At 33.3% G+C, this 70,688-nt stretch overlaps 8 protein-coding genes across 14 annotated transcripts in view; 5 read left to right on the top strand and 3 right to left on the bottom strand.

The window, feature by feature from the left end:
- LOC129885899 (60S ribosomal protein L3-2) overlaps nucleotides 1-1,971 on the bottom strand; it is a 3,595-nt gene extending 1,624 nt beyond the window's left edge. The window contains exons 1-3 of one of the 2 annotated variants that reach the window (XM_055960373.1): nucleotides 1,863-1,971; nucleotides 554-656; nucleotides 63-173 (exon numbers count right to left, since the gene is read on the bottom strand). In XM_055960373.1, the coding sequence (XP_055816348.1) occupies nucleotides 63-173; nucleotides 554-638 (196 nt within the window). In that variant the 5' untranslated portion in view covers nucleotides 639-656; nucleotides 1,863-1,971. The remainder of the gene's footprint in view (nucleotides 1-62; nucleotides 174-553; nucleotides 657-1,862) is intronic. The other variant, XM_055960372.1, reaches the window with a different exon arrangement.
- Nucleotides 1,972-24,724: 22,753 nt separating this feature from the next.
- Nucleotides 24,725-29,334, top strand: LOC129885898 (leucine-rich repeat receptor-like serine/threonine-protein kinase BAM3). The gene is made up of 2 exons (XM_055960370.1): nucleotides 24,725-27,610; nucleotides 28,623-29,334. Exons 1-2 carry the CDS (start codon nucleotides 25,009-25,011, stop codon nucleotides 29,045-29,047), a joined length of 3,027 nt encoding a protein of 1,008 aa, XP_055816345.1. The 5' UTR covers nucleotides 24,725-25,008; the 3' UTR covers nucleotides 29,048-29,334.
- Nucleotides 29,335-31,783: 2,449 nt separating this feature from the next.
- Nucleotides 31,784-39,179, top strand: LOC129885897 (YTH domain-containing protein ECT1-like). 3 transcript variants are annotated; one of them, XM_055960368.1, is made up of 10 exons: nucleotides 31,784-31,922; nucleotides 33,073-33,128; nucleotides 33,853-33,908; nucleotides 34,398-34,542; nucleotides 35,454-35,503; nucleotides 35,586-35,987; nucleotides 36,202-36,711; nucleotides 36,851-37,063; nucleotides 37,266-37,436; nucleotides 38,748-39,179. In XM_055960368.1, exons 2-10 carry the CDS (start codon nucleotides 33,101-33,103, stop codon nucleotides 38,877-38,879), a joined length of 1,707 nt encoding a protein of 568 aa, XP_055816343.1. In that variant the 5' UTR covers nucleotides 31,784-31,922; nucleotides 33,073-33,100; the 3' UTR covers nucleotides 38,880-39,179. The 3 variants fall into 3 exon arrangements, with proteins under 3 accessions (XP_055816343.1, XP_055816344.1, XP_055816342.1); XM_055960369.1 differs by having other exon boundaries at nucleotides 33,847-33,908; nucleotides 34,398-34,497; XM_055960367.1 differs by having other exon boundaries at nucleotides 33,847-33,908.
- A 927-nt stretch (nucleotides 39,180-40,106) lies between these two features.
- Nucleotides 40,107-42,802, top strand: LOC129885895 (putative pentatricopeptide repeat-containing protein At5g52630). 2 transcript variants are annotated; one of them, XR_008766153.1, is made up of 3 exons: nucleotides 40,107-42,100; nucleotides 42,447-42,496; nucleotides 42,579-42,601. XR_008766153.1 is itself a non-coding variant. In XM_055960366.1 (2 exons), exon 1 carries the CDS (start codon nucleotides 40,300-40,302, stop codon nucleotides 42,091-42,093), a length of 1,794 nt encoding a protein of 597 aa, XP_055816341.1. In that variant the 5' UTR covers nucleotides 40,107-40,299; the 3' UTR covers nucleotides 42,094-42,100; nucleotides 42,579-42,802. The 2 variants fall into 2 exon arrangements, 1 of the variants encoding a protein (XP_055816341.1); XM_055960366.1 differs by lacking the exon at nucleotides 42,447-42,496 and having other exon boundaries at nucleotides 42,579-42,802.
- On the top strand, nucleotides 42,219-44,997 carry LOC129888015 (YTH domain-containing protein ECT3-like). The gene is made up of 7 exons (XM_055963272.1): nucleotides 42,219-42,278; nucleotides 42,422-42,496; nucleotides 42,579-42,711; nucleotides 42,952-43,160; nucleotides 43,300-43,512; nucleotides 43,717-43,887; nucleotides 44,598-44,997. Exons 1-6 carry the CDS (start codon nucleotides 42,219-42,221, stop codon nucleotides 43,831-43,833), a joined length of 807 nt encoding a protein of 268 aa, XP_055819247.1. The 3' UTR covers nucleotides 43,834-43,887; nucleotides 44,598-44,997.
- A 481-nt stretch (nucleotides 44,998-45,478) lies between these two features.
- On the bottom strand, nucleotides 45,479-46,477 carry LOC129888014 (agamous-like MADS-box protein AGL19). The gene has a single exon (XM_055963271.1). It carries the CDS (start codon nucleotides 46,475-46,477, stop codon nucleotides 45,479-45,481), a length of 999 nt encoding a protein of 332 aa, XP_055819246.1.
- A 2,476-nt stretch (nucleotides 46,478-48,953) lies between these two features.
- On the top strand, nucleotides 48,954-55,399 carry LOC129885894 (uncharacterized). 2 transcript variants are annotated; one of them, XM_055960364.1, is made up of 11 exons: nucleotides 48,961-49,271; nucleotides 49,486-49,542; nucleotides 50,636-50,713; nucleotides 51,471-51,530; nucleotides 52,101-52,154; nucleotides 52,725-52,807; nucleotides 53,210-53,309; nucleotides 53,385-53,447; nucleotides 53,949-54,227; nucleotides 54,919-54,979; nucleotides 55,067-55,399. In XM_055960364.1, the coding sequence occupies exons 1-11, from the start codon at nucleotides 48,993-48,995 to the stop codon at nucleotides 55,180-55,182; spliced, it is 1,230 nt and encodes a 409-aa protein (XP_055816339.1). In that variant the 5' UTR covers nucleotides 48,961-48,992; the 3' UTR covers nucleotides 55,183-55,399. The 2 variants fall into 2 exon arrangements, with proteins under 2 accessions (XP_055816340.1, XP_055816339.1); XM_055960365.1 differs by lacking the exon at nucleotides 51,471-51,530 and having other exon boundaries at nucleotides 48,954-49,271.
- A 527-nt stretch (nucleotides 55,400-55,926) lies between these two features.
- On the bottom strand, nucleotides 55,927-67,764 carry LOC129885893 (uncharacterized). 2 transcript variants are annotated; one of them, XM_055960362.1, is made up of 8 exons: nucleotides 67,531-67,764; nucleotides 66,055-66,810; nucleotides 65,547-65,624; nucleotides 64,817-65,051; nucleotides 64,520-64,622; nucleotides 62,417-62,555; nucleotides 56,445-56,798; nucleotides 55,927-56,253 (listed from the first exon to the last, which is right to left on the bottom strand). In XM_055960362.1, exons 2-8 carry the CDS (start codon nucleotides 66,670-66,672, stop codon nucleotides 56,050-56,052), a joined length of 1,731 nt encoding a protein of 576 aa, XP_055816337.1. In that variant the 5' UTR covers nucleotides 66,673-66,810; nucleotides 67,531-67,764; the 3' UTR covers nucleotides 55,927-56,049. The 2 variants fall into 2 exon arrangements, with proteins under 2 accessions (XP_055816337.1, XP_055816338.1); XM_055960363.1 differs by having other exon boundaries at nucleotides 66,055-66,685.
- Nucleotides 67,765-70,688: the final 2,924 nt, after the last annotated feature.

Here is a 70,688-nt window from a genome sequence, read left to right as displayed (position 1 = left end):
ATAATCCAGTACAACATTGGTGCATTGGCAGCAAAATCTTTAAAATTGTAAGCAATACTTACTTGACCCTGGTTTTTCAACTTCTCTAACAATATGAGTCATGCCAGCTTTATATCCAAGGAAAGCTGTCAACCTGCAAGGTTTGGTTGGATCATCTTTGGGAAAAGCCTTCACTGCATAAACAAAGACGTGAGCACAAAGGATTAGATTCCACAATGATATTTTAAACATTACATCCACTGTCAACTTAAAGGCTGTTTAATAAATCCAAAGACAGGACATTTTTAGAATTCTGCCCATCACATAGTACATTAGACATAAATTGGCATTCAAGTTCCAGTCTGTCGTTACATACTGGCAAACATGAATTTCTATAAAAACTGGATCCACAGGACAAATGAGATATTAGTTCACACTTAAAAACTCAATAACCTTGAGACAAATTTCAAGTGGGAAAACTGACTGCCATATTTTAACTCCGAACATAAATAACCCTGTTATCAGTGGCAAGAATGCAAATCTAACTAGAACAGATAAGGATTTGATTTAAAACCTTTCCCCCTGTGTCGTGCTGCTCTTTTCCTTGGAAGAAATCCCAAAGAACCATGTCTTGGGTGCTCAAACTTGCGATGTGACATTCTTCTTACCTGTAATAGCTAGAAGAAGAAAAGGCTAAGTGGCCTCAAGCTTTAAGGAGAGTACGTGAGACATCTGCAAGTACTAACTTGTAGCTTAGAGAATGGAAAAATAAGTCAAACAGAAAGTTTTAATAACAATTGTAATTTCCACATGAAGTGAGATATTTACAGTGAGGATAGATGACATATCTCTTCAGGGTGGTCTGTCTTTACTCTAATTCAATAAATGTAATAGGCACTAATCTCCCAATCACTACAGCAAACAGACTAACAAATTTCAAAGGAAAATACCAATCAACACAATAAAAAAAATACAAGATGGGAAAGAACTGGACCTTATCAATAGGTGGGAAAGAAATAGATTCAACATTCAGACAATTTAGAAAATGCACATTTCATAAAATAGAGTGAAAAATAAGGATGTCACTCATTTGGGACAAAAAAGAGTTTTAGACCAAAGCAGGAAAATTAACAAATATAGGAAAAAAAGGGTTCCAAATACCAAGGACAAAACATGCTCTAGTCAAGTAAGACATGTGGATCTAACACCAATTCTAGGAAATGATTAGAAAGGCTCCCTGACCAAAGGCCTATGGCAAGTAGAACATGCCAATTCTCAGGACTCTACTGTATTTCTTTCCAAAAAACACCAATTAATGGTGTCCTGGTGAAAGAGCCCTTTTGAGACTCCAGCCTTGATTACTTTTTCAAGTTGTTATTGGGAGTACATTTCTATCACTCCTATGAATTATGAGCAAACCCAACATGCCTACTTGTACTAAAGCATCAAAACAAATAGAAAAAAAGTTTAAAATATTTAAGGAAAATAAGCACTAAAACACTCTAAATTTGTGCAATCCATATTAAATCAAGAATGTCAATAAAATCCCTGAATTCGGAACACATATCAATCAACCAAACCTCAATCCTACACTAACGCTAGAACGATTATATGAACCATTTACATCAGTTCCATTATACTTTGAGCTTGTCAGATCTAGAACAGGACGAACAAATCTCAATTAAAAAACCGTTGGATTAATGAAAGATTGCCCAAAATTTGCTCACTCAGTGATAACAATCACTCTATATGGGTTAACTAGAATCAATAGTACATAATCAAATACATAAAACAGTAAATCAGTGGTTAACAATTCTATGATAAGGAAACACAATCGAGATAACTTTCGCTAATTAATTAGATCGGAAATTGAACGATGTTACCTCGGAGCTCTGACGGAATCGGCGGCCACAAATGGTAGCTTTAACCCTGAGACACCTTATATAATAAGGAAAGGATAGAACTAGGGTTTCGCTACTCACTGTCTTTTGACATATATGCCCCCGTTTCCCTCGTTTGTGTGCAGCTAAATGATAAAGAGAGTGTTTGGATGGGCGTAAAACTTGCTTAGATTAATTTGTTAACTTTTTATTATAAATAAATAAATGATTTTATTAAATATAAATAAGTTTTACTATTGAAAAAAATGTTTTTAAACATTTGATACTTCAAAGCTATTTTAAATTTAGTCGGGTTTTTTTGGTGAACAAAAATGAAATTAACAATTTGTAATTTATACATGAATAATTTAAAATTTTATCGTTAGCGTTAATCTTAACACAAAATAAGGAATTGTTACATTTAAAAAATAGTGAGGTATTTTCAAACATTCTTATTTACAAGGTGCTAGTAGTGCAATGAATTTAGTATTTGTGATTGAATCACATTGATGCGACCTTGATGTCTTGAAAGCCTTAATCTGATATAGGATCGATGAGGTTTTTCTTTAGATAAATTTGTCAAATCAACACATAATATGAACATTAGATAAAAATTAATCGATCTTACAATTTCATATATATGCGTAATACTAATGTATTAGGTATAATACATAAATAGGATCTTAAACTTGCTTCAAATTTTAAGTTAGACTTTGAACTTTCATAGTGCATAAGTAGGCACTTTAACTAACCACGCTTAAACAAAAAAAAAACTCGAGTCCTGCAGCCTAAACGTGTGTAAGGCAAATGCTCTGACATGGATTTATTAGTCAATCAATGACTGTCAACTAATTTACACGTAGATTTTAAAATTTAAAAATAAAATAGAATTATATAAAAGTATAAGGGTATAAGTATCAATTCAATATTTTTTTACTTTTGTTGGCCTCAAATTTTATTTCGGAAGTGCGCGAATTGAGTGCATTACACACATTTTGCCAGGTTGGACTCAAGTATTTTTTTGTTTAAACGTAGGATAATTAAAGTATCTACTTGTACACTATAAAATTCAAGGTCCAACTTAAAATTTGAAACCAAATTTAAGATCTTATTTATGTATTATCACAATGTAAAAAATATGGGTATTAACTGAACAATCAGTTCAGAGAGGTGAGTCAAGCGGAAAAATAGAATGTAAATAGTCAAATTTATAGTATACAAAACAGAGTACACGACGAACTCTCTGAAGTCAGTCTTGTGTTACTAAAGTAGAGCTCCCTCTTTTCTTTCTGCTTTCCCTTTCCATTGGACCAGGTCAAGGATGCTGTAAGCAATTCTGATCCCAAGCACCTATCACGATTTTTGAGTAGCTCTGATCCACCCTATTCTACTTCACTAGCTTTAGAAGTTGCACACTTATGTCAGGATAGTGTGTTACTCTTGAACTTGACATTACGTAACTTATAAATACGAAAATATCTTTGAAACACACTTAATACATCATGTATTATTATTTATGTAGTGTTTTACTGGTATGAGTGAATATTGAATGTAGTAAATAAAATAAATTGTGAGTACTAAATTTGTTAAGAATTAATTGGATTGAGGATATGTTCACAATATCATTTGTTTTTAGTAAAATATACATAACATATAATTTTGTGAAACGACGTTAATAACATTTGTATCTTATCCTTAAGCCATGCATCTGAAGGTTATATAGATTCATTAAGCATGAAAAATTAGTGGCGGGCTACAACGTTTCGTTGTCTAAGAATATATGTCTCCATAATATGTTAAAATTGTCTTTTTTTTCCCTGTATGTTGTTATTGTGGAATAGATGATATTTATGGTGGTTTTAAAGTTGGAATGAACGTATGTTTGGTGTATAGTGGCGTGCTACAACGCTATGTTGCCTAAAACATAATCTCTATATTATGGTTAAATCATCTTCTTCTTTTTTTGTGTGTTGTTATTATGGAATAGATGGTAGTTATAGTGGTTTTAAAGTTGAACTGAATGTATATTTCGTGTGTATCTATTACATGTCCGGTAATTGATACAATATGTACTTCACAGAGTCAGAGACATATTCACAACATACAAATATGTATATCACTATATATTATAGGTGTATTACATGTATATCTTGTATATAAGTGTTTATAAATGTATTTTATGTATATATCAAGTGTATGAATTGATATACGACATGTATCAAAGTATGAAGAGAGAAAACAAATTGGGAGAAATAATGAAAGAGAACTATGAAAAGGGTAAAATCTTGTGAATAGAAAAAGTAATTCAAACAAAGTTGGCGATGAAATAAGGATATTAGGGTAAAAAAGGAGGGAAAAAATACGGTTCTATCATTTTGTCGGTGAGGCAGCGACCGATGGTAATGAAACAGAGCGATCGACAAGTGGGATGGGATAATGGCTAATAGAATTTGTGTAGAGAAGAAAAAATCAGTAATTATGTCGATTTTGTTGGAAATTAGATATATTTGTCAAGTTTTTGTTGCTATGTAAAGGAGAAAAAAATATTCAGTAATTAAATCAAATTCGTGGAAGTTATAAATATTGTCAAGTTTTTGTTGCTATGCAAAGCAGAAAAAAATCAGTAACTATATGTCAAATTTGTGGAGGTTATAAATATTTTGTCAAGTTTTTGTTGCTATGTAAAGGAGAAGAAAAAATCAGTAATTACATGTCAGACTTGCTAATGGTTATATGTATTTTGTCAAGTTTTTGCTGTTATTTTTTTAAAAAAGAAATAGTATTGCCAAATATGATAAGACATGAATTTATTTCTTTAGATTCGTGCAAAAAATTCTAGCATAGAACGATAACCCATTCAACGGACTTGTGGATCTAGTCATTTCACAAGACGGTTGCCTAAATCATTGGGCCAGGCCCAGTCATTGAGTTGGTGGTCTGTGAAATGAACTTCTGTTTAGATTAGGGCCTACAGATTTATGTTTGGGAAAGCCCATATAAGGTAAACCACACCCTCGAACCCAACACAATCATGTGAATGGCCCATGGGCCCTAGTTTCCAGTCCAATGTTCTCCAAATTACTCAATCAAATACTAACAACTCACTCTCCATTAGTTATATATATGCCGAAAAGTGTACCAAATAATGTACTATTAATAGAAAACCGTCCTAGATACGTCATATTAGTTATGTGTATTATTTTATGTTTGTATTAATTATTCATATATTAATTATACATGTACTAATTATTTCATCTTATATTTTACATAAAATAATGCATAGATTTCCTCATAATTTATACATGTATTAGTTGTGTAAATTTCTTAATTGTCAACCAAATGTTGTACTAAGTTTATAATGCATAATTTATTTCCTATTACCTATCAAACCGTATAAGTTATACAGAAATTAATACATGAATAACTTATTTCTTATACAACTTACCCTAATAATTATTAGGGGGAGACCCATTATGAAATCATATCAAAAAGAAAATGCTTGATCTCAACTACGCCCAAAAAATGGAGTAGCTAATTTAAAATGCGATTTATAATATAAATCAAAAACTAGCCTGACCCACAATTTTTTTTTAAAAAAAGTCATATATGGTGTTGGATTTACTCTCAGGTACTAAAAGAGAAAGGATTCAAAACAAAAGAAAACGCATCTTACCTATGCGTTTTATCAATGTGGTTTTCTTTATTTATTTATTTTTTATTCCCTCTATTTAATTTTACCTCTCGATTAGTTCAAAAATATATTATTACTTTTTACTTGTCAATTTTTATATATATCAAGAAAAAATAATAATTATTTTCTTATTTTATCCTCGACATTAAATACTTATTCACCAAATCATTACTAACACATAAACTATTCATCAATTTATATGACGTCTCTAGGGGTTTTTCTAAGTTCACGTGAACTCATGCTCTCCTTTTGAAACAGTACTCAATGGCGAAGTCAGAATTTTCCTTGAGAGGTGTCAAAATTAGACAATTAGTTGTCTAAAAATGAAAAAAAAAACACTTTGAAATAACAACTTGAACCATCATCGAACACTGGACATTGAAAACTTTTGTAGACACTTAACTGCTAGTTGTGCTAACTCTTTGCCTTATATCAAGAGGTGTCAACAATAATGTATACGAAGATAAAATTAAAAATTAACATGTCTATATAATATAATTTTTCGCGAAAAAATATCGTTTGATATTCCTCGATCCAGAATAGTTCTGTCCTTGATAATAGTATATGTATATTATAATTAAATATATATATAATCTATTTATTTAGTGATTATTTTATAAATTGAATCTCCAAAAGATATTGGACAATAATTATCCGAATTAATACGTAAGTCCTTTACCTTCTTTGCTGACCAAGATAGTCGTGCTATGATTATTTCATAGAGATACTTGTTTGAATGAATGGAGAAATAATTTAAGAAAATCAAAAGTATGTGCAATTTGCATTTTAAACCATATGGCAAATTAAATATGTGTAGGATAAACAAGTGGCATTGACTAAATTTGAGTCATCAACTTTGCAATAATAGCCAAAAAAAATAATACAAAAGAGTACTTTAATTGAAGATACTATTCTCTCCACTTGATAAAACTTTCAAAGGAGACACCACCCTCTCCCCTATATTTATTTTCATCTTTTTTCCCCTTAAAGATTATTGCTTATCACTTTGATGAAAAAGAAGGGAAAAAAAGGTTCGAGCAATTTAAAAGACTAGTGAATATATTCCTTCCTTTGTGAATGAAGGAATATTTTTAAGTCAATATTCCTATTTCCTTTATACTTGTAGTTTTCACTTTTGTTTAAGATGATAAAAAAGTTATTCAATTCAGATTTTTATTCATTTTAAAATTATCATTTGTTATTTAAAAAATTGGATAATTGATGAACAATAGGTACTTGCATAACTCTAGAAATAATTAAGGCGTCTAATAGGCGATCATTTTGCACAATACTACATAGAATTATTTTTATCCACAAAAAGATAAAATTAGAGTGAGAAATCAAGAAAACAATCATCTTTCTGTAAAACAAAAACAAGATAATTTGGGACAAAGTTTTTTTTTTTAAAAAAATTGAGGGTGTGAGGTAAGTGGAGAATGGGGACAATGATACTTGTAAAAGACAAGGAGTAGACAAAAACAATTGAACATGAGTTGGAATTCCACCAATGACAGAGGCAATGAACCCTACAAAAACCAAAGTCAATTCCCATAATGTCAAATGGGGTCAATATATATTCTCATCATTTTATTTTAGTACTTATTATTATCTATAATTTCTTTTGCATTATTTATCTTGCTGTTTTATTATTGTTATTTTTGTCTTTCCCTAATCCTCTGATTTCAGTTTTTTTAAATTGAAAATTTAACAAAAACAATTTTTTTTAACGCACAAAATAGAGTATATTATTTTTATATATCGTAATTATGAAATTACATTATGTATATTGTTGTAACGTGACTTTCGTCTTAATCCCCAGTATTCATTACCTTTTTCTACTAGTAGAATATATTCTCTCCTCATTAATGACGTGAAGAAAAATTCAATGTTCTTGAAATGGGACATTTATAATGGACATAAAACATCACTACAAAATCTTTTTTTTTTCTAAAACAAAATATTTAAAGTTGCTTCGAAAAGCAAAACAGCAGAATCTCGAGTCATTAATTAGAAGCAACATCAAATTAATTATTATACTATGAAATAGACACTTGACGGCTGATGTTTTTGTTATTGCATCGAGTAATGATTATACTACATTGTTACTCTTTAATTTCTTCCTGGTATGATTTTGCATGCATGTCTTAATTAATTGGAGGTAATTATAAGCACCTTTTATTATTAGGAAATTGATAAAAATAGTGGCTCACCAAAATAATACTTACCAAATATATTTTATATATATATATATTAATATATAATATACATAAAGTATACATTTTGAATACAATAGTATATATTCTTTGTAAATTTGATAGCGAATATAATTATTTTTATCGAGAGGTTAAATGTGTAACAATCCCTTGGTTAATTGATAAATTTGTAAATTAATATTAAGTCCTTTTGATCAACTAAATGCTGAAAAGTAATAAAAGGATCAAAAACATCATTAAATATGTGAAATTCACAATAATTACCTTAAAAAGAATTGACAAGTAGTTCAGATTAAGCTAAAAAATATATAAATATAAATTGAGTCAAGTCACCCTATAAAAAAAGATGCACAATCATAATAGTCCTTACTATAAAGGGGGTGGAGTACTGAAAAAGAAAAAGCGTTATTACTGTACAAAATAAAACAACATCTAACACGCTAAGGTAAGATTAACTAATGTTCAAACGAGGAGCCTAAAAGTAAAGCAGGATAAAGTAAGATAAATAATCGAATTAATATTGGAATTGTATACAATAAAGGACAGAGATTTTGCGGAGGTTTATGTGATACGATTCTGGGTAGCAAATTGAGATAGTGGTTACATAACGACAAGAATTTTAAAGAGATTTTCCTCAAAGACATGAATATTTGTCTTGCAGCCATATGTAAGTTACCAATGTGGTCCTTTTAAGACGGTAACAATCTTGTTTTTTCCTCAATTATTAAATTGTGTAGATGATTACAATTATTAAGTTCACTTTAATTTGTTTATGGAGTATCGTTTTCAATGCGGGTTTCAATTGAATCCTCTTCACAATATGAATGAAGAGTTTCTGAATCTTATATCAACTGGAAGAATAACTAACTAAGAACTGGGGAAGGAGTATATATTTAGGCTATAATAGTTTTGAAAATATAATTACTTTTAATAATTATACGTATCTTGATTAACCTCATGAATTCGACGAAATATCATAAAATTAATCAAGATATAATAATGTAGTTGCACTCACACATATTTTAATGTAACTTATCTTTATAGAAAATGAAAGATATTCTACAAAACTTAGTCCTAACAATCGGATACATATGAGGTGGTCGTCAAATTGGGGCCTAGTTATGTTATCATAACGAAGTTCACATAAATGTAATCTAAACTTCTGACTTTAAAGTTTGCACGCTTGTCGATCACTTCACTTAGAAAATATGATCATAATGACTGTAACGGCCCTGGTCCATGGTGTTAATTATGTATTGTCCGCTTTGAATCTAGGTCCACATAAATTTATTTCTTTAATTTTAATTTAAATGGTGTCTCAATAATTGATTCTTAACTCATTTTTATAAGATAATTTTTAAATTTCTTCTTTTATTTTAATGTGGGGTTAGTTTAAGGTACAATGTGCACCCTTTCTTCAAAGGCGTATACCTCCGTCATGGGCATCACTGCATCTCAACTCTCAATGACCTTCTATTTTACCGAAATATCCCCGTTAAACTATTCCTATGTAATGAAGTTCAACAAAAATGAATACTGTTAGTCTAAAGTGTGTGTACATATATATATATATATATATACCATACACCAAGAAATTAATTAGACATTATCAAAGGTTGGAATCTTCATGCATGGCTAAAGAAAATAGGATTGGTATATATTTTTAGAAGATGCAACTGATGATGAATATTTAACTAATATTTACAGTAATAGCTATATTATACTATAACCTCAACCTTTTTTTTTAACCCTCCTTAGAGCTCCATTTTTTTGCTTTTTTTCTTAGATTCAAATTATAAACCTGTAATCTTAAGGTTGAAGGTGGAGAATGTTTTCCACATGAATAACTCTTCTTATGCTACAAGTTACAACCTCAACGAAAGCATGATGAAAGAAAAATATCAGCAATTTGATGAGACATAATCAATATGTTAATGACTTGGTTAACTTTTAGAGCAATAGTAATTAGGGACCCTTAGACAAAGTGTTGAAGATTCGCAAAATTAGAAAAGAAGAATGCTATCTTTCCACTTGAAAATGACATTCATATATTTATCATCAACTCTTTGAATATTTGCATATGCATGCTAATTCCATGAATTATGACATTGACTATGTCCATCACAATCAAATTATATTGCGCCAAACGTATGTCACTGCAAAATTCAATTGGCTCGATGATTATTGGATCCTTAATTAATTATTTTGGTTTATTTTGTTAATTGTTAAAAATAATGAATGTTAATTGTCCCATTCACTACTAGTTAACTGGATAAACTGATAAGCATAATCTCTATCGTAATCCCGCAATATTGCTAATTTATTTATCATAATAACAACAGATCTTTTTAGCTTTATTTGTTGTTACATACGAACAAATATTTTATATATATGGTATCTCAAAATGAAAGACTAGTTACATATAAGGTGTAACAATATTTTTAATAGGGTGAGATTTTTTTTAGGAAAAATCATGAGACTTTGACCCAAAGCAAATAATATCACATAATATTAAAATTGTTTGAGGGTTGTTCTAGCCCAAGAATTGATATCGTAGGTTCTAACTCAAAAAGAATATGGAGACGTTTAAGTGATGGCATGTTAACGACTTAGCGTGTGGGTAAATTAGTTTACTGGTTTTACCAATTGTTTGGAGTGACACACACAGGAAGAAGCCAAATTGTTAGGTTTGAACAATATAGGTGGCACACAATAAATCTTCGTATAATCTTATGAATTAAATAATGAATTAATTAGTGTAAGACTTAGTTCGAAGACTTTGATGAGTAAATATGAGGAGCATAATTCGAAGATTTTGGTGATAGGCCATATAGAACTTCATTTGAGCTCTGAAGGGAAGATTGTGGTGTTCGAATAAAAAAATTATATTTGTTGATGAAAATGGAAAGAGAACTACATATAAGGGTACATATTCCTTTCATGGTGTGAAGGCCTTTTTGGAAAGAATCATGCAAACTTAACACAATTAAATTATATACGTTAAGAATATTTTTGTTTTAATTTAATTTAGCCTATCATTTTTCAGTTATATATAAGATTTCTCTTTTTATGAGACACATACTTTTCCAATTTTTTCTTTTCCTTTTTTATTTCTTTGCTACTACTAAAGGCAAAACAAATAGGACCCAAAACAAGATGCCACCTTCCAAAGATGCTCCCCATGTCCCTTTTTCTTTGATTAAAACAAGCCTATCTTTGATGGAAAGGAAAAAAAAGCTTCACAAAACCATTTTCTCTAAAGCCAAAGATGTTCCAAAGGGAAAGATAAATGACACAAAGCCAACTCTTTTGGACTGATGACTCATTCTTTAATTTACTCACCAATTGGACCCCCTAGCTCTTTTAATTTAGTCAAAGGACAATAATAAATAATATCTACCTTTAGTTTAATTTCATTCTAAGCGTTTAAGGTTATTATTATGATGATTTTATTCTTCCTTGTACAATGTTACTGTTGAAATTTGATATAATGTTAGGATTAGAATCTGATCCTCTCTATCTATCAAATAAATGGCTACACTTTATAACTTTATTTCTTTTTGTGTTTTTATCTTCACTTATTGCTAGACATTATAATAAAAACAGTTTTTAACGATAATAAATATGCACAATAAAGAGTGTCTTTATCGACATTAATTAATTATCATTAAATACAATATCATTATAAGTGTTAATAATTTATAAATAGTGTTAAAATGTAATTGTCAATTGCCGATAATTAATACCGCTAAGTAGTGAAAGCGCATTTAAATACAAGAAGTTTTTTTTGGATCCGGCTCCTTTTCATTTGCAAATTCCCCAAGTTCATTATTTATTGGGGAATTTTTGCATATAGCCACTCAAAAATACATTAATTATGCTCCATAGCTATAGTTTGCTAATTACAATTCGTAGCTATAGTTATAGCAGCGTTTGTATAAATACGTTTGTATAATTTGCTATATAATTTGAAGTTTTTGTATAACGTTTGTATATTTTACTATATAATTCATGCACAACGTTTGTATAATTTGCTATATAATTTGTAGTGTTTGTATATTTCGCTATATAATTCGATTTGCACACAATATTTGTATAAATTGCGCGAATTATACAAAACTCAACTGTATAATCGCATGAATTATACAAAACTCAAACTGTAATTATAGCTAGATGTTTGCCGCGAACCATAATTAATTCAAACTATAGCAATGTTAGTTAATTAACTAGTATATGTTTGCTTATCCGCGTAATTTTCCCTCCTTTCCTTTTTGCTTACAAAGCTTTTTCACTAAGCTATTTTAAGTACTATACTATTTAGTGAATACATATTTATTTTTTTGTTTTTCATTGGGTGGTTGTCTGATGCCTGCATTGTAGTCCGATTAATTTGAATTCACGCCATATAGAGGAAAACGCTCTCTACCAAGGATTTTTTCATATCTAAGACATGATAACCCGAGTATTCTGATTAACGAAGAATTAGCCGCATTCACTGCACCGGGTGTACAGTGAATAAATACTTTGGTAAACTGTAAACGGATTAGACGATCTCATACATACTGAAAACCAAGATTAATTTGAATATCTATAAACTAAATATCTTTCCACTTTTGAGAAACATATTTTCTCTCTCATGTACCTTTTTTCTTTTGTTCCCTTTAAAGTTGGCGTTTCTATAATTTGAAACCATTTTTAAAACATACTTGGTTTTGATATAAATTGATCCTCATCACAATCTATAAGAGCATCAAAGGAAGAGATTTTAAACTTCATATGATTGAATTATTCCTGGATTTTGAACGGATAAAGATTTAAGTTTCCTGAATCAGTTATGACGTACGATGAAACCCTAGCAAATTTAGAACTCTAGCACAAAGCTTGGTGTTGGAGTTATTCCGTGTTTTAGTTAGATATATTTTTACCAGATTTGATTTTTGCATTAAAACATGGCTACTTTGTAATTATATTTGCAACAACGGCTAAACGTTGAATTTGATCCGGCTAAAAAATTGTCCATCTCACCTAATTTTTACGAGCACTCCCTTCTAATAGATCGTACGCGATGAAATTCAGATTGATCGAGATTTAGAGGTGTGTAAAAATCGAACCGATCGATAAATCGAATTGAAAAAAGTGTTATTGGTTTATTGTTATTGAGTTAATGATTATTTAATGGTTTTATAAAAAATAATTATTGGATTATCGGTCTGATATTGCTTTTATAATATTGGGCTATTGGGTAAACTGATACCTCATTAAGACTATAATAGTTTACTAATTTAATTGGAAAAATTACTTGATTGAGTGTTTTTTAAAAATTAATTACCGATTTTAGCGATATTTTTTATTTATTACCATTTATAGCAATATATAGCAATACTATGATAAATCTACACTTGTATTAAAAGTGAATTATGCATACAATATAAATGTATTATAAGTGTTTTAAAATATATATTATGTTTGTGTAGTAAGAAACTAACATAATGTATTATAAATCTATTAAAATATGTGATAAATGTATTATCCATCTATAAAACTTGTATTATATATGTTTTATAAATAGTTCTCTGCAATATGTATTAAAATTGTATTATAAATGTATTATAAGTGTTCACTGAAAAAAAATGTTTATTGCTATAAATGATAAATATTTTCTTCATATTGTATATTTATGTAAGTTTCCCAATTTAATTTTTAGTTTTTTTACTCATAAACAAATATCAAACAAAAAATACTAATATAAATTTAATTTATAATCAGTTAATCACTATATAATACTATTTAGTATTTAGTATTTTAATAGTTATCATTTAGGCTTTGTCACTTTAGGTTCAGCGGCAAGGGTTTGCAAGTTGCTACGACGGCGGTTCTAGGATTTGTATATTTGTTTTAAAAGTTTTTCTTATTGGGTAAACCAAAACCGAACCATTTAAGATCAAAAAGCGATAAACTGAAAACTGATAACAAATATCTTATTGGTTTGATTATCAGTTTAGTATATTTAGAAATCAAAAACCGATAAAACAAATCGATAATACTTAAAACGAATCGAACCGACCGACCTATTGAGACCTCAATGTCAATATGAGACACTAGGTGAAAAACCAAAACTGCTAGATTAAAGTATAAAATATAACCAAATAGTTTATGCATTTATCTTTAACTTGCTTGATTTTGTTAAAAAATGTAACTAAAATATATTACAATGGTTAAATTTATCATTGAAATAAGTGTCAAAACACACCTAAACTATCATTTTTTTTGAATTTTATACCTAAACTATTGAAAGTGTGAATTTCATACCTAAATTATCAATTATTAATTTGAGAAACACACCTCAGTGATAGCGTGTGTAATGCACTAATAATGTTGTCACATGGCATTCCAAATGGGTAAAATATTTCACATTGATAAAAATTAAATAAACTATTAAAATTAGTTAAAAGTTAAAACTAAAGTATTTCTATCCCAAAAACTGAAACTATTTTGTTAAAACAATTTAAAATATTTTTCTCACCCACTCCGCTCCCTCCCCATCCCCTCCAACAATCCTCCATCCTTTTATTTTTTTAAATTTCATTTATAAAATATTTTTAAAAAAATTATATTTCACCCCTCCGCCACTCCGTCCTAAAAATATTATTTTTATTTTTTTAAAAATAAAATTATATCCATCCTATCTAATCCTTCGCTCTTTATTTTTATATTTTTCTCGATTTGTATTAATGTGCATAGGAAAATATTTGTTCTACTTGCGTACCAAATATAATAGAAAAAATATTTTATTTTAATAAAAGTCTTGCTGAAAGTAAAAAAAATATTTTTCTAAAATCATGTGTATATAACGAGAAGCAAAATTAGAATTAGAGGGTTGGGTGGAGCGGGGTAGAATGTTTTTAAAAAAAAATGGGGGGGGGGGGGAGGGGGAGGGAGTATGGTGAGAGAAATTGATGAGTGGGGTAAGAAAATTATTTTATATTTTATTTTATAATTTTTTTTGGAGGGTTGAGGATAGTAATACTTTAATATTTAATTTTAATTAATTATAATAATTTTATTAAATTTTTGTCAAGATGATCCAGAGAAACGTGTGGTTTCTGAACCCATTGAGATGACCCAAGAATTTCGCTATTTGTGAAATGTTTTGTTCATGTGGAGTGTGATGTGATAAAAAAAATTAAAATGAAAGAGAGAGTATAGTACACACACTATAATGAAAGTGGAATAAAAGAGAGAGGTATGTTTCTCAAACTAACAAGTGAAAGTTAAGGTATGAAACTCAAAAAAAAATACTATAAATGTGTTTTTGACGCTTATTTCTTAATCATTCACGAGCATAGATTTCCAAATTGTAGGTGCATGTGTATACAATTTTTGTATTGTAGCATTAACTTGTCTGTTAGGGTTTTGATGGTAAATTGGAAAAACCAAACACACAAGTTATATATCAATATCGATCAACCTTGCCATGGTTCGTATAGAGGGGACCAAAAACAATACATGTATATATCTACAAATAGTAGTTAAAGTGTCCCTATATTTTTCTTTTTATTACTCATTTGAAAAGAGAAAAAGTTTTTCTTATCACTATGCAAGTTGATGTTTCCCAGTCGCAATCTCTGATCAAAACAATGATACATCCAATAATTGATACAATATTTTCAGGGACATGACCTTATATTAGCTTCTTCTTCTCTTGGTTTAGCCAGTATTACTGTACTACTACGAAGCCCGAATTTTTATTAAAGAAAATCAAAATATAAAAATTAAAATACATGGAAAAATTATATATATACAGTAAAACCTCTATAAATGCATATGCTTGGGATCGGAAAAAATATTCATTTATCGAGATTATTAGTTTATCGATAAATGCATAAAATATTGATTTATCGATAAATAAATATTTATTATTTTAGAGAGTATTTTGCAGTATGTGCCATAAGAAAGAAAAAAAATATTTGAATTAAGAATTTCAAAAGTTTAAATCTAGAAAACTAAAAAGTGTAGTCTTTGCATATTTATTATTTAAATCTAGGAAAGCTAAACAAATATAGTGAAGTTTAATGTTTCTAATTGTATTCATGTATATAGAATATGAAGAGATTTTATGTTAACTATAAGAAAAAGCTAAATGTTTAAAAATCATAATCCAAGTATAGTGTCATCTCATCATTTGAAAGACGTACAAAAATCATCTTTAACCAATATAATAAGAAACGCAATATGTGAGCATAAGAAAAAGAATCCAACTATTAGCCAAAAAGATTTGCAAGCATGGGTAAAACATACCATATCATACCACGAAAAACCATCATCCAAACAAGCTATCAGAGGCAGGGTGTGGGCTGCGGGTTCGGTCGAATTGAATCGCCGAACCCATTTCTTTTGAGTCTAATTTTTTATTAGTCTATATAAATCATTGGTTAGAACTGATTAAGTTGAAAAGATTCAAATTGAAAACTCATAAATTTTAAATTTTGATTTCGCTTCAATGGATAGGTATGTCTGGGGGTGGATACACATCAATTTGGAATCTTGTATGATGAAACCTAGGGTAAGTGAATACAAATGAATACTTCTAAGAAAAACAATTCGGAAATATGTCATGTCTACACCATCACATACAGACATTAGATGTCTCTCTTTGGTAACTATCTACAGCCATCCAACATCATTCGGCCCACTAATTTAATTTATTATATAGACATCATATAAGTCGATATAATGATTTGGACTCGTATTCACTGTAAATTTTGACAGCGGTCTTTAACACTATGAGTGCTATTTTATTTGTCATTACAAGTCAATTATTTTAGTTGCACGGTAAATGTCACTTAATCACACACATATTTTATGGGTACAGCTAGTTAGAGTTATGCAAGTAATAGTAATGTAGTGATTAGTTATGTATGGATTGATTATTTATATATTAGTTATTCCACCTTCTATTATATATAAAATAATACTATAGATTCTCATAACTTATACATGCATTAGGTATGTGGATTTCTATATTGTCAATCAAATGTAGTATTAATCTTATTCATGAATAACTTATTTTTTATTTATCTATTAAATGTCGTATAAATTATACGAAAATTAATACATAAATAATTTATTTCTTATCAACTACCAAACGACCCGAAAATGACATTCATATCATATATAAAGAGATCGGAATTAATGCTATGTAGTACTCCGACATTGTAAGGAGTGAATATTGAATACCAAAATATATGTAAACTTTCAACGCATAAATCTTTGGAACATTGCATATGCTTTTAGTCAGTCCTGGATAATTGAATTATATATTGTTATGGTATATATATATATATATATATATATATATATAGGAATTGATTGTGGCGTTGAAATTGAAGTGAAAAAGAAGAAGAAAGCTATCTATGATGGGACTTTAATTTGGATCCTGAAGCAAATATAAGATGATCATATTGTTGAATCAATTGTGACACCATGTATCTTCTAGCTAGTTTTTAATAAGAGGGCCATATATAATAGGCACATGAAAGTGACCCTTCAGAAGAGTAGATCTGCACATCAAATTGATGGACAGGGACACCTCAAAAGGGCACCTCCCCCTTAGTTTGCCCCAGCAATATTGAAAATAGTCTACCCTTGCCATGAGAGTTTTACGCATCAGTGGAACCACTCCACTATTCTGTACTATATATGGCCTAAGGACACTTCTTTTTTTCTTTTAAATAATTATGGTGTCAGATTTAATTTGCGTGTACCTTAATTTTTTGAAATTGAATACATTGATAACTTGTTAAATTTGTCGGTAAATTTGATTTAGATACTTAAAACTATGATTTATTAATTCCAATTAAGCATCTTAACACATGATAATATATAACGTGTAGTTCCTATTAGACACTCTTACTTTAAAATTTGTGTTCTCAAGTTATACTCGTCATTTATCATTATCAAGCAACACAACTATCGCATAACTCTAATACTCTATTCACCAAAAGTTAGGTAGATATGTAGTAAGAATTATTGATCATTATTTTGTTATATTGAGATTTGTATTCTGAATCTCTCGTCATTTTCAAGTCATACTATTGGAACTACCGTAAAAAAGGTTTAAGGTGTAATGAAATTACACTTGGTATAAAACATTTTATACTCTAAAGTGAGACTTCCAAAGCGAATTCAAATAACTGAGGCTCTAGAGCGGATATCGGACGGAAAAAAATAAATTAAAGGGACAGTATTAGAACTGCATATATACACAGATATTGCCGCGCCACAGCACTGTTTTCCATGCATATTTGGGTCCATAGATTTTTCTTTGAATGTGTTCCAAGTTAAACACAATACAAGAGCACGCTTTTCCATGTGAAGAGTTAGAAGGGAAATGAACAAGTTGTTTTATTTTCCCCCTTTTTCTTTGCTCTTGTTGTTGCTTTACTTTTGACGTGGAAGATCAAAAGCAAATGTGTATATAGTCTCTCTCTTGCTTTAACTTTTGCAGCCCTCTCTTTAGGACTATTCCATCTTCTTATAAAGCTCAAATAATACACAAATTTTCATAGAAAATTGGTCCAATTTATTTTTTCTAGTAGGGCAATCAAGAAGAGAAAAGAATAAAGCAAGTTTACCATACAATAAAAGATGAAAAAAGCTTCTCTGGTTGTTTCTTCCATGCAACCTATCTATACTACACAATTATATATTGATCATTCCTCACAAAACATTGTAATGATATATTAATAATCATCATCTTTTACTACTGTGTTTGTTGCAGGCACATGTCTCCAACTTCAAGAAGTGTATGTACTGTAAGAAAAGAATCACAATTTTAGAGATTAGAAAATTAATCTCTTTTTATTATACTTATAAGATACTCTATACGAAGTACACAAAATGTGTTTTTCTAGTCTACTTCTAGCTTAATTATTTCATCTATTGCAGAACAATAACCCATGCAGAAAAAGTTGTCCCCAAGATAAGAAAAGAGGTTCATCACTACCTATAATTTACTTGTTCACCCTATACATTATAAATATTATGTGTTCAAAGAGGATTTGTGATGCCATTATAGTCTTATTTATGCCGGGTGAAAGATAGCATGTAATAACAATATATCTAGTGTAATTTCACAAGTAGGCTTTGAGAACAGTAGAGTATACACAGACCTTACTTTTACTTCTTGAAGGTACAAAACTATTTTCGAAAAACCTTTGGCTCAGGCAATGTATGTCAAAGCAGTTTGAAAAGAAAAATAGAGAAATAAAGAGGACATATCATCAATTAATATCTAAATTATTCAAAGAACAAGAAACAATAACAAATAACCAAATAATGTGATAACCAAACAACATGAAATTACAGATAGTAACAAAAATTGTGGGATTATTAAAGTATTCACGAACTAGTCCAAACACCATTATTATATTTATATATAAAAAATAACAAAAAGGAAGTCATTATAATATTAGATGGATATTTTGTTAGTGTCAAATATGACACAAAGGAAATTGAAGTAATAGAATTTCAAACATGTATATCCATATGAGTGTCTATAATATAGAAAAATAGTTCTTTTATATACAGACAGAGTAAAACTTCTCCAATAACTAACTGTTAATAATAAGATGGAATAGTAATAACACAACAGATAAGTCATAATGTTATAACAAGTTAAATACTGTTATGAAGTAAATTAACTTTACAAAATAAGATGAGAATAAGAAGGAAAAACAGAAGACGGAGAGAGAGTTGAGAAAGCAGTGTATATTTTCCTTATCAGTGTATATTCTTACATTACAAGTGATAGCTTATTTATAGCCAAAAAAAGATGAAGTAAAATACCACTTAAATTAAACAAATATTTTAAGTGGACAATCCACACAAATAATTCAAGTGGACAATCCACAAATATTTCAAGTGGACAATCCATTAGTCCATTTGTTCTTTACCACTCTCCCTTGGATGTTCACGTGAAATGTGTCTTAAAATTTTTTTTAAAATAAATAATATACATAGTTATTCTGAACATCCATGGATGTTGTGCCTCGTTAAAACCTTACTAGAAAAAACCCAATGGGAAAAAGCCTAGTGAAGGAAAAAGAGTACACACATCTGGTAATACGCCTTGAGTGCTGCTTCATTAAAAATCTTTTCAGGAAAATCCGGTGGAATAAAACCTTGACTAAGGGCAAAAAAGTACAGCGCTTATTTTGCTCCCCCTGATAAAAACATCACTTAACATCTCGAAGACGATGCATTCCAATTTTGTATCTCATTTTCTTAAAGGTTGAAGTCGGCAATGCCTTGATAAACATATCTGTTAAATTGTCACTTGAACGAACTTGTTGGACATCTATTTCACCCTTCTTTTGAAGATCATGAGTGAAAAAGAATTTTGGTGAAATATGTTTTGTTCTGTCTCCTTTGATGTATCCTTCCTTCAGTTGAGCTATACATGCAGCATTGTCTTCATACAATATTGTTGTAGCGTCTTTTGTCAAAGAAAAATCACATGTTTCTTGAATGTGTTGAGTTATTGATCTTAACCAAACACATTCTCGACTTGCTTCATGAATGGATATTATCTCTTCATGATTTGAGGAAGTGGCAACCATAGTTTGCTTTGTTGAACGCCATGATCTAACTGTACCACCACATGTAAATAAATAGCCTGTCTGCGACCGACCTTTATGGGGATCAGATAAATATTCTGCATCTGCGTAACCGATCAATTGTGACATGGAATTATTTGAGTAAAACAATTCCATATCAATGGTACCTCGAAGGTATCTGAATATATGCTTAATTTCATTCCAGTGTCTTCGTGTTGGGGATAACTAAATCTTGCTAACAAGTTTACTGAGAATGCTATATCTGGTCTAGAATTGTTGGCAAGATACATTAATGCACCAATTGCACTAAGGTATGGTATTTCAGCACCAATAAATTCTTCATCATTTTCATGAGGTCGAAATAGATCTGTATTAATATCAAGAGATCTCACGACCATTGGGGTACTCAATGGATGTGCTTTATCCATATAAAACCTCTTTAAAATATTTTCAGTATATGTTGACTGATGGATAAATATCCCATTTGTAAAATGTTCAATTTGTAGACAAGGACAAAATTTTGTCTTTCCAAGGTCTTTCATTTCAAACTCCTTTTTCAGATATTTTACTGCCTTTGAAAGTTCTTCCGGAGTTTCAATAATATTCAAATCATCAACATAAATTGCTATTATGAAAAATTCAGATCCAGACCTTCTCATAAAGATACAAGGGCAAATTAGATCATTTTTATATTCTTCTTTTAGCAAATATTCGCTAAGACGATTGTACCACATTCGTCCTAACTGTTTCAACCCGTACAAGAATTTCTGAAGCTTTATTGAGCAATTTTCTCGAGAATCCTTGTATGTTTCAGGCACTTTGAACCCTTCGGGAATTTTCATAAAAATGTCGTGGTCCAATGAGCCATATAAATAAGCAGTGACCACATCCATTAAGTGCATTTCATGCTTTTCAAGAACTGCCAAATTCATTAGATATCTGAAGGTAATTGCATCCACCACAGGGAAATATGTTTCCATATAGTCAATGCCAGGTTTTTGCGAAAAACTTTGGGCTACAAGTCGTGCTTTATATCTTACGACTTCACCCTTTTTATTTCGTTTACGCACAAAAACCTATTTATTCCCTACTGGCTTGACACCTTCAGGTGTTCGGATTATTGATCCGAAAACTTCACATTTTTCAAGTGAAGTTAACTCTACTTGAATTGCATCCTTCCAATTTGGCCAATCATTTCTCTGTCTGCATTCATCGACAGATTTTGGTTCAAGATCCTTATCTTGTTGCATTATCTCAATGGCAACATTATAAGCAAAAATATTATCGACCGCAATATCATTTTAGTTCCACCATTTTCCTGTCGAGACATAACTTATTGAGATTTCTTCATTCTCATTATTTTCAGGTAATTGGACCTCCTCGGTAGTATTACCATTTGTTGTGTCTCTAGGCTCTTCTTGAGCACTTGTCTCCATTATTCATCTTGAATCCAATTGAAAACTGAAAAACTTATTTATCTTCATAAAATAAAAATGCATTATAAGAAATAAAATAAGTAACAATATTGCTAGAAAAATATAAGTCCCCTTTTTTCTTAAAAGTTAAATTATGGTAATTTAGAATTTAAAAAAATTATATGATTCAATTATGATGAATGTTACAATAATTTAGTTTATGAAATTATATATTAATGAATTTGTAACACAGAAAAATGATTGATAATATGAACCTAACGTACCAAATTATTAGAATAAGAATTAACAAACTAAGGTGTGACACATTAATAATAAACATAATTTTATATAAATTAATAATTTACTAGTGAATTAGTTTAATGAACTTAGAATTCAAAATGTTTATGGCAATATATACTTATTAACCTTAAATAAATATTATACATAAGTAATAAAAACAAATATAAAATAAATAAAATTATAAAACATTAATATAATATTATTCATCATGTATAGATAATTTGTTTATTGGCAAAAATAATACAATCATTATATAATATTAATGTCTAAAATATTAACAAGAATAAACAATTAGTATAATGACATTAAATAAAGCGAATATTATTTTTTAGTAACAATATGATATTAAGATTAAATAATAGCACACCAATAGTAATTAATTACAACATTGTAAAATAACATAATGTAATAAACAATATACAATTATCATAAAAATGTGGCCCTGATTTTTTTTAATTATTATTATTTTTATTCTTATTTTTTTATCATTTTTTTTTTCAAATACATAAACGTAAAAACACGATAATTCAAAATACATAAAAATGACAACATATTGAAAAATATGAAATTAAACATCAATTAAGATCCTTAAAAAAATCTTCAACCTCCAAATGAGTAATATCATTGAGGTCATTAAAATCATCATTCCTCAAAGTCAGATTTGCTTTAATATTATCATTATGCAAAAACCTTGCCTCAATATTATTTTCGAACGTCAAGTATGACTCTATCCGAGCATTAGAAGAAGAGGCACCACCTCTATTTGTCTTTCTTTTGAAATAATTTTGATAAAGTCTTACAAAATGCTCAGGCGTTCGACATTCATTTTTTCAGTGGTCTTTCATACCACAACGATGACAGTTACTTCTTGAAAGGCCATTTTGAGAACTGATATTGTTCTCCCTTTTATGTTGACCACCACCACGATGATTATTATATCGTCTTCTGTCATTGCCACGTCCACGCACATTATTGTGGCCATGATTTTTATTTTGTCTTCTCTCAGACTGACCATGTGCTTTTATCATATTTGTCTTCGATAACGGAGCAATTCCAGTGGGATGTGCTTCATGATTTTTCATTAAAAGGACATTATGTTGCTCAGCCACCAGAAGGCATGAGATCAATTCAGAGTATTTTTTAAAACCCTTTTCATGGTATTGCTGCTGTAATATTACATTAGAGGCATGAAAAATAGTTAGTGTCTTTTCTAACATGTCCTCATCATTTATAGTTTCCCCATATAATTTTAATTGGGAAGTTATTCTAAATATAACAGAATTATACTCAATTACAGTTTTAAAATCTTGAAACTGTAAGTGCATCCACTTACAACGAGCCCTTGGCAATATCGTTGCCCTGAGGTGGTCATACCTCACTTTTAAGTCTTCCACAATTCAAGTGGATCTTTCACTGTCAAGTATTCCATTTTCAGACTTTCATCTAGATAATGACGAAGGAAAATCATAGCCTTTGTTTTATCCTGACTTGATGCTATATTTCCTTCAATTATAGCATCACCAAGACCCTTAGCGGTAAGGTGGATTTTAGCATCAAGTACCCATGACAAATAATTTTTACCAGAAATATCAAGTGCCACAAATTCCAATTTTGACATGATGAAAATTAATTTGAAAGTAACAAAGACAACTTAAAAATTAAATTTCTTTAGTAGATATATCTGATATAGAAGTTAATTTTCTGAAAAATTAGAGTTTCGTGCTGATAACGTATTATAAACTAACTAACTTGACAGTTTTATAAAGGAAGAAGAGCAAGAGAATATAAAGAGAGTATTAATATAGAAAGAGTAGTAGAAATTCTCCTCTTCTTTTTTGTATATTTTTACATTAAAGAGTAATAGCTTATTTATAGCCAAAAAAAGATGAAGTAAAATACCACTTAAATTAAACAAATATTTCAAGTGGACAATCCACACAAATAATTCAAATTGACAATCCACAAATATTTCAAGTGAAAAATCCATTAGTTCATTTGTTCTTTAACAAATACATGCATAATATATTTTATAAAAAATCCTTAGATGAGAATGCTTCTTTGCACCCTAAATTATATTCTCTATATGATCAGATCAGACAGTAGCTAGCTAGCTTGGTTAGCTAGCACATACTAAATCTATATTCTCCATTATGTGTCATTAATCATTATCAATTTTGGGTCAACATTTACTCTGTAATAGTGGCATGCATTGATTACATATACACACACCTTTTACCTGTTTCTTTGAGTTATTTTATTGCCATGGCTAAAAACCTTTATCCATACTTATCATCATCATATCAGAAAATTGAGACCAACTCAGCCATTCCTTCATGAATGATTTGAAAGTGCAATTTCATCATCTCTCACTTAAATTAAAGTGTCTTTTCCACTTAAAGTTAAAGGGTATTCTTGTCATATTGAATAATGTAGAGTGTGAGAAAGATAAGAGTATAGTATCAACTTTACTTTTTTTTTTTTTTTTCATAATCTCAACTTTAAATTTCTGTTTTTTCATCCAACGGCTGTTTTTTAAAGTCAGTAGGGACCTGCTTTTTTTCTTTTCTTTGTTATACTTTGCTCGAATAAGTAATTCATTACTGCATATATACACTTAACAGTTAAAAGAAAATACCATTTAATTTAGGCTAAAAACTAACTTTGATCTTCTCTTTGATGTGTTCATCAGTGAGAGTTAAAAAGGAAAAAAGCAAAGAGAGGAAAAGGGGAAGCTTAGCTTCTTCCTTGATCTTGAAGACTCACTTTCTTTCTTTTGAAGATGTTTGATTCTTTAAATCTATCTACACCTGAAGTTTCTCAGATTCCCTTAACTTTTCCCTCCTTTTACATTGCCTTAAAGCCTCATAATAACTCCATTTTTTTCTTCTTCAAGTCCTTCCAAATTCACTTTCCATGAAAAACTTCCAAGAAAATATGTTGCCACTTATTCTTGTCACACTCTTAACTCTTGTAGGTACTTCCATTTCTTCCTCTTCCTCTTCCTCTTCTACTAGCACTGATTTTCATGCCTTGTTAAGCCTAAAACAAGGATTTGACTTCTCAAATCCTGCTTTGAGCTCATGGGATACTTCAAATCCTAGCTCAGTTTGTTCTTGGGTGGGAATCAAATGCTTACAAGGTCGAGTAGTATCGATAAATTTGTCAAATATGGAGCTTTATGGCTCTGTTTCCCCTGCTATTTCAAGCCTAGATATGCTTGTGGAGCTTTCAATTGATGGCAACAACTTCACTGGTGAAATAAAGATTGAGAACATGAAGAGCCTTCAGTCTCTCAACATTTCAAACAACATGTTCAGTGGGAATCTTGATTGGAACTACACAAGTTTGGCTAATTTGGAGATTCTTGATGCTTACAACAATAATTTCTCATCTTTCCTTCCTGTAGGAGTAGTGAGCCTGAAGAAACTCAAGTATTTAGATTTGGGTGGCAATTATTTCTACGGAAGAATCCCCGAGAGTTATGGGGATTTGATTGGGTTGGAGTACTTACAACTTGCTGGAAATGACCTGCATGGAAGAATCCCTAGAGCCTTGGGGAATCTCACCAACTTGAAAGAGATTTACTTGGGATATTTCAATGTTTTTGTAGGTGGGATTCCTAAGGAATTTGGCAAGTTGGAGAATCTTGTTCACATGGATATTTCTAACTGTGAATTGGATGGTCCAATTCCTCCTGAATTAGGGAACTTGAAATTGTTAAACACACTTTTTCTACATATCAATCTTCTTTCAGGTCCAATTCCAAAGGAACTAGGCAACCTCACTGGCTTAGTCAATCTTGATCTTTCAGCCAATGCACTTACCGGTGAAATCCCATTTGAGCTTATTAACCTCCAGCAGCTAAGTCTTTTCAACCTGTTCATGAACAAATTACATGGTTCTATACCGGATTTCATCGCTGATTATCCAGAGCTGAAGGTTCTTGGTCTCTGGATGAACAACTTCACCGGTATAATCCCCGAGAAGTTGGGCCAAAATGAGAAGCTACAAGAGCTTGATTTGTCTTCAAACAAGCTCACTGGTACAATTCCTAAAGATTTGTGTGCCTCTAATCAACTCAGAATCTTGATTTTACTCAAGAATTTCCTCTTTGGTCCAATTCCAGAGGATTTAGGCACATGTTCAAGTCTTGTTAGGGTGAGATTGGGACAAAACTACTTGAATGGTAGCATCCCAAATGGATTCATTTACATGCCTGAGCTTAACTTAGTTGAGCTGCAGAACAACTACTTGTCTGGTACCTTATCAGAAAATCTTAACACTTCTTCAAAGCCAGCTAAATTGGGTCAGTTGAATTTATCAAACAATCAACTTTCAGGTTCTTTACCATTTTCCCTCTCTAATTTCTCTTCCCTTCAAATCCTTTCACTTGGAGGGAACCAATTCTCTGGTCCTATTCCTCCTTCTATAGGTCAACTCTCACAAGCTTTAAAAATTGACCTCAGTCAAAACTATCTTTCTGGTGAAATTCCCCCTGAAATAGGCAATTGTGTTCACTTGACCTATCTAGACTTGAGCCAGAACAATTTCTCTGGCTCAATTCCACCTCGAGTATCCGAAATCCGAATCTTGAACTACTTGAACTTGTCGAGAAACCACTTGAATGAGACCATACCCAAGTCAATTGGCACCATGAGAAGCCTAACTACTGCTGATTTCTCATTCAATGATCTATCAGGCAAGCTGCCAGAGTCAGGCCAATTTGCATACTTCAATGCTACTTCTTTCGCGGGCAATCCTCGTCTCTGTGGTTCATTATTGAACAACCCTTGTAACTTCACACTAATCACTGATCCACCTGGAAAGTCTCATGGAGATTTCAAGCTGATCTTCGCCCTCGGGTTGTTAATCTGTTCCCTAGTCTTTGCAGCTGCAGCTATCATAAAGGCCAAGTCTTTCAAGAAAACAGGCACGGATTCTTGGAAAATGACAGCATTCCAGAAGGTTGATTTCAGTGTTGCTAATGTTCTTGAATGTGTAAAAGACGGCAATGTGATAGGCAGAGGAGGAGCCGGGATTGTGTACCACGGGAAAATGCCAAATGGGGTTGAAATTGCAGTGAAAAAGCTGCTTGGTTTTGGAAACAATAGCCATGATCATGGTTTCAGAGCGGAGATTCGGACACTAGGCAACATTCGACACAGAAACATTGTAAGACTAGTTGCCTTTTGTTCCAACAAGGAAACGAATCTCCTTGTGTATGAGTACATGAGGAATGGTAGCTTAGGAGAGGCGTTGCACGGGAAAAAAGGCGGATTCCTTAGCTGGAATTTGAGGTACAAAATTGCTATGGAAGCTGCTAAAGGATTGTGTTATCTTCACCACGATTGTTCGCCATTGATCGTTCACAGAGATGTCAAATCCAACAACATTTTGCTGAATTCAAACTTTGAAGCTCATGTTGCTGATTTTGGACTAGCTAAATTCTTGGTAGATGGTGGTGCCTCAGAATGTATGTCGGCTGTTGCTGGCTCCTATGGTTACATTGCCCCTGGTATGATACTTTTAACTTCTAACGTTCATGATGATAAGTGAAATTAATAACCTGAATATTAAAATGCAACTTGATACGACATGTCAAAATACACATTAATGTATATGGGGGACAATTTTTTGTGTAAAATCATATATATGTACCTTGTTTAGTTAATTTAGTTAGGTATCTAGACATGGCTACTCTGACAGAGTGATATTTGCATGGTCGTACAAATAAATGCCAATAATTCTTTGGCCGACTGACTTATAATACCCAACAATTAGTCTTATCAATCGCTCATAAAATCCACCTTTTATTTTCTTAGTCCTTTTTGTTGTTTGTAAGTACTAACTTTGACAGGAAAAAATAATTTTAGGATAAATCATTTTCTTTCTTAGTTAGGTAGTTTACAAACTCGAAAACGACGTCTTACGGGAATTGCCTGGTTGGGCTAAAGTGAAGAGGCCCAAGATCACCCGTGATTAAAGGCAGAGAGTTTAGGGCTTTGTTGGAATTTTTTGGGTAATCGTAATTCGTATCAAGGGCCCGTTTTACGAGAGAACACTTAATTTCTGTGCCATAGAGAGTGGGGGCCCAATAGAAGATCAGTCTGCAAAAGTGGGTCAAAAATCTGACTTGACTGACACACAAAGATAATAGGGCCCTGTCGATTGTCGTGCTTGCCAACTCAACATGCACTTCTTAAAAAGGAATTCAACTTGTACACATCAACTAAATGGAGTATATAGTAATATATTTTTACAATTTTTAGGTATAACCTCAGATAAAGTCAGTGACAAATTCAAAATCTATAGATATCGAATTTTGACTTCTCGTCATGCGAGTAATATCAGTTAGTACTTTATAGTTATGTAAGTGTCATTTGTTGTTGCTTGTCAATGTAATCTGATAGTGTAAAAAATATTACGTATAATGTAAATATTTAATAATTTTGATTATGTCAATATTAAATTTGTATATACATTGTCATAAATAATTGTTAACCTAATTTTTTTAAAATTGGTTACAGAATATGCATACACATTGAGAGTAGATGAAAAGAGTGATGTTTATAGTTTTGGTGTGGTTCTATTGGAGCTCATCACGGGGCGTCGTCCGGTGGGTGAATTCGGAGACGGAGTGGACATAGTGCAATGGAGCAAGAAAGTGACAAATTGTAAAAGAGAACAAGTAACACACATTGTGGATCCAAGGTTAACCACTGTGCCTGAAGATGAAGCCATGCATTTGTTCTTTATTGCTATGCTTTGCATCCAAGAAAATAGTGTAGAACGTCCAACAATGAGGGAAGTCATTCAAATGTTATCAGAGTTCCCTCGACAATCCCCAGAGTATCATCAACCATCGTCTTCGAAAGTTGTTTTACAAAAGTTAAAAAGCCTTGAGAATGATCAAACTACTTGTCCGAAGATTCGGAAAGAACTTTTGGTCTAACCAATTTTCATTTTTATATAATGGTCCTCTTGGCAAGTTGCTTGAATTAATTCAATATAGTGCTTTACTTTTACCTTTGTATTATTCTTTCTGCTTATTTAAGGATAGGTGTTTTGTGACAAAGAGATGTAGGAATATAATGAGTACTATGTATTAGTAGTTAATTATTAGGGTTGGGGGTGTTTAATTTGTTGGCAAAAGCAGGGCAGGCCCAATTAAGTTGGTTCTGAATGCTTTTTGTATCATATGGTTATATACAGGTATATATTGTTCCTTTTTCGGGTGAATTTGTTCTTCAAGAATCTTTAATTGTTGGTCGTACTGTTGTTACTTTAAAATTAAACCAATTTAATAAATCTTACTTCCCTTTGTTTCTTTATGATTGTTTTTTATATGAAGAAACGTTTAAATTTTGGGTGATGAACTGCATGACGTAGGTGTCATGACTCATGAGTGAAAAAAGATTATGGGACTGTAGGTGAAATGAAATGAATATATTATCAAAGTTTAGATAGATGTCTGAAATTTTGGAATGTCAATTAATATGCTAAACTTTAGACATTTTGTCTGAATATGTGTTCTAGCAGGTTTAAATCTCGACACAATTTTTTTTCAACTTCAAATTTGTAAGTGTGAAATTGATTTTGAACCGACTAGCATATATTTATTTTTTAAAAAAATATTTTTCCTTCAACTTAAATAGCGGTCTATATGTGCACTTATTAACATTGTCCTTCAAAGTAGATTGGATCGGAGTACAAATCAAATGTTTATTCTATTAAGCCTCTAGTTATTGAAAAGAAAATGAGTTGGTTGAATACATAAATGGAAAATATTAACTTGAAAAATTACAAATAATTAATAGCCCACCTAGAGTGGAGTAATTGAGAATGAAAATACTCGTATTACTAGATAAAAGGTGTTTTTCTATTACTTTTATGATTGTTATATAAGCAATTGATCCATATATAACTGAACAATACAAACAATTGATAAACGCCTTGTAACTAATACAATTTTTGTACGTTGATGTATTATAAAATGATAGTTATAACTTTTGCTCTCCTCTATGACTTCCCAACTGAAAATGTCAAACCAATTTTTCATTTTAAACATTGTTGCTATAAATTAAAGTCTTTAATGTATGGAGGATTAGTTCAATTTTCCATTGGGCCTGCTCACAATACAGAGTAGCCCAATATCGAGGCCCACAAGACTCTTACGCATTTACAGATGGAAAAATTACTAGGTAAAATACTTTTTAATAAATAATTACTGATTTTAGTGATATTTTTTATTTATTACCATTTATAGCAATATATAACAATATTATGATATATCTATTATGTATTAAAAGTGAATTATGCATGCAATATAAATGTATTATAAGTATTTTAAAATATATTATATTTGTTTAGTAAGAAATTGATACAATGTGAATGTATTATAAGTGTATTAAAATATGTGATAAATATATTATCCATGAATAAAACTTGTATTATATGAATTTTATAAATTATTCTCGCTAATATATATTAAAATTGTATTATAAGTATTCAGTGAAAAAAAAATTATTACTATAAATGGTAAATATTTTTTTAATGTAGTACATTTATGTAAATTTCAACGAGGCCCAAATCATAAATTATAAAATGAATATAACGATATTAACTGAAGCATTTTAAAATATTATTATACTCCTATACAGTGTTGCATAAAGTGAATGAGAATTTCATGCAGTGTTATCTTTATTCAAGACTTCTTAATTATCTATCTGTATCATTATATTCTTTCAATCCCATAATTATAGATGATTCCACACCTATGAATTTTAATATATGAATTGATTGTTCACATGTATTTCTTAGAATATTTGATGTCTTTTATTCATACTGTCATAGTTGATTCATTTTTTCAGATCTAAGTCAAATCACTCTATTGTCACCTTCATTTTTTTTAATAATATTATTTACATTTGATTCAATATAGAATACCTTTTCAATCTAATATTGCAGGTATTTGCTCTGAATACATAAGTTAAAAAAATTATTTTTTTTTATTATCCAATCTAGTGTTTGATAGCTACATTACTTTCTGACCAATTTAAATTTATGTCATGTAGGATCTCATTAAATCGATTCCTATCAATAAATTTTTCATATTCAAATTTTTTTGATTAATAGAAAAACAACCCATTCAGTATATCATATTTTTTGGTGATATAATTAAACTTGATATAAACATTCCCTTTCTATTCTATATATAGAGATATTTATCAAAAAATGGCATTGCATAATGAAGAATGTTTGAAATTACATGTCAAGTTTTCATTCTTAATGCAAATACAATCAAAGCCAATTCCGCTTTCTCATTAAAGCCAATTTTTTTATTTTAGGGGAAAAAACAAAGATGTCAACTACCACTAACAATCAAACCTAATATTTTCAACAAATATCCCGAACCCAATTTAATTTTCTAAAATATCTAATTCAATAATACAGAAAAAATAGTTTTTTTTTTTTGTTATAAAGAATTAAATAAACTACTGGACTCTTCTAAATAGTGCTCGTCCATTATTCAAATTGAAAAAAAAAGAAAAAGAATCTTCAGTACCAGTCATTGACTATAAGATATACGGCTGAGATCAGTTGACACCAAATCAAGAAACCAATATGAGCCGTTAGATCAAAATTAAGGGTTTTAGTCACAGTACCTTTACACTCCACGCCTCCTATTATACACTCACGCAGTCCTCTCTTCATTCTTCCTCTTTCGTTTCCCTCAAAAACCTTCTCTACAGGGAAACCGCTTCTCTCCATTAATAGCGGTTTTCCAGTTACCCGGATCGGTGGTTTTGTTTATTTTCTTATATAAGGTGAGTTTTTTTCTTTGTTTTCTTGATTTTCTTGATTTGTTTTTTGTATATTGTAAAGATCTCTAACGTTTGTTTTTGTTGAAGATTTTATCTGGGTTTTGTTAGTTTCATATGATTTTAAGGGGAAAAGGTGTTTTTTTGGTTGGGCTTTTTACGCAACATACAAAAATAAATGATAAAGAAAGATCTGAACCTTTTTTCTTTGAAAGATTTTTTTGGGTTTCACATGATTTTCTGCAAAAGGTTTTTTTTTCTTTCATGGGTTTTTGACACGGATACACAGACAGTTATACATCTGTTGGTTGAAATTTGAAATGGGTTTTCATTTTTATTGAGATTTTAGTTCTTTTTCTTCTCTGTATTTGGGTGAAAAAGTTTTGTGGTAGCTTTTTCTATGTGCACACATGTTCTGAAAATTACATGCAATGGACGAAGCTTTTGTGTTGTGTTGTGTTCAATTTATTTTTCTAGGTGATTCATTTTCAACCCTAGTTTAGTCTATTTTATAGCATGATATTTCTTTCCAGGAAATTTCCTATTATTTATGGTGTGATTTTATTTTGGAATCTGTTGTCCCTTATTTGCTTGCTGCTATATTCTGTGTTGTTGTCAAGCACAAACACTAGTATAGATTGAGGGACTATATTCTCTTTTCCCTTGTTTTATGGGGTAATCATTTGGAACTAGATAAGGTCCACCCTTTTTCGTTGTTGGTCAATTATTAGTAATTTAGGATAATAAAGTGAGGGAAGCCATTATTTTCTCTGTACATTACATTTGATAGGCTATCTTTCTCTTCCTTATATTTAGGCATGAATTCTTGTTTTTTGATTTTTTTTTAATCTGTTCTGTTATCTACAAGTTCATGGCCCGGAATAATTTTATTGTCTGTCTTTGTCTACATATTATTGTAAGGCATGTGTTTAATTCAAAGTGCTCTGAAGGATATTCGTGTCTGCATGGTTGTTCGGGTTGTTTTCTTCTTTTCTAGTAGAATTTTTTTCTTAATATCAAGATTTTGAAGCTCTCAATTATGTTTCCTTAAAACTGTTCACCTCATTTTTTAAGTATTAAGAATTTGTTTATGATTATTTCTTCTCAAATGCTTCTGTTACCTTTTTACCTTATGCATTTTGTCAATTGGTCGCAGGTCAGGAATTGGGTTTTGAAGCTTGATAATGGCTGGAGAAAAGATTATAGAAAAACGTATCCTGCTAATATTTGAGTCTGCAATGTTCTTGGGTCGTTTGATACATTTTCTAGCTGCTTCATTACATGCTTGAAATCTTTGGCGACATGGTTCTTAATATGTGTATAATGTCCCAATTTTTTATCTGTCATGTGGTTGGAAATTGAGGACTGGACTATTCCACAGTATGATTTTCTTGATAATGAGCAGATTTTAGAATGTTGGGAAGCGACTGGGAATAATATATGAATTTTCATTCTCAAAGATGTGTCCAACCACAGTTTCCATAGTGGAATCTATGAAATCCGAACACTTCAAAATGTATTTTCAGTAAACAGCTTTGATCCCCGATTAAAATAAAAAAGGCGGTTTGAGTAAACAGCTTTGATCTCTTATTTTCTTCCTTTTTTATCTACTCAAGTTCCCATGTGGGGATTGAAATTGCAAAGGGACATGCTAAATTATTATACTATCATTGGAAACATTTATTGCCCTAGATTTAGGTGCATGTGCTGGCATCAGATGTGTGATGAACCAATGTCTACTGTGTATAAGACTATAAACGCTTGTTTTAAAATAGACTATAATGCTGCTTGAATTTATCTCACCCTATGTAGAATCTGGATTTTCAAGTTGAAAATGTCTTCTTTTTGTACGTACCTAGTTGTTTTGTCAAGTCTTGAACTCAGATTTATTATACTATTGACTATTTTGTCATGACTTAACTTTTTCAAGCTGAAGCTGTTGCTCCAGGACTGAAATCTGACTCCTCTACCAAACTGATTGAGAAGGATTTGGTATGCTGCAACTCATTTCTTTCTCTTATTGTGACATGCTATATTTGTGGTCCTGAGATTGTTGAATGTAAAAATATGTTACTTTACCGGAAAAATAGTTATTAAGATTGCTGTATGTGACTAATTTTTGCTAAATAGCATGTAGGTTCCTCATATGTCTAAGGAGAGGTGAGGTAGAACGAGAAAGAATTGAGGAGAGGTGATTACATAGGACATGACACATCTTCAACTCACCGATAAGTATTTGACCTAGATATGAAAGTATGGAAGTCAAGGATTAGGGAAGACAGTAGGTAGTCTGGCGACTTCTCTTTTCCCACTAGTAGAGCTTGTTTTTACGCTGGAGCACTCATCTGCTCTCTTACCAATATTTATTATTATCATGCTATCATCATTTTATGCTAGCACTCATTGCTTCATTTTATGTACTTCAGACATTTTCCTTCATTTTTCCTTTTCTGATTTTCAGTAAAACACAAACATGTACAGGTTTCAAAAAAAGATGGAAAAGCTTCTGACTCGGTGTCTTCTTTGGGAGCTGTGACTGGCATCAAGGGTGAAATTCATCAACCACCAGCTGCAGAGCAAGGTGCTTATTATCCACCTACTAGCTATTGCGATTACTACTACCCAGGTTAGATACTAAATTGGTTTTGTCATTGTTCCTTTACTTTTCGGACCAGCTCCTATTTAACTCATGTTGGAGAAAGACCATAGAAAAAAATATGCCACAACTTTTTTTATTGGCCATAAACTAATTATGGCCACCACATGATTCTTTTCCTTATATAAATGCATTGGAAAATCTTGGTTGGAACTTGTTAACTTTATGAGAAGTGTGTGTTTGTGTAATATAAATAGAGCTAAATATTGTAAGACATTGCTGTTTTCTTGTCATTCCATTAATTGTGAAGTAGTAGGCAAACTTGAGGGTGATGAGCTTCTCAGACAGAGTTGCCACAGATGCCGAGAAGAATGCATATCAGCCCAAGTTTGTTACATTGTACTAGGGCTGACTTATGATAAACTACATCTTAAGGACATGTTTTATTAATACTCTTTAGAGGGATATTCCTACATCCTTTGATACTTGTTTATGAATTGTGGCACATTTGATATTTTCAAATTATTGTTTTGTCTATTCATTGTAAATATAAAGCTTATGGAAGTAGAAATATAAAGCAAGCAATTGAAACCCTGCTTTAGGGGGTGGGGGTGGGAGTGGGAGTGGGGGTGGGGGGAGGAGGGGTGTTGAGCTCTTTATACTGGGTAAGGAATTAGGTAGTTCTCCACGCTACCAAGAATTTTATGTAAAAAGGACTAGGAGGATTTGGCAGAAGTAGACGGAACTATTACTGGAACAAAGAATGCAATCGTGGGACAGTATAGATGTGGTTTGATAGAGTTTTGGGCCATGATTGACTGTTTTATTTTATCTGCTTCTTTACTCCTTCATTAAAGTTTGATCTGTAGATATGTATGTGATTGCTTGCAATTAACTATAACTTGTTGGATGATAGTGTAATTTGAATTTGTTTTTTGCAGGATATAATGGGACTTATAATCAGTTAGACGAGCAAGCTTACTTTAATGCGGTAGGTTTTACTTCAATAATGGGTGTGTTATCTTAAATTGCTTTGTTGTCTGATAACTTAAACACAATCTGTTGATTGTCAGGGTGTTCAATCAGATAATGGTTCCCTTCTCTACTATATGCCTGGCTATAATCCTTACAGTGCTGGATATGTGGGAGGTGATGGGAAGCAGCCCTATCTATCGTCTGGATATCTTCAGCAACCTGTCTCATATGGTTCAGATTCCATGCCATGTTATTCATGGGGTTCGGCGTACTGTGCTGATATCACCAATGGTGCTGCTCCCAAATCCGGGAACGTTAAATCAACTTTTGGACGAAATGGTTCAGTTAAGTCAAATGGTTTTAATTCCACAAAAACAAATAGTTCTTTCTCAAGCAAAAACTCGGCGGTACTTTTTAACCCAAAGAGTCGACCATCTACTGCGATGTCAAATCCGCCAAAGTCTGTCCATCAAGCTCAGCCTTTCAATCCAGTGAACAAGGTCTGTTTAATTTTCCTCTGAAGGTTGACGCTATATAGATGGCTTTCTTTGCTAATGTTGAATGGGAACATCTATGCTAAAATGTCTTCTTTCACTTTAGATGGAAAAGGGCTCTTTTAAGTTTTTATTTTTTACTGTTTTATCTTGTGATGACTTTGAAAGAGTTTGTTTCCTCTCATTTTTCTCTTGACAAGTTTTATCCCTGTCTTGGCAGTGTCAGTCTGATGTCCAGTCCGGAGGCCTGATGAAGGGGTTTCATCTGGTTGGGGACTATCCATCATACACCAGTCAAAATCAAGGGTTTTTCATGCCTTATGATAACATCAACTGTCAAACAAACAGTAGAATGTGGAATGGGAACTACAGAGTCAAACCACGGGGAAATTTTACCAGAAATGGTGTGTTTGAGGCAACAAATGAGTTACCCCGTGGCCCCCGCGCTAACAGCAGAAGCGTCCCTTCGAAACCATCTGCTGAGGAGGATCAGCTTGTGCCAACTATTCAGAGGGAGAAGTATAACAAAGAGGATTTTAAGACTCAGTACGATAATGCAAAGTTTTACATCATCAAGTCATACAGTGAAGATGATATTCACAAGTGTGTCAAATATGATGTGTGGTCAAGTACTCCAAATGGAAACAAGAAATTGGACACTGCCTTCCTTGAAGCTGAGGCTAAAGCAATTGGTACTGGTTCAAGCTGTCCAGTGTTCCTCTTCTTTTCTGTAAGTTATCCTGTCTCGTATTTTTTCCTTTTGCTGAGAAATTATTACACCTGAACTTGATTTTTCCATTTGTGGGCGTGGACGTGTCTTACATAGATGCTCAGTATAAAAGTTCGAGTTTTTTCTCTTGATTTTTCAGGTTAATGGAAGTGGACAGTTTTTAGGTGTAGCTGAGATGGTTGGGCAGGTTGACTTCAACAGAAACATGGACTTTTGGCAGCTTGATAAGTGGAGTGGGTTCTTCCCACTGAAGTGGCACATAGTTAAAGATGTCCCTAACACACAGTTCAGGCACATCATCCTCGAAAACAATGATAATAGACCTGTAACCTATAGCAGAGATACTCAGGAGGTATAGTTCAGTTTTTGCTTTACCATTTTTGGCTATTCCTATACAAGGTGTTTTAATATTTAGTTCAGTCTATGCCTCTGATTGGAATGGCAGAATATTAGTTTGAAGTTACTGTTTTCTCTGTAAATATGTTCCCACCTCTCAATTCCCGTGTCGATTCTTAATTATAAGTTGAGATCTAATGAGGATGCTGTCATTCCAGATTGGGTTGAAGGAAGGTTTGGAAATGCTTAACATACTTAAGAGTTATTCAGAGAAGACATCTATATTGGATGATTTCAACTTCTATGAGAAGCGTGAGAAATTGCTCAAGGCTAAAAGGAGTTCAAAACCAGCTATTCAAGCTGATGTATTCGAGAAAGCTGATTCTCTTGTGAGTTTCTCCTCCTTGTGCATTTATATAATCTTCAAAAAGTGATGCAGCTCTGCATTTTAGCCAAGATACCTCATGTTTCCTTAAAAGCTGTGGACACTTGTGTATGTTTGTACCACACACTTCATAAAAAAGTTATAGTAGCTATTCTTCACTTTAAATTAGACAATTTATCAAACTTTTTTTTTTTTTTGAGAAAGATAAAAGTGGTATTCCTCAGCATTAAGGATATGCTGGAGACCTCCAAAGTCCAAAAATTGGTTCCCAACAAGAGAAAACAAAAAGACTAATAGATTACAAAGTGCCTGTAAAATCCAAATTTGTGCAGCAGCTTCTTCTATCCCTTCTTCTTTGCACCAAAAATTGAAAGTAGTCAAGATTTGACTTTCTCTATTGAATTAGCCTTGTTTTCAAAGCATCTGCTATTTCTTTCTTTCCAAACAGACCACCAATGCATTATGGTATTATACTCCCATCACTTTTTCTTAGATTTTCTCCCCCCCCCTCTACTGATCCAGCAACTATGTAGAACTGCTGTATGCTCAGTCATAATCCATTCTGTATGTGTTAGTCCCAGAAAAAGGTTCCATAATTGTGTGTTCACTCTGCAATGGAGGAACGGGTGGTTGTTGGTTTCCTCAGTTTCATTTACAGAGAGAGCACCAAGAGGCAATATGGAAACCTCTCTTTTTCAATTTCTCATGTGTGGAGCATGCTCTGCTGGCAACCAACCAAGTGAAACACTATCTTGGTTGGTAACTTTTTCCTCCAAACACTTCATCAAACTGTTAGAATGAGAAAATGATATTTCTAAAAGTATTCATGAATCAAATTATCCCGTTACACAAGTTTTGAGTGCGTTATAAAAGGTTTCCGACCAAAAAAATTATTTTTTGTGATATCAAGTGCTTAGGTAGTTATCATTATTGCTGTGCTTTGTAAGTTGTAAAACGTTTCTGACCAAAGAAAATTTGTAAAGTAATCAATAGGTGTCATCTAGAAGAAAATGTCAGTTATTGACTAAAATCTATACTGCGAACTGATGCAACTATTACAGATTTCGAGCTATCAGACTTAAAACTCACTCATTTATTATACTTACACATAATGGAACGATGTGTATTCAAGAATGCCAGTCTAGTCTTGTGAGTTTCTCCATCTTGTGCGTTTAGATAATCAACTTTTTAGTGCAGCTTTAATTGGATACTTCATGTCTCAGATATTTCTGTTTACTTAATAAGAAAAAAATTGTTGCGACAACATTTGTAGTGAAATCAAAATATGTTATAATTTAATGTTGATATGGTGCAGAAGCAATTCAAAGGAGGAGACAAGGTACTTGAGGAGGAGCTGAAGACCAACTCTGCTGATCCAACTGCATCTCTAGTTTCTCTCACCAAAAACCTATCAATTAATTCAAGGCCATTCAAAAGTAGTGTCTGAATCATAGGTTGCCTCCAAGAGGCATTTTATGACTAGGTAGTCCTGAAGCATCAAAATGAGTCCTTGTTTCTTCTTTTTGTGTTTAATTAGCTTTATAGGCATACACTCCTCCCGCTGCTGTCTGGGCTTTTGGGATGGCATTTACTTACTAGTCACTTAGTTTTGCCTCATCTTTAAGAAAAGAAAAGGGTTCTGTTTCTTTTCTATTGACTTTGCAATGTTTGTTTACTTTCAAAAGATCTCTACTTTTGTTTTAGATTATTGCAGTATTGATAATGTTAAAGAAAAAGTTGACCTCCATCTCCCAGTCTAGCTTTACTTTATTTTGATGATGGAGCTTAATATTAACTTCTACTATTATATTATCACTTTGTCACCATATTACTATGACTCTGGCTGAGGGGATTTCTGGAATCCTGCATCCAAATTTTTCCGGAGTATACATCTTTGGTTTGGCAGTTTCAATCGGCATTGTTTCAAGTGACTAGGAAATTGGCCATATCAGATATTGGAGGAAACACTAGTAACAATTGATGTTAGGCTTCTTTTTCCTTCCAATTTTTTTCTTATGGTCTAAGGATTTCTATCATATTATCTAAGGAAAGGTAATACAGGGAGCGCTATCTATTACATGATCATATTGCCATTTAGAGAAGGGGATTAACCAATGGCCACGGCTGTGCGTCCGTGTTTTGCAAGGTCATTTGTCACTTTGTTTTGCTCCACCAAGGGCTCAGTGATCAAGGATGTACAGTCATGCAGAAGACCTTTGTAAGAAATGTTAAGTCACTTTTATCTCAACTTTGTGTCCAGATTAAATTTCCAGTGGCATATAATGTCGCTGATAAGCTAGTTGGAATCCATGAAATAAAGCCAGTTCTGTGTGAAAGTTGTTAGCTGAAGGAAGATTTCCAGCGAAATCAAGAATCGAGTTGCCCCATGCATCCTAAAATTTCTACTGTTGACAAACGCTTCTTTTCTTAATAAACCATGCAGTACGTTGAAATTTTACAAATAACTATTATAAGTATCTTAATTATGCTCCTTAGTTTTAGTTTGCCTAATTACTCTCCATAGATATAGTTTCGTTTGCTATGAATATTTTTGTTTGTATATTCGCTTGTCAATATGTTAACACGGTGAGTATATGTAAATTCTGTATTTATACATTTAACATGTATATTTACCAAAAATAATAATAAAAAAATTGCTTTCTCATCTCGCTCGTTATCCCTCCAAAGATTGTTGCATTTGGGGCATAGCACTTGGCATCATCATGCATGGAGTTGGCTACAGAATTGTTGGAGCTACATATGTCAATTGATTATTACTGTAAATTTACTGAAAGAAATGAGTTTGGTATTGAACAACTATATATAGTCACAACTCACATCATCTCTCTTTCAATATAAGCATTGCGATGAACTACCCAGTTGTTCAAGAAACAACCCAGCACCTTTCACAAAACATCCACAATTTTAATCTCATTTACAGAGCCATATGCAACAATCTCTTGTACCTAACCCAATCAAGGTCCTTACCAAAAGGGCTAGCTTTACATGCTCACATTATCAAATCAGGCATTCAAATAATCCCACTTGTTTCACACCACTTAATCAACTTCTACTCAAAGCTCCAACGCCCAATTGATTCCATACTAGTTTTCCATGAAACCCATTTCAAGTCTTCCACTACTTGGAGTTCAGTTATCTCTTCTCTTTCCCAAAATGAACAACCAATTCTTGCTTTACAATTTTTTCGGGAAATGTTGCATAATGGGGTAAGGCCAGATGATCATATTTTCCCTTGTGCAACCAAAGCCTGTGGGATTCTTTCTGATTATCGTATTGGCCAATCCATTCATTGCTTTGCATTCAAAATTGGGTTTCACTCTGATGTGTTTGTGGGGAGTTCTGTGGTCGATATGTATGCCAAATGCGGAGAGATTGAGATTGCTCGGAAAGTGTTTGATCAAATGCCTGAAAGAAATGTGGTTTCTTGGAGTGGAATGATATATGGGTATGCTCAAATGGCTGAGGATGAGGAAGCTTTGAGGCTTTTCAAGCTTGCTTTATGTGAAGGTTTGGATGTCAATGACTTTACCTTTTCCAGTGTGATTCGGGTGTGTGGGAATTCCACCTTGCTTGAATTAGGGAAGCAAATACACGGTTTGTGCTTGAAAACTAGCTATGATTCATCGACCTTTATTGGGAGTGCCCTGATATCATTGTACTCCAAGTGTGGTCTTGTTGAAGGTGCTTATCGTGTTTTTAATGAGGTTCAAGTTAGGAATTTAGGGATGTGGAATGCGATGTTGATTGCTTGTGCTCAGCACGGGCACACAAAAAAGGTATTTGGCTTGTTTAAAGAAATGGAGGGTATTGGAATGAAGCCAAATTTTATTACCTTTTTATGTGTGCTATATGCTTGTAGCCATGCTGGGCTGGTTGCCGAAGGGAAATTTTACTTTGATTTAATGAAGAAGCATGGAGTTGAGCCAGGGGATCAACATTATGCTTCCCTTGTGGACTGTCTCGGCCGATCTGGAAAATTACAAGAGGCAGTTCAAGTTATTGAGAAGATGCCAATGCAACCAACAGAATCTGTTTGGGGAGCTTTGTTGACTGGCTGTAGAATCCACAGGAACACTGAATTGGCAGCTTATGTGGCGGACAGGCTCCTTGAGTTAGGTCCTGTTAGCTCAGGCGTACATGTGCTACTGTCCAACGCATATGCTGCTGCTGGTAGATATCAAGAGGCTGCCAAAGCTAGGAAGATGCTCAGAGACAGAGGTGTGAAAAAGGAAACTGGTTTGAGTTGGGTTGAGGAGGGAAATAAAGTACACACATTTGCTGCTGGAGATAGGTCTCACTCAAAGTCTAAGGAGATATATGAAAAGTTGGATGAATTAGGTGATTACATGGAGCAAGCTGGGTATGTTGCGGACACAAATTATGTGTTGCAACAGGTTGGTGGCCTGGAAAAGAGTGAGACTATCAGGCATCACAGTGAAAGACTAGCCATTGCTTTTGCACTTATCACCTTTCCACCCGAAAGGCCTATTAGAGTTATGAAAAACTTGCGTGTATGTGGCGATTGTCACAATGCAATAAAGATAATTTCAAAGTGCACCAAAAAAGTAATTATACTGAGGGATAACAATCGATTTCATCGCTTTGAGGATGGGAAATGCTCGTGTGGTGACTATTGGTGACTGAACAGTAAATACTGTTACCTTCTGCTACTTTTACATTAAAACACTAGAATGATGGTAGATTTCTTGGTGTTATATTAGTACTTTGACGAATTTGGTGTATTACTTCTGTGAAGTTCTGTGCCATGCGTTCTGGCAGAAATAGACGGAACTATTACTGGAACAAAGAATGCAATCATGGGACTGTATAAGTTTGGTTTGATAGAGTTTTGGGCTTTGCTTGACTTTTTAATTTTATCTTCTGGTCTTTACTCCTTCATCAAAGTTTGATCTGTAGATGTGTATGTGCTTGCTTTGCAATTAACTATAAAAACCTGTTGGATGATAGTGTAAATTGAATGTGCTTTTTGCAGGATATAATGGGACTTATAATCAATTAGATGAGCAAGCTTACTTTAATGCGGTAGATTTTACTTCAATAAGGGGTGTGTTATCTTAAATTGCTTTGTTGTCTGATAACTTAAACACAATCTGTTGATTACCAGGGTGTTCAATCAGATAATGGCTCCCTTCTCTACTATATGCCTGGCTATAATCCTTACAGTGCTGGATATGTGGGAGGCGATGGGAAGCAGCCTTATCTATCGTCTAGATATCTTCAGCAACCTGTCTCATATGGTTCAGCCATGTTATTCATGGGGTTCGGCGTACTGTGCTTATATCACCAATGGTGCTGCTCCCAAATCCGGGAACGTTAAATCAACTTTTCGACGAAATGGTTCAGTCAAGTCAAATGGTTTTAATTCCACAAAAACAAATAGTTCTTTCTCAAGCAAAAACTCGACCATACTTTTTAACCCAAAGAGTCGACCATCTACTGCGATGTCAAATCCGCCAACGTCTGTCCATCAAGCTCAGCCTTTCAATCCAGTGAACAAGATCTGTTCGATAATGCAAAGTTTTACATCATCAAGTCATACAGTGAAGATGATATTCACAAGTGTGTCAAATATGATGTGTGGTCAAGTACTCCAAATGGAAACAAGAAATTGGACACTGCCTTCCTTGAAGCTGAGGCTAAAGCAATTGGTACTGGTTCAAGCTGTCCAGTGTTCCTCTTCTTTTCTGTAAGTTATCCTGTCTCGTATTTTTTCCTTTTGCTGAGAAATTATTACACCTGAACTTGATTTTTCCATTTGTGGGCGTGGACGTGTCTTACATAGATGCTCAGTATAAAAGTTCGAGTTTTTTCTCTTGATTTTTCAGGTTAATGGAAGTGGACAGTTTTTAGGTGTAGCTGAGATGGTTGGGCAGGTTGACTTCAACAGAAACATGGACTTTTGGCAGCTTGATAAGTGGAGTGGGTTCTTCCCACTGAAGTGGCACATAGTTAAAGATGTCCCTAACACACAGTTCAGGCACATCATCCTCGAAAACAATGATAATAGACCTGTAACCTATAGCAGAGATACTCAGGAGGTATAGTTCAGTTTTTGCTTTACCATTTTTGGCTATTCCTATACAAGGTGTTTTAATATTTAGTTCAGTCTATGCCTCTGATTGGAATGGCAGAATATTAGTTTGAAGTTACTGTTTTCTCTGTAAATATGTTCCCGCCTCTCAATTCCCGTGTTCATTCTTAATTATAAGTTAAGAGATCTAATGAGGATGCTGTCATTCCAGATTGGGTTGAAGGAAGGTTTGGAAATGCTTAACATACTTAAGAATTATTCAGAGAAGACATCTATATTGGATGATTTCAACTTCTATGAGAAGCGTGAGAAATTTCTCAAGGCTTAAAGGAGTTTAAAACCAGCTATTCAAGCTGATGTATTCGAGAAAGCTGATTCTCTTGTGAGTTTCTCCTCGTGCATTTATATAATCTTCAAAAAGTGATGCAGCTCTGCATTTTAGCTAAGATACCTCATGTTTCCTTAAAAGCTGTGGACACTTGTGTATGTTTGTACCACACACTTCATAAAAAAGTTATAGTAGCTATTCTTCACTTTAAATTAGACAATTTATCAAACTGTTAGAATGAGAAAATGATATTTCTAAAAGTACTCACAAATCAAATTCTCCTATTCCACTAGTTTGAGTTTGTTATAAAAGGCTTCCAACCGAAAGTATTATTGTTTGTGATATCAAGTGCACAGGTAGTAATCATTACTGCTGTGCATTGTAAGTTGTGAAACGTTTCTGACCAAAGAAAAATTTGAAAAATAATCAATTAGTGTCTTCTAGAAGAATATGTCAGTTATTGACTAAAATCTATACTGCCAACTGATGCAACTATTACAGATTTCGAGCTATCAAACTTAAAACTCACTCTTTTAGTATACTTACACATAATGGAACGATGTGTTTTCAAGAATGCCAGTTGAGTCTTGTGAGTTTCTCCATCTTCTTGTGTGTTTAGATAATCAACTTTGTGGTGCAGCTTTAGTTGGATACTTCATGTCTCAGTTGTTTCTGTTTGAAAACACACTTGGTAGAAAGAATTGTTTCGACAACATCTGTAGTGGAATCAAAATATGTTATAATTTAATGTTGATATGGTGCAGAAGCAATTCAAAGGAGGAGACAAGGTACTTGAGGAGGAGCTGAAGGCCAACTCGGCTGATCCAACTGCATCTCTAGTTTCTCTCTTCAAAAACCTATTAATTAATTCAAGGCCATTCAAAAGTAGTGTCTGAATCATAGGTTGCCTCCAAGAGGCATTTTATGACTAGGTAGTTCTGAAGCATCAAAATGCGTCCTTGTTTCTTCTTTTTGTGTTTAATTAGCTTTATAGGCATACACTCCTCCCGCTGCTGTCTGGGCTTTTGGGATGGCATTTTCTTACTAGTCACTTTGTTAGTTTTGCCTTTGTTTCTTTTCTATTGACTTTGCACTGTTTGTTTACTCTCAAAAGATCTTTACTTTTTTTGTTTTAGACTATTGCAGTATTGATAATGTTAAAGAAAAAGTTTGACCCCCATCTCCCAGTCTAGCTTTACTTTATTTTGATGATGGAGCTTAATATTAACTTCTACTATTATATTTCCATTTTGTCACCATATTATTATGACTCTGGAATCCTGCATCCAAACTTTTTCGGAGTATACATCTTTGGTTTGGCAGTTTCAATCTGACATTGTTTCAAGTGACAAGGAATGAGAACACACCAGTAAAAATCAAAATTTTGGAAGAAAACATTTAATGTGTAGCATGCAAACTTCCATTAAAAACGCAACAATTAAAACAAAAGGCAAGCCTATTTTGAATCCTCAAAATACAATAAGATTTCTCTTTAGGATCACTCCTACTTCAAAAGACTAAAAACAAATACTGTAACATCCTATATAACCAAATAAAAAGTTAGAAGAAATGGTTCCTTTCTCGACTTTTAAAGTTGAAGGAAGATCAAATTCATACCAAAAAACAAAAATTCAATCTTCTACGACTACTTTCTCATGTAAGGAGAAAATTTTGCTTTCTCATCTGGCTCGTTATCTCTCCAAGACTGTTGCATTTGGGGCATAGCATTTGACATCATCATGCATGGAGTTGGCTGCAGAATTGTTGGAGCTGCGTATGTCAATTGATTATTACCTCCCATCATGTTATGAGTCATCATAGTTTCATACTTCATCAATGCACACCTCATATTATTGGCGCCAATGCCTCCAGAGGATGATGATGCACCATTATTATTATACTGCCAATCATTCTCATTCATCATTAACATCATCATTTCTTGATGATTAACGATGGAATTACAGTAAGGATAAGTTGGAGCTTGCAATTGTTCACGATGATTATAATCTCCAAATTCCATTCCTCCTTGAACCATTACATTATTATCATTGTAATGAGTCAACTGGCTTAATCTTGTTGCTTGTCCTCCTGCCAAATCAATCATTTCTCCTTCCATCAAATAATCACTAGAAAAATTCCCTTTAAGCAAATTAATTCTAGACTTGACGTTTTCAACTTTGTCATCCAACAAAGTTAAAAATTCCCTCAACTTAAACTCAGATAACTGATCCATAAACTCTAGCCAACATGGGTATTTTTTTTCCATGTTCATCTTTCTCAACTTGATAAACTCTTCCTCAACTTTCTTGTTTCGATCAACGAAATAATCAGACAATCCAAAGGTTTTAGTACTACCAGATTGCAAACTATTCTCCTTTTTATACTCTTCGATGAGATTCTGAATCTCTTGTTCTTGTAAGCTTTTAGTTGTTATACTATTGCCACTGCTATTTGTCCAAATCTCAGGGTTAGAGTCAGATCCATTGGCTTGTTTAGGCCCATACATAATCATAAGTCCATTGACATTGCAAAGAGTAGTGAATTCATATAACTTTTTCAATAAACCTTCTTTCCTTTTCTTGAATGTTGCATTCCTTGATTTCTCTTTGGTTATTAGTTCCATCTTCAGTTTTGCACGCCCCATCTCGTTGATCTACGACAAATTAAACAAAATACTAAAAAATAATAACTATATTATTTTCAAATACTCTAGAGTCAAATTCAAAATTTATACGTGTGAATTTCTATAACAACCTCAAATTAATATAATATGTATAGTCAAATATATGAAGTGTATGAGGTGCATTACTACTACTTGATTTAGCACGATAAACAAAAATTTCAAGATAAAAAAAATATTGTTTGAAAATCAAAAAACAGAATATTATCCATAAACAAACTATAAGATGTTATTTCATGTTTATGTACTGTAAATTTCTCTAATTAGAAATGGAGTTTGAGTTCCTCTACCAGTTTAGGAACACAAATTTGAAAAAAAAAACACAATATAACCATGAAAGCAAATCATAGTAAATATTATTGGAAGAGGAAGAAGTAATTGGAGAAAGTACCTTTTGGAGTTTGATTTTCAAATATGGCTTCAAAGATGGAAAATTAATAACTTCTTTCAACGTTTTATAAAAGGGAGAAAAGATTTTTTTTAAAAAGTAAATCAATTAAAACTATATTTTAAAAAAAGTAATTTTAAAAGGAAAGAACATGTAAAAATTTAATTTTGTATTCCACTAATTGATTTTCTTAGATTCTTGCTTGCTCATAAATCTTTTTTGGTCAAAATTATTGAAAAATTACCATAAATACATAGTACAACTTTTTTAAAGGAAAAAAAATACCAATTAATGTTAGGAATTGTATTACCCAGCTATTGTCAACAGATTTATGCATCTCCGTAGTTGTTAAATGTTTCTTGTTGGAATAATATTTTTGGTGTATTGACCTTTATCAAATCCTCTATGAAATTACACCAGATATATTATTATTGTTGAACTACGTATATACTTGAGTCATTTTATTAGAATTTTAGCTCAGGCCACAAATTTTATTGAGACTCTTTGATTTAGACCATAATTTATATTTAAAAATATTCAATATTTCCTTGTATATAGTTTTGACATTAACTTGTCTTTCCAATTTTTTAAAAGTTTTTAGTAAAATGATTATAAAACTTTATCTGATATTTTTAAATTTTAAAATAAACTATTTAAAGTTAATATACTAGTAATATTTTTGAGAACTACAGCCAAGATATTATATTACAACAAATGACTGACATTTTTTTTTAACTCAAAATAACTTTTTCCATGTCATATGCCTTTAAGATGTTATTTCACGTTTATATACTATAAATTTCTCTACATAGACATGGAGTTTGAGTTCCTCTATCAATTATAAGAAAGTGAAATATGTTTCACGGTTTAGGAACACAAATTTGAAGAAAAAAAAAATATAATCATGAAGGCAAATCATAGTAACTATTATTGGAAGATGAAGAAGTAATTGAAGAAAGTACCTTTTGGAGTTTGTTTTTCAAATATGGCTTCAAAGAACAAAGGAAAATAAATAAATAAATTCTTTCAACTTTTTATAAAAGAGAGAAAAGGATTATTTTTTTTACGTAAATCAATTAAAGCTATGTTAAAAAAAAGAAATTTTAAAAGGAAAGAGCATGTAAAACTTTAATTTTGTATTGAACTAATTGATTTTCTTAGATTCTTGTTTGCTCACAAACCCTTTTTGGTCAAAATTATCGGAAAATTACCATAAATATATAGTACATGTTTTTTATAAAATAAAAAAGAAGTACCAGTTAATTCTATGAATTGTATTACCCACCTAATCTCCGTGGTTATTAAATGTTCTATTTTAATAAGTATAAATAACCAATGTTAGAGCTATATAACTTTTAAAAAATAACTACATAATGTATTTTTCTTTAGATTTTGTAGTAAATCAAAAGAATCTAAGAAAATCAATTGATTAATTGATTTTGGTTGATTATAGTTTCCTTTTCGATAGATTAGCTAATTTTGTTTGGATTAGTTCTCCCATCTTTGCACCCTCACCCCTACCATAAAATCTTCTCATTAAGTATGGTAGGATCTTTTATTTTTCAAAATATGGATTATGTTCACTCACAACAATAATATATATTTAGTGTAATAACTACAATCAAATAACACAACTATCTAATAATTTTGTGCCCTAATCATGCCTTCTATAACTTTCTATTTAAATAAATATTATGTCCATTCATGATCTTTTAAAATTACAATTTTTTTTAATTAAATCACAATTATAATTACAATATGTTGGCTGTGGGGAGGTTCAATTGATATTTTTTTGTTTTCCAAAATTAAGGTAAAGGGTTTAAATCTCATAGTTATGTTTGGACATAAATTTTCAAACATTTCTTCAAAAGTTGATATATCATACTAAATTGTAAAATTTAATTTGATTTTTTTCATCAAAATATATTTAAATATTCTTTTAATGGACAAACGGGAATTATTTTACGAAAATTTTAAAAAAGAAAAAGAAGTCGGGGCGGATCCATGTGTCTTTCGGGCTCCCACCAAAATTCCCTTAAAACCCTCGTTGCATTTCTAACGTTCGGAACTACACAGCTCCAAAATTCTGCAATGACAAACGATCAATCACAGTCGTTGATCTCGGAGACTAGTAAACACTCGCTCGATCAACGGCCGGAATCACCCAAACGCCCGTCGAAATTACCCAAGGTAAGCGACGACAACATCGCCGACGCCGGCGAAGAGGAAGAGCAGAAAGAGTCAGTTACTAGAACGATGAATCATAATCCTCGGCTACAGCGGTACCTGATAGCAATCGAATACATAGGAACTCGCTTCGCCGGTGCGCAGATACAACCTAATTGCAGAACTGTCGTCGGTGTTCTTCAGGTGAATTTATCATTTTATATATGTCAATGAGTAAGGCTTTCAGTTATTGGATAAATACACTATATGTTGACTTTGAGAATACATGTTTGGAAAATATCTCTGATGATTGATCATATACCTGCTACACAAGGCATTTAGGCGTCAATTGTGTCAGTGTTTGGTGTGAAAATGGAAATGAGAAATTAAATTTTCCTCTACTTTTTTTGGTTTGCAGGAAGCCTTCCAGAAGTTTGTTGGACAACCAGTATCAGTATTTTGCTCGAGTCGAACCGTAAGTGCTTTTTTTTCAACTAGAGTGAGCTATGCTGAATCACGTGTAAATGTATTATTCTAACCTGTTTCTTGCTTCAGAAACGTAATGTAGATTCGCTGGAACTCAGATTTATTTATGATTAATCTTCAAATTCACCCTATTTTAAAAAAATTAAATCTACTTAATATGGAAATCCTCATCAAATTTAAAAAAGAAGAAATAATAACAGTAAGGAAATGAATCTACTTAATATGGAAGTATCACTTCCTCTATATTTCTAACAACATTTTCTTTAACTTTTCAATTTGAGGACTAGTATACTGTAGCAGTTCTTACACATTCTCTTCCCTCTCCTTTTGGTTTGCCACCTTTTTTCCTATGTGCCCATATTCAGTTATTTCAGTTTAACTGCATAATTTGTATCTTTTTCCCGTCCCTACTTTATCATTGCCGGAGAGTTGCAATTGAACTCACTGGACAATGCGAGGTGTCAAAAAAATGCTCTCTGTAAGGGCTCATATGGAAGAGGCACAAACTTTCCCAAATGGATTCAGTTCCTCTCATTATTAGGGTGAAAACATTAATATGTAGGAAAAGAAGGGGAAACCTATAAGAGAAAGTAATAACCAAAGGTCTAAAAGATGAATTTTGGAGAAGAAGGGGAAACCCAAACCCCGCTTGTGGGATTACATTGGGTATGTTGTTGCTTCTCGAAGTACAAAAAAAAAAGGATGTGGTAACTGCTAGTCTGCTATAAATGAGGTAACAATCATCTTTGCTCCACTTGGTATAATGCATCGAGTAGAGGGCAGAGGCGCGGGTCAATTATCCATCAAGTTTTGAACAGTGACCCCTGACCCTCGGGGATTTCCCAGTTGTCAATTTTTTAAAAATAACTACTGAATAGCATACACTGTGGGAATGTGCGACTTCAAATTGGAAAAAATGACTGTCACTTTCAACCGAAATCTTTTTACTAGTTGGTCTCTTTCCTTTTTTGTGGGTCTATTTCCTGTGAAAGCTGGTTATCTATGTCTTCTTTCTAGCTCTTTGGAAGTTATGAAAATGTTCAATATTAACACACTAACAGCTCGCTTTGGTTTATCTTTAGGATGCTGGAGTACATGCTTTATCAAATGTTTGCCATGTAGATGCTGAAAGGATAAGCAAAAGGAAACCTGGTGATGTGGTACTTATCTGTTTGTATGTACCTTTTTAAAAATGGTCATCTTATGCTAATGGAAGTTCCACAATATCTGCACTGCACGAGCACCTTCAATCTTTTCAGTAATACAGAGAAATTTTTTTATCACCCTGCTTCTGTTAGGTTGAGTTATTTTCCCCTCATTCTATTCTATACTCATGATTGAGTGACCAATTTTCATCTATTCCTTGCAACTATATAAGCCTCTAACTAACTTCGAAGTTGTACAACTGCATGATCTCATGCCAAATCTTTTTATTGAGGCTTGAAGCACTATCCATGACATGAGAATAATTTTTTAGGAAAAGGGAGTGGGGACCTTCTATGCAGTGAAAAGTTCGCATGGAGTTCCAATTGTTTTGCAATGAGCGTTTATATAGTATGTCTTCTTTGTGGAGGACAACATTTGTGGATGAGGAAGCTTGAACTATCATATATTGTCACCCTGAGTGTTAGAGACATGTCAGACATTAATAGATTTATCCACTTTTTTGAACTGTGGTTAATACATTCTGGTTTTATGCCCATCAAGTTTGACATTTTTAATAATATCATATTATTTAACTTCAATTTCCTGTCGCCTGACAGTTCAGTACTTGGATATGTCATTGTTTAACACTGGCCAAAGAACAAGTGGATGCTTTGTCAACAGAATAAACAGTGCTCTTTTTGTATATCTAAAAGTTAGAATAAAATATAAATTTTCCTTGTATCTAACTGAGGTTCTCTCTACCTTCACAAGATAGGGCTAAGGCGGCATACACATCGCCCTCCCCAGACCCCACTTGTTGGATTACACTGGGTATGTTGTTGTTATTAACTGAGGTTCAACATGTTTAAAGCTTGTGACTTATAGAGAATATCTGGACTATAAAATTGTGTGAAACAACAGAGAGATATGTGACTTTTTTGGTTTGGCAAAGCTCACATGTCTGTTTTTTTTTCAAATTTAGACTTAATTTTGGTTCTTTACTAGATTCATACTAGTATTCGGAAGAAAGATAGTCTGTATCCTATTTATTCTCTCTCGCTTTATCAACAGTATCCACTTTTTTTGTTTAAATCATTGGTTTAACAGTCAGTATCCAGAAGAAAGTAATTTGAATCCTGTTTATTCTTTCTTCTATACATACCACTGGCTTTCATAAAAGTTATTTTACTAATCATGTAAAACTACTTGTTCAATTGATCAATCGACTATGGCTCAGTTTCAAAATCATTTTGTGTCAGTATGTGAATCCTCTATAATTTTTCCATTCCATTCATGCCTTCTTCTTCCAAAACTAAATAATTGTCTTTTAAAGTTGTTTCAACCTCTTAACCTATTACGTTACTTTGCTAAATCCTTATTGCTTGTATTTTTCTCGTGCAGTTACCTCCTTATGAACCTCTGGTGGTAAAAAGAGCTGTGAACCACTTTTTACAGGTTTAGTTGTCTAACAAGTTCTGATTCCTGATGTTTAATTTTGTACAATCCTCCAAAAGTCTTGATTCCGAACTTTGCTGATTCCCATGCTATTTGCTTAAGGACGTATCTTTCTGTTTCTTTTTATTTGGGGTCTTTTCTTCTTTATATGTGCATATGGAGGCTCGTCAAAGTTCCAATCTTTAAGTTCTCCTATTTCTTTATAACGAATCTTGCAGAGAATTTAGAGTTTTCTGATAATCTCATCATTTCGAGAATTCTCTAAGGATAATCGTGATTAATGCACAGGTTTAACTTTTGGACAGTTTAACAGGATAACAGTGGTACCAAACAACTTAGTAGAAGTAATCATTGATTCTTCAACAAAAGTAAACCTGTCTTTTCTCTCTTCTTTTATATTCCCCTCATGTTTCCTGCAACAAAAGCCAATACCAATCAAGCTGGTATTTAAGGTTGTAAAATTACATTAAGAATGAAATTGAGGCAACATGACATAATGCTAATCAAGCTGATATTTAATTTTCTATCTGGGGTTACTGACCATTTCTGTTCATTATGGTTTGATTGCAGAAGAACGAGGGTGATATAATGGTTGTTGACGTTCGGTGTGTTCCAGCCGATTTTCATGCCAGATATAAAGCTCAAGAACGCACGTAGGCATCAATATCTTGATCACGTAGAATAATACTGAACCTGTACATGCATATGCGATCCAAGTAACATCCCATCTCTTAAAATTGATTTTTTTGATGTCTATGGGTAAGGTTAGCTGCAGGGAATAGTTTACTGTCCGGCTAGGACGGTGTTATTTACGTGTATGTCGCTGCTCCTGATTATTCTCTAATCCATTTTGAGAGTTGATGTTTAACCGGATAAATGTGGTTATATTTAAAGTAACTGTTTATTTGTATAAGATGTTGAAACACTCGATATTTAATTATCCACTTCACATAATGAACTAGTATATGCTAAATTTTCATTTTCCCGTCTTTCAGTGTGACACATGCTTATGAGATCAATGACTGAGTTCTGGACATTGGGAATCTTCTTTTTAGGTACTTCTATCGATTGTTATCTGGACCGGAGGCAGTATCGAACTTTGAGAGGGACCGGGCTTGGCATGTGCCTGAGAATCTGGATCTTCTTGCCATGCAGGTTGACTAGCGGCACATATATTTTTAAGGTTAGTATTATTATCCCATATAACAAAATTGTTTGTGTATTTTCCAGAAAGCATGTAACATTCTTATTGGACGTCATGACTTCAGTTCTTTCAGAGCAGCTGCTTGTCAGGTCAGCCTTTCTATCCTTGGACATGCAGCAGTATTTTTTTAATCTAATTATGATTTTCCATAAAAAATCTCATTTTCCATTTATACTCTATATTTCTTCTCTACTATCAATCTGTTCACCATAAAAAAAACTTACTTTTTTTACAATGAAATTGGAGTAATGAATAATTCAACAAGCTTAGCTTGCCAATATGCCTCTTCTTCTCCATTTTTTGTATTTTTTTTTGTTCTCAAAAAAAAAATTGGAGTAGAAGAGGTATATTGGAAAGCTAGCTTGTTTGCTATTGCGTGAAAACCAAGTGCTAACAAAGATTAAGATGAGGACGTGGTATAGATTTTGTTGGATCTGTGGGAAATTTTCACTTTTGCTCTAGGTTAGAGGAAGCAACTTCAGGACTCGTTATTGCAGTTGGTTGAGATTTTACTACTTCCCATTACTTCTCTTCATTCCCACTCTTGCTAACATCTAAGGTTTGGCTCTTAACACTTTAAACATTAACAGGCCAACTCACCCATCAGAACTCTGGATGAACTTAATGTTATTGAGGTCGTTTCAACTCCTTTTTTTCCGTCAATCTCAGAGAGACTAAAGAGCAGTAATGTCATGGAGGATCCAACTGTAGCCTTGGGTTCAGACACCAACCACTCTCAAATCTCTTTGAACGCCAATGAAGAAAAGTTGGAAGGTTCAAACGGTGAGGCTTGTCAAGAGTTTGGCCTTAGAAGAAGACACCGTTGCTTTGTGGTAACCACAAGGGCACGATCTTTTCTTTACCATCAGGTTGGTATTTTGTTTCTTCCAAATGTTATTGTCTTTCCTTTTAACTGGTTTTTACCCTTGCTCTTCCCCCTCCCCAACCTATAAATATACTAATGGATAAGTAATATATAGTGTGTCAAAATTGGATATGGGAAAAGAAGTTCATCAGATCACTTATTAGTCTTATTATACCCCAATCCAACAATTATACCAATACATAATAAAATGAGTGTGAAAATTGGACATGGGAAAGGAAAACTTTCTATATCAGATTAGTTAGTCTTATTTTTAGGTGAAACTCTTTCGTATTCTACATTTGTGATTTGTGAAATTTTTGAAATGTTTCAGAATAATAACGTCAATAGGTCTTCTTGCCAAGTTATTTGTGTTGCATGAGATGGGTTTGCTGTGTTTAATGCTACTTTCACTAAATTGACTTTTGTTTTTGTTTTTTGAGCTGGTATATGTTTTGTTCTGAATTTAAACAAAAGAAGTGGAGTTGATGGATAGAGACTAATCTCGATACAAATACAGAGACTAAGACATGGGAATAATATGTGCAAGCTCCCAGAATCCAGATCATGCATTTAGTACTAAGCATATATATATCATCAAATTTGTCTGTCTTTTTTAACTGAATATCTTATTAGGTTTGTCAATCTTTATACAAATAGGTTTCACATGTCAACTCTTAAAAATAAGTCTCATGCAGGTTAGGCTGCTTGTTGGAGTCCTTAAGTCAGTTGGGGCCGGAGATCTAACAGTTCCAGATGGTATGTTCTTGTACAAAACGTTTGCTGTCAATGGATGATAGTGGTTTTTAGTCTCACCACTAATTCCTCTTCGATGCATCATTTCAGTAAAACGCATCCTTGAAGCAAAATCCATCACTGCAGCACCTCCGATGGCTCCTGCTTGTGGTCTCTATCTTGGACATGTCAAATATGATTTGCCTCCCGAGAGTAATCAAAGCTAATAAGAAGTTTTTTTGGCAAATTAGTTTGATGTTGAGTGTATTTCATTATCGAGCGAATTGAACAGCTTCTTGTTGACCAACTAGCATTGCTTGCATTATTAGGTGGATGTAAGTAGTGGGTATCAATTAGATAGTTTGATTTGTTATGTTATGGTCGACCTCCACGAACATCTAATGTTGGGAGTTGAAACGTATTATAAAATTCATGATTATGTTGTCTTTGGCCACTGGTAGGGTAGGGGCTTACTAATATTCACAAAGATGTCCCAGCCATTGATCGCATCTAACAGATCAATCCAATAGATGAAAGCAGAAACCAGTAGTGAGGAACATGCAAAACTTGTACCCCAATCAACTTGTTAGCCTTCTCAAACTTACGTACAAAACCATTGTTGAACATGACGGTGGCATCACTGTGAATATCAGTAATCCTACCCAATTATGTTACATTAGTTGTTTCAATGACCTTTAGTTCTGCAAATGGCTTTGCAATTAAGAATTTGTCAATCCTAGGTACAAAAAGATAATTCTATAGGCTTTCACAAGTTCAAACGTGGCTTCGCCACTCTATTTAGAATTAGACTGCAGTAGCCGGTAAGGTTATTAACGCTCAACTAGAATGGATTATATCATTATTCCTGAATAGTAAATGCCAGACAAACTAGTCCTGACTCCTGATTGATGAGTTTACAATCAAAAGATTCAAATTTTAACCCCCCGCCCCAAATTAAAAGAAAAAGGAGAGAAGCTAATGGCAGAGAGTTTATTACCCTCAAAATACACTCGACCTATCATACACAACTGGAAAAAAAAATTTGATTCACATATTCATCAGTCAATACCGTCCGAGAAGATTTAAGAATAAACCTACTGCATCAGCATGGAAATAGCTGCATGAATGGAGCTCTTGCGGGTGGTGGAACCCCCACGCTTAACCAGTGAATGTGGTCCATTCCAGACAGATCTTCGATTATCAGCAAACAGGATTCGAGATAAATCCATAACTGTTGGATTTTCGAGATAACGCAAGTTCTCCAACATCTTGGCTTTCTGATACTTGTCTTGCAATTCCTGTTCAAAATTTCATCACCCAAAACAGAGTTACAACACAATACAAGTTGAAACATACTGAATTTGTTTACTGTAACCTGCCTTGCACTGTAAAACCTGGTGTAATATTGTTATCAGCCAACAGGAATAAACAATATTTATGCAAAGGTATAAACAATATTTATGCAGCGTATTTGCTTTTAATTGCTTGCCTTTGGCCTCTGTTGCCCAGTTGCAGCATTTTCATCCCCATGCTGCAGATTTTCTTTTCGACCGTCATTCATCAAGTCTCCACCTGGCTCCCCATTTTGCTTCTGATGATGTGCTTTGTGCTCATCTACAGATGCATAACCTGACTGCAAATGCTCAGAAGTGACCCCCGTTCTTTTACTTTGGATTCCCATTTCACTCCCCATGCCTTCCCCTAGCTTCTCACGTAAAGCGTCCTGATTTTCAGTTAACTTTCTCTCTGCTCCTTTTTCTTGCATAAGAGTGTCAACATCTGTCTCTGGTGAATTCTCCATATTTGATGAGGTGTACTCTCGACTTTCTACAGGCGATGTTTCCTTTTCAGAAAGAAAATGGAGAAAGAACAGTTGGACAGGAAATTGTATCAACACTATCAGAATGATCACCAAAATTTTGGAAACAGAATAACATCTCTATGCTCAAGCCATTAAACAAACATGTAATGCAAAGATCCATTTAAACCAGCATTCTTAAGTATATCAAAGCAAATCTTAACCAACAAGATATCCAGAAGGCAAGCAAATTGAATACCAAGCGAAAAAAGTCCAGAATTCATCTTTTAGACCTTTGGTTATTATTTTCTCTTCCTGTTTTCCAGGTTAGATATATAAATTTGCTCCCCCTTTCTTCTTTTGCACAAAACACGTTTTTCTAGTCCAAATTTTACCAGCTTTGTCAACACTAGACGAGTTCATTAACAATTTTCTACTGCCTGCCTTATCATAAAACAACTGTGTGCTTCACATATATGTGTGCAATTGCCATTATACCTTAAGATTTGGAGAGAGGTGATTTAATATTCCACCGGTCATGTAGAGTACAAGAAAGGTCGAAAAGATAGAGGTCATGCTAACATATTGTTTAAATCAACAACAACAACGACATATCCTGTATAGTCCCACACAGCGGGGTCTGGGGAAGGTAATGTGTATGCAGACCTTACCTCTATTGCTTTATGCTAACATCTATCATTTGAACTAACACTAACCCCATCAAGACACCGTAACTTCTTCTCTCGTCATGATTTTCTTGTGTGAAAATCTTGCTAAGAGTTTACACTGAACAGTTACAAGGTTTAATTCTTACAAGACAAGATTATCCATGCCAATCCATTTATAGCCTCAAGCGACCCCCAAAGCATGGTTTGGTTGGTTTAGCTCTATTGTCTGACAATTTAGTATATTACAACGTCAAGTCGATTATTCAGTATTTTACATAGATTATTCTCATGGAGAGGCGTACTTCCTTGATTGTTTATATTGATGACAGCATTATAACAAATGATGATCATGAAAGTATTCTTCAACTTAAATATCTCAAAAGTCATTTCCAGACTAAAGATTTGTGAAAACTTAGGAAACTAGGTAGCACAATTTAGCTGTAGTATTATCATTTCACAATGAAGCGCAAACCTATTGATATTCTGTAATGACCTTGAGGGTCATTTTTTTAAAATTTATGTGAAATTACCATTTTACCCCTATCATTAGTGCCCCCGAGTATTATTTGATCGGTTTGTGTAGTTGAAAGTGTCAAAATCTTAATGGTTTGTAAATTGTGCAAATTCTTGAGTTTTATAGAGTTTAAAGGTGAAAAAGTGATTTTCGGTAACAACCGGAGCTACGGGTCTCGAAACGGAATTTTGCTTTAGACCTTCGACACAAAAGTCTCAAGCCCAAAGTACTAGGGCACTCCGAAGGGTTACCTTTTCTAGAAAAGAAAACAGTTCATTTATGTGAAAACACTTTTGAGTTTTGAGTGTAGTTTGTGGAAGAACCACTCATTTTATGGATGTCAAAACAGAATAAATTCCAAAAGCTCCGGAATGTGGAAATTGGTTTAGGAGAGTTTACGGAATTAGTTTTGGAGTTATAACGAAGATTTGAAATCTTGAGTTGAGAATTTAAGGGATTTTAGGTCAAGGTTTGACTTCGGTCAACTTTCGGAGTTTCAATACTCAGAATGGAATTCCGACGACTCTGTTGGACTCGGGGGATGGTTTTTGATCTAGAAGAAGTGTTAGCTGAATTTTTAGAGGTTCCGAGCCCATTTTGGTATTTGAAGGTCTAAGTTGGTTTAGTTGCGACTTTTCGAGTTCCGGGTCAAAGAGACCTCGAATTTGAATTCTAATGGTTCCATCACCTCTGGAATGGCCAAATTAGGCTAGTAGCATTATCGGCATGACTATCGAGGCAATCGATACGAGTTTAGGCTATTTGACGCTTTTGACTTTGAAAGTTAGCCTATGGTTGACTTTGGTCAACATTCTTGAAAAACGTACTTGGATGAAAATTCTGACAACGCGGTTAGTTCCGAAATGTCAATTTTGGTCTAGAACGACCCTTCGTTTGCTTCCCGAAGTTTTCGGTCTAATCCAGAGGCCCGTTGTGGAATTTGGCTTAAAATAACACTTTGATGTGGGATCCATTTTTTATTAAAATGATCTCGTATGATAATTTCGAATGCGCCATTGAGTCCGAAATGCCGAATTTAGTGGGGTAGCATATCTGATTTATTTTTATCGGATTCCGAACGAATTCCGAAGGTCCATTCGGAGACTTTAAATAATGCAAAAATCAGAAAAATCTAGTGTAAAAGTGCAGATTTTTCAGATTTTTCTCTCAACTTTGAACCCTCATTTCTTGAGCTTTTCAAGTCCAAATCTAGCGATTCAAAAGTATCTTCAAGAGAATTTCATGGGGAGTCCATTGGTGAGCTCGGAATCTTGATTAGAAGCTTCGTTGGAGGTAAGATTTGATGTTTTAGATGCGCCCTCGACCATTTTCGAATTCAGATTTTTGTAAACTTTGGAAGATGATTTCTTGGCCATCTTAGATCCGAATTCAGTGATTCAAAGCTCTAAATTGTGTAGTTTTTCCGTAGGAATCCAGTGGTGAGCTCAGAAACTTGATTAGGAGCTTCCTGTGAGGTAAATTCCCTAATCTAGCTGCCTTTATCATTTTCGAATTAGAATTTTAATGAATTTTGGAGGATTGTTTCTAGGTCATCTTAGCTCCATTTTTCATGATTCTTGAGTCTAAATTGTGAGTTTTTCCGCAAGAAACATCGTGGTGAGATTATCCTTTACCAGTTTCTGTAATTATTATCTTCCAAAACATCTTTAAATCAAGATTTCAAAGGTGGGTTATGGGATTTTCTTCCAAGTTAGAAAATTGTATTTTTATGATTTGAAACTCGATTTTAATGGGTTTTTCAGCCACGAACTCTACTTGATGTTTAGAACATAATTTTCAAATAAAATTTCAGATTTGACCCTGTTCAAAAATAATTAATTTTTGGACCATTTTACCCCCGGTTCGGAAACCTATCAATATAGGTGTCATTGGACTCCTTGTGATGTGTATGTTCCATTGTTGATAGTGGGTTGTCATTTCAAGTGCGGTTTCGATAATTGAAGTAGGTTTGGCTATCCTTCTTTGAGACTGAGATGGGGTAATTAGTCATTCATATATTATATACTTTGGGATGGGATTGTAGTATGAGTTGAGAATGTTATATATATTGAGATGCCCGTGTGGTGGCTTATTTATTAATGTGTTGCCGTGTGGAGGCTTATTTGCATTACATAGCCCGTGTAGGGGCCTTATTTGTTATTTTATTTGCTTTGAGAGCATGTGATTCATGATTTGCCTGTGAGAGAGGCTTGATGATATTATTTGACTTGTGATGCCCGCCGGAGGGGTTGAGTTGGGGGTTTTGAGCATGCCTGAATATTGAAATATTGTTGAGAAAGTGGTGAACACTTAAATTGAAATATTTCCTTCCCATTTCTATTTATTGAAGGTGAGTATCATGTGTAGGTTAAGAGTTTTGAGAACTTTGAACCTTGTACTTCATGTTGAGTTGAGTACTGCTTCCATGCCATATGTGTTTTGATGCATTTATCCGCATTCATCATATATCATGAAACATGGGAAGTTGGGAATTCTTTTTGAAAAAAGAAAATGAAACACCTTTAAACCTTTGTATCTTGAGTCCCTGACCGAGGCAGTTTTACGGCAAGGTAATGGATGCATTGTGATCCCTTGACCACGAGGAGGTGGCAAGGATAATGAGATATTGTGATTGAGGTATATGGTCTGCGAGACCCCATGGATCCTGTTTGGTAGCACAGCTCGGCAACAAAGCTCGACAGGTGCATACGACAGGCTGTGTGATAGTCTTGATTCCACCATACCACCACATCATTGCATCATCATATTGCATTGCATTGCATTAATATCTGTGCTGCTTGAATTATCTGGTTAATTGTTATTATGAGTTGTTATTATGAGTTTACTTTACTCGCGCCATAATATATATAAACTGGCCGCACCGATGCCGAAGTGAGACTTTTCTGTATGCAGGTGAAAGCATTTCTTAGTTTATTTCATAAGTTTGATTAATTCCTTATGCACAGTCGGCTAAAACCTACTGAGTACATGTGAATTGTACTCACCCCTACTTTTGTGTCCCTTTTCGATGCAGCTACTAGTCAGGGTACCTCACGTGGTAGCTGATATTCTAGCGGATTGGGTATTCTCAGATTAGTGGTGAGGTCTCGGAATTCGAATCGTCACTAGTCTATCTTTATTTCTCAGTCTTTTGTATCATTCAGAGACTTATGTTGTATCTTCAAACTCGAACTTTGTATTAGATGCTCTTTATACTTATGACACCAGGTTTTGGGAAAATTTCTTCATTGTATTTCTTTTCATTTAAATCGTGGCATGACTTTCCTTTTGGGAGTCTCGTATGAGTTTTACATTTAGGCTTACACATCAGGTTGGGTTTTGGGATATGTGTCATCATGACCTCGGTTTTTGAGTCGTGACATACTCTTATGGATTCTAATGTTAATTACTGGAAAGAGCCTCGGAAAGACTCAGAGGAGACTAGTTGGCAAGCTTTATTATTATCTCAGAATTACACGACTCAACATCTAATTTGATGTGTGGTTACTCAGTTCCTTCAAGCTCCTTGTGAGAGTGATTAAAATGCAGTAACCTGAATCCTAAGGAATATCAAGGGCTCTCCAAGTAAGGTTTGTTATATGAGGACAAGGTCATTCACAATTGGTGGGCATTCTGATGCAGATGTGCAGGTTCTCCTTCTAACTTATGGTTAACTTGCGGATATTGTATCTTCAATCCAACGAATCTTATATCTTATAAAAGCAAAAAGTAAGATGCGATGAGCACATCAGGTACAGATGCAGCGTCTCGAGCCATGTACTAAGCTACATGTGAGCTGATATGGTTAAAGCAGCTTCTTCAACAATTATTGAAATTTAAAGAAAAGAGGAACTGATCAGTAATTTGTGAGAAGTTGCACTTCATAAGGCTTCAAATCCCGTATTTAACAGGAAAAAACGAAGCATGCAAAGACATTGTTAGGAAAACGACTGAATTAGGACGTATTGACGAGCTTTATCAATTTCGACTGACTGGTTATTACTCCCTCGGTCGAATTTATGCGATACTCTTTCTTTTTTAGTCGGTCCCAAAAAGAATGACACATCTCTATATTCAATAACAATTTAACTTTGAACTTCTAAAAATTGAAATGGAGGAAGTAGATATTACAAAGTACTTCTAAAGTCCTGTATCGAATACAATTGCAACAAGCTAAGAGTATACAATATGTAAATTCCAACATAGATGAAGTGTTAACAATTTTGTAAATATTATGCATTGTCTAGGATCAAGTAAGATCATTTAGGAACAATTAAGAAGATTATTTGTCTGTAATTATGTATTATTATATTCTGTTCTAAAATATGTATATTACAATTTGAACCCACAGTAGGTTCTCTTCTTTATCTATAGATTCTAATCGATTCCCGAAATCTAAACCCTCAACAATAAAATATTTCCAAGCATTTTTTTGATCGAGAAATATATAAAACCAGAGTTAAAAAAAGGGCATTAATTACCTCGGGCTTCATGCCATCTGGATAATCATCACTAGCCTCACCTTGGTCATCCAACGACCGAGTGGTCTCCTCCCGTTCCTGCCTGCGCCGTATCATCACACATATAGCACAAAGGCAGCCTTCTTTGTGTTTCTTGAGCCTGAAGAAAAGTCCAATAAAATCAAGGAAAAAAATTCACACATCCAGTGAGTATTAACAGTAGATTCATACCAGAGTACTACCTTTGGAATATTTTTAGCTTCAACAGTATATAGCACATAACGAAACATATGGAAAAGTCTGGGGGAGTAGGTTTTAAACATATGGAAAAGTTTGGGGGAGTAGGTTTTAATACTTTTTAAAACAGAGAGAATTTAAGGCAGAGAAGTGTGATACAGTTCCTAATTGGTGGCCTCATGATTCAAAAACCACTAAATAAGATTCTACAACATTTAGATTAACAAATATTTATATCTCTTAATTGTAATTTTTACCAGGCCAACAAACAAAAAGGTAACTCCGTCCAGTATTAATTTTGTTTTGCATTGAAAAATTATTGGGCAAATGTATCATCAGTATTTTCCAACTTTATGAAATAAAATTCACTTTATTTGCTTTAGAATTTTTGGATCCTTTGTTTAGTCCCAAAATTAAATAATCCAAACTCTCCTAATCTATGTAAAAGAGAATCTCCTTTAACAAAACCTTGGTTAAAGAGTCCATAGAGATTTTGAAGCTACTCTAACTGTAGATATTAAAAATAAATAGAAACATGGGAAGGAGTTATACATGAAGTTTGGTGAAATTCTGATTAGCCTCAGGAATAGGGCAGATTAGATTTATCCAGCATTTAGTACGCCTTTTTGGTTTGTCCGGTTCAGGATTGAAATACAAATAATTGGGGGATAACTTGATTCCAATGGATAGGGGCAGGTCAGGCTCTGGGTAGTATTCCCATCGAATAGAACATAAAAAGACCTTTTTAGCTATCATATGTAACATGGATTAAGGCAAGTCCAATCTTATTTTTCCTTCCCATTATATGGTTCTCTCCCATCCCACATGCCCTAGCAGTGACCTCCCTTCAGTGCTTGTCTCTGAGGAGTGACCTTATGTCAACCTCCTTCAAGATATCTCATGTTCTGCATCTAGTTCACCACCTCCTGTCCTGCCAATGGAGCATCCACCCTGTTATCCCTATCTCTGGCACCCATAACCAACCATTGAGCTGCCTTATCCGGCTCGCCTCATCCTTGACTTCATCCTTCTAGGCAAAGATCCCCCACTCACCCAGTCAATTCCACAAGTATAGACTCTCCACCGCTGAATGGCTTACTTGGTGTCAGCAGCAAGAATGCATTTTCCCAACAGAAGGAAAAGATGTTTACCATCCAAGAATTTCTTTATATTTTTTCTTTCATGAAAGAAAATATTTTCTTGGATATATAAAATTCGCCTAAAATTATGGGAAAGAAAAAGATCCAGCCAACTACCAGAGGAATACCAAATTTTTTTTTATTTTTTTATTTTTTTTTGGGGGGGAAGGGGGGGGTATGGTAAAATGCAGCAGAATAAGAGTAGTTGCAGCACATGGTTGCTTCATGAAGGCAAACATCACCTGAGACTTCACAATATAGCAATTAAGCTATCAAGTTTGGAGAGGAGCCTGTCCATTTTCCGTTTTAGTAGAAAGATATAATTATCAGTGATTTATCATCCTCCATTTCCAATCCTTATCAATAAAAAATGCAGAATTAACACAAAGATTTTCATCTCGATAAACATTTTTCTGGTTGTATAAGAAACTTTCTTAACTGATTTCGTAAATTCCACTTCTCAAGCTCCCTGTCCAGGAGCCCGACAGTGGTCCTTACCACTTAGCTCCATCGTTGGCTAGAACACCAACCTTATGGTTGGAGGTGGAGGTGGAGGTGCTGGTGTCTTTACCACTAGGATAACCCTCTCCTGTTCTTATTCTGGTTAAGAAACATTGTGAACTATTTGTTCTTTTCTCGTAATAAGTGTTCAATTTTTCCACATTTATATCATACAAACATATCTAGACCGCGCATTTAAGTGATGGCCAACGAGGAAAGTACATAAACAGATCATAGAGCAACATACCCTTGAAGCCTTTTGTTGTGTTTGTGAGTTAAAGAACCACTTTTGGTAGGTTCCTTTCCATGACTTAAAGGTGTAGGCTCCTTAATTTGACTGCTTTCGGCACCTAATAAGGTAAGACGACATAAATTAAATGCTGATTAACTGTTTTAAGACTGAAAGCAAGCTACATCTGTTAATATGCAAAGTTGATGAACAAAGTTTAATTGCTAGACTTGCAGAAAAGGAAGACAAACATATAAGTAAATTCAGCAGAGTGATACTGATATGACAATATATTAAGGTACAAGAGAGATTTACTTTGCAGATGATCACTGTATAAGCCAGCTGCTGTCCAGTACTTAGCGAAGTTCTTTTTCACCCGCTTCATGAGCTCCATAACATAATCACCTTTATTATTATACTTGTAGCAATTGTTCCATATATACTGCACATCCTTATAGACGTCCTCGGAGTTTATGTATTTGACACCACTTTCCAGATTACTACATATCGTCCCGAAATCCATAGGTGTATTAATAACATCAAAATAATCCTGTTCCCCACACCAGTTGAAGAAGAATTTGTTAATGTACTAGATGAAGGGCAAAAGGGAAAAGAAAAAGCATCCAAAAGATTATATGACAATATTCAGAAGACAAAGACTACAACCTCTACATACTTCCTTGCCATCACTTCGTTTTTTTCTTTGTATTCCTAGGTAAAACCAGTTTCCTGATATTGGTCTAGAAGTGTAATATTTTGAACTTAAATAATGCCACAAGCAACTTGTTTCAATGGAAGTCGGACTGATGTTGACCCCCCAAAAATACGGAGGACTTTATTCAGCCTACATGAGAAGTTGAGAACTATTTACAATAGTGTTATTATTCAATCAAATAGATTTTCAAAGATTCTCTATTACTTTGCAAAGCCGTCCCACATGGACATGGGATTCTTAATTTTTTTACTTGAACCTCCAAGGCCAACTCTAGATGACATTACATACTATGGAATAAAAGAAATATACGAAAATAAATTATTTACTTACAGGAATTCCAAGAGCAATAGGATCAACCGGAGTATTGAAGGGCTCCGCAGCATCCATTTTCATAATTTTTTTTATGACCTAAGTTAACAAGAAATTAAGATAAATTAGTATAAAAGCGATGATATTAAGATGTATTTTAAGATTCTGAATCTCCTTAGCATGGTAACCTATGTTAAAACTGTGTTTGGTTCCATGAAAGAGATGGGAGGTGGGGAGGGGGGGAAGAAAAGAGAAGATCATTGATGTACTTACTACCCCTAAGTGAAGGTTAGGGTGAAAGGGAAGTAAAAGGTACATAAATTCTCATATACGCCCAATTTTGGAGGGGTTAAAATAGTTGGTATGAAGGAATAGCCTCCAATTATACTTCCGGTCAGCTTTTACTTCCTTACCAACTAACAGGGAACAGCTATAACCCAACCAAACATGGCATATGGAATATGTTTAAACTTTAAAATGTACATCTTGCGAACATGCCAGGACAAATAGATTCTTTGCCGTGGCTTACCTCCAAAGCAGTGTCTAGTTCCTGCTTGTTTAATCTCAAATCACGGTGAAGTAACTCGGGCTCTTGTTTTTTTGTCTTCTCTTCCTTCACCATTTCAACATTACTACAAGGGCTCATGCTTGAAGAGAAGCACTTTGAAGATTTAATCTTTATGCCTCCAGATTTTTTTAGCACATTTCCTGGGGTAGTTACATTAGCCTCAGGCAATGAGTTTGCACTGTCTTCCATTTTCTCATTAGAGACAACCTGTTTTTCTGGACCAGCTTGCTGGCTACTTTTATCAGTATCACTATGAGTAGCTACTTCCGAAGAATTAAGCTGAGCATCTAATGGCTTTGATGTTTTGATCTTTACTTTCATACGCCCATAAACTGCTAAACCTGGAGGTTTATCTCTTGGCACAACAGAATTAGCAATCACAGGTTTTTCTGGTTGATCAGTTCCGGTAGAAGATGGTGTCTCAGCCTCAACGCCAGAGTTAACTCCATCATTGTCAATGTCTTCCGTTCCAGAACTACTTTCTGTGTTCATGCTACCATTATTAGATCCTCCCTCACTTGTAATTGTTGTCCGAAGCCTCTTTGCTTTACCTTTTTTGCTTCCACGACGTCGCTTCATCTTTCCTTAAAAACTGATTCAGGTGAGCAATAGCCTTTAGTCAGTTGAAACTTAATACTCTTAGAACGATGAGAAAAGGATCGGCTAGGTTGTATATTTTGGCACTACGTTGCTACAAACAGGGAATGACTGATCAGCCTACAAAAATCACGATAAGCAGGGCCAAGTTAGAAAAAATTTAAAGAACATCATCCACTTCAACGGCAAACTGCACCAACAAAATCCATCACAAAATAAAGCACCAATTTATTAATGTGTCATACACTCATACTTGACATGGATCTACAACACCTCAAAACAAGAAAACTGACTAAAATAAACAGAATTTACAATACACTTCCAAATTTAACAAGATTTTTTCTGTGCTAGACTTACATGAAGAGAAGTTAACTAAAGATACATGTAATCTTCAAAAAAACACAACTATAATACATCACTCCAATGTTAAATCTCTTCTCAGAAGCCCAAAACAGGGTATAAAATTTATAATTACCAACAATGAGAGAAAACAAAACAAAACCCTAGAATCCACCCACAACCAAGATATAAGAGAAAATAAAAGAAATTATTCAATCTAATTCAAACCCTGAACAGATTATCAAAAGAAGAACTACATTAATAGACCAGCATAACCCAAGAAATCAACAAAGACAATTAGCAAAAGAAAAAGGAAAAACACTCGAAATATGTCAAAGGATCAAGAATCAAGAACTTGAAAAGACACAATCTAGGGATAAACCAACAAAACCCCATTTACACAAAACAAGACAACAAAAGAAAACAAAGATAAAACACCCATTATAGAAGAAAATTTCAAGAACCAGAGACTGTTAGGTACTTTGAGGCCAAGAATCTCACCTTTTTCGTCTGTAATTTAGCCTTCAGTTGAGAAAAACTCACTCTCTCTTTTCCTCTCCTTCGTTTTTGCGTTGATGTACGTTGGCGGTTGAATTCAAATATCCAAAAAAAATTGAAAATTTTAAGGTTCAAAAGGAAGGACCCTAAAACACAAAAGCAATGTCGGAATTACAGAAGCCGAGACCCATAAAGCCCCCTTCTTTTTTTCTCTCACGTTTCGCCTTCCCCTTCCACGTTGGAGATAATATTTTATATTGTTAACATTAACCCAACACTTTTATAAAGATGTCATCCAACTCCCCTCAAGCTTTGTTTTGAGCAAAGTACGCTTTTGATACTCGATTTAATTTTAAAGAGGTCCTTGTAAGTTATATTTCCCTTTTTTAAAAAAAAATAAAAATAAATTTCACCTTTTTGCTTTCTTAATCGACAAATTAATAATTTGCATTCCGTTTTTATTTGTCTTGGTGATGGATGGGTTAACACGACAAATTCAAGGAGAGGTGTCATGGTGTATGCTTTTCGCGGACGACATAGTCCTCATCGATGAAACTCATAATGGAGTTAATGCTAAGCCGGAGGATTGAAGACATACCCTACAGTCTAAAGGGTTTAAGCTGAGTAGGATCAAGACAGAGTACTTAGAGTGCAAGTTTAGTGAGACACCTTAGGAAGCGGGCGCGAAAGTTAGGCTTGGAGACCAGGCCATCTAAAAGAAAAGTAGTTTCAAGTACCTTGGGTCTATCATGCAAGGAAGCAGGGAGATTGATGAGGATGTCACACACCGTATTTGGGCAGGGTGGATGAAATGAAGGCTTGCTTCCGGTGTGCTATGTGATAAGAGGGTGCCACCACAACTTAAGGGCAAGTTCTACAAAGTGGTGGTTAGACCGGTCATGTTATATGGGGCGGAGTGTTGGCCAGTTAAGGTCTTCTACGTTCAAAGGATGAAAATTGCCGAGATGAGAATGTTGAGATGGATGTGTGGGCATATCAAGAGCGGCAGAATTAGGAACGAGGCTATTCGGGACAAGGTAGGAGTGGCCTCAGTGGAAGACAAGATGCGGGAAATGCGACTGAGATGGTTTGGGCATGTGAAGAGGAGGGACTCAGATGCCCCAGTGTGGAGGTGTGAGAGGCTGGCCGTGGATGGTTTCAGAAGAGGTAGGGGTAAGTCAAAAAAATATTGGGGAGAGGTGATTAGACAGGACATGGCGCAGCTACAGCTGACCGAGGACATGACCTTAGATAGGAGGGTGTGGAGGACCCACATTAGGGTAGAGGGTTAGTACATAGTCACGGTAGTCTATCGTATTAGTAGACGCTTTAGCACACTATAATTTTTTTGTTCTCTGATGTCTGCTATTATCTTATTAGTTTTTACTTACCGTACTTTTCATACTTTGATTACTCTCTTTTATTTGTAGTGTCTTCGTTCTGTGCCTTATCATATAGCTTTGAACTTATTGACCACTTTACTTTTAAACCTTATCTAACGTCTTTTTATGCTTTATTGAGCCGGGGACTCCCAGAAACAGCCGTCTTACCTTGGTAGGAGTAAGGTCTGCGTACAATTTTACCCTCCCCAGATCCCACATTGGGGGATCAAACTGGGTTGTTGTTGTTGTATCCCATAATTTGCATTGATCTAATCCAAATCTAAGTTTAGGTAAAAATAGTAACAGGAAAATAAATTATTTGTCATTGCTTTGAGGTGCAATTTTTTTTAACCGAATTTAAATTATATATGTTAATAATATAAAAAATATTTTATTATATTTGTAAATTTTGACATGTAAGAGCATATCAGTTACACTTCTTACTAAATCAACAAGTACTAATTGTTTATCAAAAGATTTACCTATGATTATTCCATAGGTAACTTGACTATATGAATATTTTTTATATTGTTGGTATATAGATTTTTTTTTATTTTGTATCTGAACAGTAGTAAACAACAATAACATATTTTATATAATTCTATAAAGTGATTCGTCAATACTGTCTACTTCATCCTTAACCTTATTCATTCATCGACGTTTCAGTTGGCACCTGAAAAATCAGTGTTACTTTGTTGACAACACACATTTCACATATAATTTATCTCCCGTATAGTTTGGATGGTGTTATGTACATTAAGTTTGAAAACACGAACATAAAATTTAATTGATTACATGTGATGTTTTCACATATATATACACACATTCATATCTGCATGCACATACAATTGATCACACATACATTTAATTTTTACTTTGAAAATACATACAGATACAGTTACAATAAGATATTATATCCGCGCTATTAGTTATTATTAGATTTTGTATGCGTGCGGATAACGTATGTTTGCTAAATTTTAAAAGAAAAAATGATGTTACATTTTGAAACAAAAACAAAATCTCACTATAATTTATAAAAATAGACTCTAATTAGAGCTATTTATGAAAATTCCCCATTATATTTTCTCTTATTATATAATAGGGAGTTATAGGTCGAAGCAGGCGACAATATGTCGACATGCTTGCTTCAGCCAAGAATATCTTTTTATAAAAAAAAAAGATTAAAAAATAACAACAACATGTTTTTTGTTCCACCTTAATTTAATTAGTGTATAACTTTTTGAAATCCGTGGGATTAACTTTAGCTATTCCCTTTAATTTTATATTCATACCCTTTAGTTATAGTTTTATTATTTTAAATGTCGCTGATATTTGTGTAAGTTTTGTAACTACGTAAAAAATCGACGGTCGAAGAAGAATACTTCAATTATGTGAAATGATTTACTACCACACAAATATATATATGTAATTTATGTAATTTTAATAATATTATCACGTATACATTTTACACTTAATGCCATAATTTACTATTACATAAATATATATAAAACTTATTTTAAATAAAAAATTTAAAATAATTTAACGAACATCATCTACGACATATAAATTTGTGAACGGATACTGGACACGAGTTTTCCCTCATTAGTAATACATATTGATATGACTAGAGACCTTGATGATATACTTAACTATTTTGAAGTTAATAGGTATTTTGAGTAAATACTCGAGAAGGCAAGAAGCTCGACCCAACCAAGTAAGAGAAGAAGGTCGGCCCATCACAATTAAGTCAACCCACAACAAGGGAAAAATGGATTCGAG

This window comes from Solanum dulcamara, chromosome 4 (assembly GCF_947179165.1).
Source record: "Solanum dulcamara chromosome 4, daSolDulc1.2, whole genome shotgun sequence".
Lineage (NCBI taxonomy): Eukaryota > Viridiplantae > Streptophyta > Magnoliopsida > Solanales > Solanaceae > Solanum > Solanum dulcamara.
Note: the sequence above shows the minus strand (reverse complement) of the source record. Positions and strands in the feature narration are given on the sequence as shown.

Excerpts from the sequence above, each read along its gene's own strand:
- LOC129885897 (XM_055960367.1), top strand. The coding sequence starts at position 33,101 with ATGGCTGGAGAAAAGATTATAGAAAAAC. Across the intron at positions 33,129-33,846 it reads AGAAAAGATTATAGAAAAAC|CTGAAGCTGTTGCTCCAGGA; the intron begins GTATCCTGCTAA and ends AACTTTTTCAAG. Across the intron at positions 37,064-37,265 it reads ATAGCAGAGATACTCAGGAG|ATTGGGTTGAAGGAAGGTTT; the intron begins GTATAGTTCAGT and ends CTGTCATTCCAG.
- LOC129885894 (XM_055960364.1), top strand. The coding sequence starts at position 48,993 with ATGACAAACGATCAATCACAGTCGTTGATCTCGGAGACTAGTAAACAC. Across the intron at positions 51,531-52,100 it reads CACTTGTTGGATTACACTGG|TTACCTCCTTATGAACCTCT; the intron begins GTATGTTGTTGT and ends TTTCTCGTGCAG. Across the intron at positions 54,228-54,918 it reads GATCTTTTCTTTACCATCAG|GTTAGGCTGCTTGTTGGAGT; the intron begins GTTGGTATTTTG and ends AGTCTCATGCAG.
- LOC129888015 (XM_055963272.1), top strand. The coding sequence starts at position 42,219 with ATGCGTTCTGGCAGAAATAGACGGAACTATTACTGGAACAAAGAATGC. Across the intron at positions 42,279-42,421 it reads AAGAATGCAATCATGGGACT|TGTAAATTGAATGTGCTTTT; the intron begins GTATAAGTTTGG and ends GTTGGATGATAG. Across the intron at positions 42,497-42,578 it reads AGCAAGCTTACTTTAATGCG|GGTGTTCAATCAGATAATGG; the intron begins GTAGATTTTACT and ends GTTGATTACCAG.
- LOC129885898 (XM_055960370.1), top strand. The coding sequence starts at position 25,009 with ATGAAAAACTTCCAAGAAAATATGTTGCCACTTATTCTTGTCACACTC. Across the intron at positions 27,611-28,622 it reads CTATGGTTACATTGCCCCTG|AATATGCATACACATTGAGA; the intron begins GTATGATACTTT and ends AATTGGTTACAG.
- LOC129885895 (XM_055960366.1), top strand. The coding sequence starts at position 40,300 with ATGAACTACCCAGTTGTTCAAGAAACAACCCAGCACCTTTCACAAAAC.
- LOC129885893 (XM_055960362.1), bottom strand. The coding sequence starts at position 66,672 with ATGAAGCGACGTCGTGGAAGCAAAAAAGGTAAAGCAAAGAGGCTTCGG. Across the intron at positions 65,625-66,054 it reads AACTAGACACTGCTTTGGAG|GTCATAAAAAAAATTATGAA; the intron begins GTAAGCCACGGC and ends TTGTTAACTTAG. Across the intron at positions 56,254-56,444 it reads CTGGGCAACAGAGGCCAAAG|GAATTGCAAGACAAGTATCA; the intron begins GCAAGCAATTAA and ends AATTTTGAACAG.
- LOC129888014 (XM_055963271.1), bottom strand. The coding sequence starts at position 46,477 with ATGGGGCGTGCAAAACTGAAGATGGAACTAATAACCAAAGAGAAATCA.